Source organism: Styela clava, chromosome 6, assembly GCF_964204865.1.
Source record: "Styela clava chromosome 6, kaStyClav1.hap1.2, whole genome shotgun sequence".
NCBI classification, from domain to species: Eukaryota; Metazoa; Chordata; class Ascidiacea; order Stolidobranchia; family Styelidae; genus Styela; species Styela clava.
The window spans coordinates 3,152,828-3,224,028 of NC_135255.1; the positions used below are offsets into that span (position 1 = coordinate 3,152,828).

The 71,201-nt window shown below is 34.9% G+C and overlaps 7 protein-coding genes across 10 annotated transcripts in view; all 7 read left to right on the plus strand.

The window, feature by feature from the left end:
• The first annotated feature begins 320 nt into the window (after window positions 1-320).
• LOC120330784 (transportin-3-like) lies at window positions 321-16,810 on the plus strand. 2 transcript variants are annotated; one of them, XR_013476622.1, is made up of 23 exons: window positions 321-614; window positions 922-1,011; window positions 1,701-1,811; window positions 2,206-2,279; window positions 2,354-2,417; window positions 2,677-2,782; window positions 3,012-3,139; window positions 3,516-3,691; window positions 4,542-4,680; window positions 5,226-5,372; window positions 5,755-5,984; window positions 6,224-6,363; window positions 7,056-7,195; window positions 8,246-8,297; window positions 9,904-10,029; window positions 10,526-10,653; window positions 11,030-11,233; window positions 12,000-12,151; window positions 12,581-12,737; window positions 13,578-13,730; window positions 14,777-14,883; window positions 15,257-16,563; window positions 16,639-16,810. XR_013476622.1 is itself a non-coding variant. In XM_039397699.2 (22 exons), exons 1-22 carry the CDS (start codon window positions 489-491, stop codon window positions 15,315-15,317), a joined length of 2,811 nt encoding a protein of 936 aa, XP_039253633.1. In that variant the 5' UTR covers window positions 321-488; the 3' UTR covers window positions 15,318-16,810. The 2 variants fall into 2 exon arrangements, 1 of the variants encoding a protein (XP_039253633.1); XM_039397699.2 differs by having other exon boundaries at window positions 15,257-16,810.
• A 1,417-nt stretch (window positions 16,811-18,227) lies between these two features.
• LOC120331049 (uncharacterized) lies at window positions 18,228-25,066 on the plus strand. Of its 2 annotated transcripts, XM_039398070.2 has the most exons (11): window positions 18,229-18,699; window positions 18,906-19,159; window positions 19,773-19,864; window positions 20,257-20,803; window positions 21,559-21,734; window positions 21,839-21,981; window positions 22,476-22,626; window positions 23,137-23,271; window positions 23,562-23,679; window positions 23,904-23,995; window positions 24,069-25,065. In XM_039398070.2, exons 1-11 carry the CDS (start codon window positions 18,618-18,620, stop codon window positions 24,262-24,264), a joined length of 1,986 nt encoding a protein of 661 aa, XP_039254004.2. In that variant the 5' UTR covers window positions 18,229-18,617; the 3' UTR covers window positions 24,265-25,065. The 2 variants fall into 2 exon arrangements, with proteins under 2 accessions (XP_077969756.1, XP_039254004.2); XM_078113630.1 differs by lacking the exon at window positions 23,137-23,271 and having other exon boundaries at window positions 18,228-18,699; window positions 24,069-25,066.
• Window positions 25,067-27,704: 2,638 nt separating this feature from the next.
• LOC120331599 (spondin-1-like) lies at window positions 27,705-36,819 on the plus strand. The gene is made up of 18 exons (XM_039398695.2): window positions 27,705-28,134; window positions 28,976-29,070; window positions 29,535-29,688; window positions 29,931-30,098; window positions 30,567-30,780; window positions 30,852-31,001; window positions 31,346-31,538; window positions 31,617-31,781; window positions 32,255-32,387; window positions 32,553-32,666; window positions 32,811-32,928; window positions 33,122-33,207; window positions 33,347-33,466; window positions 34,098-34,280; window positions 34,447-34,620; window positions 34,955-35,068; window positions 35,376-35,528; window positions 35,789-36,819. The coding sequence occupies exons 1-18, from the start codon at window positions 27,813-27,815 to the stop codon at window positions 35,989-35,991; spliced, it is 2,859 nt and encodes a 952-aa protein (XP_039254629.2). The 5' UTR covers window positions 27,705-27,812; the 3' UTR covers window positions 35,992-36,819.
• Window positions 36,820-40,681: 3,862 nt separating this feature from the next.
• Window positions 40,682-51,819, plus strand: LOC120330873 (neo-calmodulin-like). 2 transcript variants are annotated; one of them, XM_039397838.2, is made up of 6 exons: window positions 40,682-40,830; window positions 44,768-45,045; window positions 48,442-48,539; window positions 49,323-49,471; window positions 49,919-49,973; window positions 50,498-51,819. In XM_039397838.2, the coding sequence occupies exons 2-6, from the start codon at window positions 44,924-44,926 to the stop codon at window positions 50,659-50,661; spliced, it is 588 nt and encodes a 195-aa protein (XP_039253772.1). In that variant the 5' UTR covers window positions 40,682-40,830; window positions 44,768-44,923; the 3' UTR covers window positions 50,662-51,819. The 2 variants fall into 2 exon arrangements, with proteins under 2 accessions (XP_039253772.1, XP_077969707.1); XM_078113581.1 differs by lacking the exons at window positions 40,682-40,830; window positions 44,768-45,045 and adding an exon at window positions 47,351-47,536.
• A 458-nt stretch (window positions 51,820-52,277) lies between these two features.
• On the plus strand, window positions 52,278-55,256 carry LOC120330872 (uncharacterized). Its single transcript, XM_039397837.2, has 4 exons — window positions 52,278-53,482; window positions 53,687-53,949; window positions 54,235-54,368; window positions 55,068-55,256. Exons 1-4 carry the CDS (start codon window positions 52,310-52,312, stop codon window positions 55,214-55,216), a joined length of 1,719 nt encoding a protein of 572 aa, XP_039253771.2. The 5' UTR covers window positions 52,278-52,309; the 3' UTR covers window positions 55,217-55,256.
• Window positions 55,257-67,473: 12,217 nt separating this feature from the next.
• Window positions 67,474-69,703, plus strand: LOC120330750 (splicing factor YJU2-like). The gene is made up of 2 exons (XM_039397656.2): window positions 67,474-68,041; window positions 68,435-69,703. The coding sequence occupies exons 1-2, from the start codon at window positions 67,547-67,549 to the stop codon at window positions 68,945-68,947; spliced, it is 1,008 nt and encodes a 335-aa protein (XP_039253590.2). The 5' UTR covers window positions 67,474-67,546; the 3' UTR covers window positions 68,948-69,703.
• Window positions 69,704-69,738: 35 nt separating this feature from the next.
• Window positions 69,739-71,201, plus strand: part of LOC120330751 (deubiquitinase OTUD6B-like) — a 1,775-nt gene continuing 312 nt past the window's right edge. The window contains exon 1 of the mRNA XM_039397657.2: window positions 69,739-71,201. This exon is cut by the window's right edge and continues 312 nt beyond it. Within this exon, the coding sequence (XP_039253591.2) occupies window positions 69,739-70,638 (900 nt within the window). The 3' untranslated portion in view covers window positions 70,639-71,201.

Here is a 71,201-nt window from a genome sequence, read left to right on the forward strand (position 1 = left end):
CTGTGTCTGCACATGGTTTTGCTTTGAGCAAGTTACATAAAATCGGATAAATGCATTGGTAGTTTGTTTTCTCTAAATCCATATTTTTACTTTAATGGGTGTCATTTTGCATGTTGCTTTCTGCTCATTAGAATTACATGATGTTTGGAGCAAAAACAAAAATTTGACAAAAGTAAACTAACTTAGTCAAGTAATGTTTTCAAATTGATCCAAGATGATTTTTTAATTTGTTTTAAGTATATTGATAAGAGATGGTAACCTGATAGCTGATAGCGTTATTTTTCGATTGTTTCATATGAAATTAACATGAATGATAATACTATTTGCAGCTTTTATTATTATATTATGACCAGCACTGTATTCTGGCTATAAGTTTACCGATTTATAGTATTTCAAGGGGTCAGACTTTGCATTAGTTCTATAGTCCAAGCTCTGAAAACCTGAGGACGATTTGTTTACGATCATCAGCACCAGTCTGGCATTTTACTATGGCTGATAATGCATTGTCACAAAATGCCAGGTCTGTTCTCAATGCAGTAAATACTTTGTATCAAAATCCCAATGTTCAAGAAAAAGAAAAAGCTTCATTTTGGCTTGGAGAGTTTCAGAGATCGGTATGTTATTTACTAGTAAAAATTTTCAGTTATAATATTACTATGCAACTTTATTTTTGGGGTTCTCATGTTGTTAATTTCGATATTCCATTTATTACAATTTTATGCTATGGGAAAGGAGACTCCTGGATGACACAGTGAAGAGAATAGCATTGTGTTTCATTTGGCCATTACTGTCAAATTCATTTGTGACTGGATTTCTTGGTAGGCATTTTTTTATGATGCCACCACGACTAAACCAATTTGCTGTCAACGGACCATTTTGCCTAACTACCTGACAAGTGATGATATATCAAAACCATTTTAGGTGTTTGCATGGGAGACAGCAGATCAATTATTACATCTAAAGCAAGATGTTGAATCAACATATTTTGCAGCACAAACAATGAGAACAAAGGTATGTATTTTGCATATATATTACTGAATAAATTTCAGAATGTTGAATTGTACTGATTTGAGTTTAAGTTGAATCAATTGTGCTAAAATATGCTGTTTCTGATTGAAAAATGGGATAATACGATGAAATTAGTTAAAGCTTGTACCTTATTTCATAGTCTGCTCCGTTCTCATATATTAATTAATGGTCGGCCATGGAAAAGTTTTTATCATGCTCACATGGACTTGATTAGTAGATGAACCGACTAAGAGTTTTTCATCAGCTATCTCCATCCCAATGCCAAGCTTCCACATATAGATTTTGAGAAGTGGTTCTATTTGCTTTATATGCATGAGATGATAGCAAAATAAACATATTTTTGGCATGAAAAAATTACACATCATGGTTAAGTGTATAAACCAGCAACGATATATTGCTCAATATCTGGCGTATATGCTTCAGTATGTTTAGTTGTTCATCACTGCATAATAAACCTTTAGGATTTCCCTTCGATTCAATGCAAACATTCACTGATCTCTAGTTTCATTATGTGCCTTGTTTTTTTACAACCATTTTGGGTGACAATTTTGCGAATGTAGTTTTTGTTTTGAAGGCTTGTTAAAGATATCAGAGAGTAATTTGTGGATCGTCTTTTAACAGAGGCAACTTGTACGAAACTTTATTAACTAAAAAATTATCAACCATTTCAGATTTTATATTCTTTTCGTGAACTACCTCCTGATTCACATGAAGGATTGAAGCAATCATTATTAACACATATAGAACAATTATGTGGATATTCTCCAGCTTTGACGACACAGGTTGAAGTTTTATCCGCTATACAGATTTTAAAATATATCCTTAACGCTTTAACCAGCTATACGTTTTTAAAAATTTCAGTTTTTTAGTCAGTTTTTCAATGACCGAACTTGAACTTGTAAAAGATTTAAGCACAATTATGTGGACGATAAACATGCTACAGGTGAAATACTGTCACATAAACACAGATTTGTTGATTATGAGCTTTCCGATTAGTTTCAAGTTTTTTCAAAAAAATCATAATATGAAGAAAATTGAGTGAAGCTTAAAATATAACAATGAAAGTGATAGTAATAATTGTGTTATGGATGATATGCCCATCTTAATCTGATGTAAATTTAAAAGAAATTGGTTCAGTTTATAAGTATCATATTCATTTATTTTTTTTATTTTCAGCTTGCATTAGCTGTTTGTGATTTAGCACTGCAGATGCCACAGTGGAAAGTGCCAGCGTTAACATTTATTGAGAAGTAAGAAAATCTTTTTTGTATTTTTGTATTGTGTAGTGAAACTTTATGTTGATTCTGACAATAAACTTTTATAGATACAGCAAAGATATTCAAGCGTTGCCATATTTACTTGAGATTCTCACTGTTTTACCAGAAGAGGTAAGTCTTGTTAAATTTTACTGACTTATATTAAAATGCAAATAAAAAATAAAAATCCAATAAAGTTAATTTAATTTGTGTGTCTTTATAATTTGTATAAAACATTTTATTGCATTCCAAATTTGTATTTCGGACATGTCATGACATGACCTTATTCACAAGTTTCTAAATGCGGCCTATGTTAGTTAGTTAGTCCTAGACTACTAGTATATTTGACTATGGCAAAGAATTTGTTGTAATATTCGCATATTTTGAGCAGGTAAACAGTCGCCATTTACGTCTTGGTGCAAATAGACGAACAGATATTATAGAAGATATGGAGAATTCGGCGCCAATGGTTCTCGAAGTCATCCAAGCGTGTTTGAGTAAGTGCCACACCTAAATTTGATTCAGTTTTATATCATTTCAAGCTTTAAATAATGAGGAAATTATTTTTATTTACTTTGAATTTTTCAGTTAAGGCATTGGCTAATGCATTGGTTTTGGAAGGGTCACCATGATTTAACCAGTTTTGTTTTTGTTTTTGCCATACAATTGATTCATGTGCTATGCCTTGTTAAGAGAAAAAGCATGCTTAAAGATATGTCTTTTCAGCGAGAGTGCAAGATGAACGCATCCTTTCAAAAATATTCAAATGTCTGGGAAGTTGGTTTTATCTTGGTGTGTTCCCTGGCAATCATGCTGCAAGGTCCAATATATTGGATGCACCATTCCAGATTTTGGTAAGTACTAAATTTAAATTGTATTTGATGGCTCTTTGATTTTGAATATTTTATAGCCTATAGGTAATGTTCAGGGGAAGCATGCATTGTAATATTTCATCTAGATATTAATAATTATTTCCAAGCCATGACCTAAGTACTCTAATATGATCTTTTACATGGAATATTAAATATATATTCTAAATTTGGTCATGTTTAATAACAATGAACACATAGAAGTCAATGTATATTTAATATGTTTAAAGTTAGGAATGCTTGAAAGTCTGGGTGGAAAATAGTTTTATTTATTATATATTCAATTGAACAGATAGATAATTTTCGAATGAATTCTAATGGCCAGTAATTAATTAATTAGAATATCTTAATTTTTATTCAGGGAACTTTATCGTCATCTTCATCACTTCATGAGGCGGCAACAGACTGTGTTTGCTCTGCATTGTACGCTGCAGAGGATGTTAGCAGAAATCAAGATTTAGTTCAGCAATTATTTACAAAAACTCTTGGACTTAAGCAAGCATACATTGATGCGAATGCTAATGAAGATATAGATAAGTAAGCCTTACTTGTTTTGTTTATTTGATCATAATAGAAATTGTGGCCGACTTGCAAGTTGCAATTACCAAATTGTAACTATTTCATCAACTTTTACAACACAACTAATATGGCCTGCCAACCAGTTCAAGCTCACCTGAACTATTACCTTATATACATCTGTTTTCAATTTGCTAGTGTAGCATAAAATAAAAATGTATGATTTAATTTATCCGGAAGTGTTATAAACTTTTTCTCTGAATACTGGTTTGGCGTAAAATTAACATTTGTTTGGGGTACCAATACCATCATGATAGGCGGTTGGCACATTGTGCTTAGCTGTAGGAACATGCTTTCCAGTAATTACCACCACACCTGCACAAGGTTAATTATGTGTGATAGGATTGTTGGACTTGTTGTCATCGTAGGGTGTGTTGATGTAACCCCTACTTGAGCGGAAGCAGTTGTTTTATCATATGATTGAGTTGTTTTACCAACTTTCCTCTCTTGGATAAAAATGAAATCTTATCTTAAATCAGTAGCGGAATATAATTCATCCATACCGATGTCATACTTTTATTTTTCCTTGTCTGACAAAATCCATATCCTTATTTTAATAAGTTCTAACAACTCCACTGTCTACAGCCAAATTCTTCATGCATGGTTAATATTGCTTGAACATTCTTGTATTTGTAATATCTGAATTAATTTTGCTTTCTCTATATAATAAAAACTCTAGCATTTTAACTTTAAGATAAATTTTTCATTTATGCTCATTGCCTGTCAAGTATTCTCTTTCCATTGCTACTTTCACTATGATTCTTTTCAATTATATTTGTATGTTATTATCTCCATATTTCATTTTTTTTAGATGTTTAAATTTGTGTCGAATATTTACTGAACTTGCCGAATCATTATTAGAAATTTTGGTCAACAGTCCTGGAGAAGGATTGGGAGATTTGGAAATCCTTGATATTCTATTGATGTGTGTCGGACATTGCCAATATGAGGTTTGTAGATCATAAAATATAACTTGCTATGTATATGCGACGAAATAACCTTCTATGGAGGTCATATAGAAGTTAGGACCATATTATATCAATCCCTTGTCGAAAAATAAAGAAAATTACGATTTACAACTAACCATACGGGTTTTGTATGTGATCTATGCTGGGTGAGTGGTGGTTAGAGTATTGTACCTGGACTATGTTGCCACTGCAGGTTGAATTACCCTGTTTCAAACCCCATGCCCAACACGTCACCCACCACGGCGCTTCAAAATGTGTGTACTAATATGGAGGTAACTAATTTTGTCTGCTTTCTTTACACCAAGTTGTGTAAAGGGACATAATCCATGGACAGGGGGTACATTCACTTGGCTAATACAGACAGTCGCCAAACTCGTAAGTCGTAATAGTATTTAAAATAAGGAAAATCGGAATAAAATTATGGCCTAACCCTAACCTGGTACACGCACTACGGGAGCTTCGTAGAGCTCGAATTCAACTGTATGTTATATTACTAGCATTGCCTTTATTCATTTTGTTTTGTTCAGGTCGCAGACATCACGTTCAACTACTGGTATAGATTATCTGAAGCTTTGTATGCATTAGATCATAAAGTTGTTCGTGAAATATATAGTTCATATGCCGAAGGATTAATTTTTGCACTTGTTAGACATTGTCAAATGGAACCAGATCATGTAAGTGAATGTAAAATTTGAGATTCTGGCATTCTGCCAAACTAGAATTTCTCCGAATATTAAAAGAAACTCTTTGAAGATCCCAAGATCGCCAATCTCGTTAGAAATCACCATGATACATGATTTCTTTTTCATGTATAATCAGTGTTGTGTGCTGTGTCAACTTTTCAGGGGTTTGATATTTCAATGTATTCAAGTGTTTCATTGTATTTGAAATTTTCTAAATTAAACAAATCTGCACAGACATGTTTTATATTGAATTATAAAGTTGGTACAAATTGAAATTTCTATTTTATTTGTATACTTCTATTATTTAATATTTGAAAACATCCAGATATATAACTATCAATAATATTTATTAGGTTCATGAACTTACATTTAGGACACAATTCTGGATTCAGCAGATGATTTTGCAGATTTCAGAAATAATTCAGCTGATTTAGTAAAGGATGTTGTATATTTGGTTGGACCAACTGAATGTTTTATCGGATTATTCAAAATGTTAAGCGGAGAAATACAAACACCCGATGGTACGAAACAAGGTGTTGTAACGTGGGATATCACAGAATCTGTTCTGTTTATGATGACGGCAATAGCGAAGAATGTAAAAGCGTAAGTCGAATAATACTGTTATGGTTTTCTTGGACTAATAATTTTTGATTTTATGCAGTCTAAAATGACACTGGAAACACTTGATTGCTTTTTTTGTGTTCTGTGGCTAGTTCATATGAAATGTTCAAAAAAATAGGAAGGTAGACAAGAATACTTGACATAGTTTATTGAAACTAGATAAGTTTATTTATCATTAAACTTTTGTGAAAGCATAGAATAGTTATTCCTTTTATTTTCAGCACTGAGGTCACTGTCACACCACAAGTATTACAAGCAATATTTTCTCTTCCACCATCCACACATATTGCAGTTCGGCATACAAGTATTCAATTAGTTGGTGAACTTTCAACTTGGATCGAAAAACATCCTGATTTACTGAGTATGATGTTTAATGTTATTTTCTATTATGAATGACTGTACTATCCAGATTGAATCAGAGGCTTATTTTGGTGACTCTAGTTAAATAATTTAAGATTAGAATTGAGTGAGGAACAAAAATCAGTTTCAAACAACAGAAACTACTATAATGCAATTATGTGCTGTTATTAACTTTTTATAGGGTATCACACATAGACTTCTTAAAAAACTTTTTATGAGCATCCAACGACTGCGTAAGGCAGACATGGGCAAACTACAGCCCGTGGGCCAAAACCGGCTTGATGGGTAATTCTGGCCCGCCTAATGCTACCACAACCAAGCAATAACTAAATTTTAACGTCTTAGTTAAAAATAACTCAAGGAATTTGTAGAAATTGCGATTTAATCTACCGTAGTTTCGGCACAAGGCTTATTGTTTTTCACCTTTGTAACACTGTAAATATTGTTCATAAAATGTAACTCTTACGTCACACTTTCATGGCCCACCAGTCTAGATGGGCAAAATTCCTGGCCCCTGCTCCAAAAACCTTGCCCACCCCCGGCGTAGGGGCCTATGGACCACAATATTTCCTGTGGATCAGAGATCTCTAACCTAGATGGTGGCATATTCAAGTTCAGTACTATATTCACTATTGCTAAGCCATTGATTTGATTTCTCTTTTTAATCTCATGACCTACAACACCATTTTATAGATCATACATTACAATACTTGACAAATGCATTACAAACCAAAGAACTTTCATCTGTTGCTGCAACATCTGTTCAATATTTATGTGAAGTTTGTCAATCGCAAATGATTCAACATTATACTGCATTGATCCAGTTAGTTCAGGTATGCGCTTCGTAATTCATCAATTATTAAAGGTTAATAATCATAATGCGGTAGAGTGTTGTAGATAGCTAGATAGAATTGAATTTTTCATGCAAGTAGATGTTATAGAGATCACTATCCGAAAATATTTAAGAATCTATAAATGTGAAAAAAATTAAAATGCTTGCGAAATGACATAAATTTTCATTTCTATGCAATATACAGTTACAATCGGTTATAATTGAATTCTATAACAAAATTTTTGAATACCAAACAATTGTATTGCATATCCAAGGTATCTAGCAATTGTCAAACAATCATTATTATTTCGAATGCCTAGTTATGGTAATTGCCAATACATTAGTTCATTTTTATTGTATTTTTTGTATATATCATCACCGTAGAGATTTCAAGTTTTATATATATAGCTTAGTTTCTCGATTAACATATGCCTACCTTTAATTTATTGATGAGCCCTGGCCTAAACAGTTTGAATCGTTTAATCACGAAGCCGAACAGCTGAAGCTTTCTCTTTTTGCTAGCTCAAAGACTTGTTCGCAGTGTTAGTATGATCTCTATTGAAAATGACATAATGATTCTATGGGATTCTGAATTAAGAATATCAGACTATCCATCACCTAATGAGATGTTTCACTCCAAGCAAGGCTTTAAATCTATTTTATTTATAAACATCATAAAATATATATTAATTGTATACAGAAATATGCAAAGCATTGAAATATATGTTATATAAATATAACACACAGATTAGAAGAAAAATATGGAACATGAATACCAATATAATATGTTGAAACAAAACATTGGGTCGAATTTAACTCTTGCTATTTTAATATTCTACTGTAATAATCTATAAATAAGTTGTAATATACCCGGCAATAGAATTCTACCGATTACACTCGGTATTTTTAAAGGGCTGATGACCCACATTAACAATTTTTCTAAAATTAAAAGCACACCCTTTGTAAAAATTGGATGCATTAAATCATGTTGCAGGTCATGGCAATGTTTTAAATCTTTTTTGTTTTTCTTTGTTGTGTGCATGTTCTCTAGGTTGCAGATGATTTGCAAGTGTCATCAGACGCTACATTAGGATTACTAAAAGGTAGAATCTCATCAAATAATTTGCTAATGAATAGAGCTGTTGTAGTTTTGTTAGTTTTAATGTTGCTGTGAATTCTCAAGTAGTCTATATGCCGCAATTCATAACTTAAGTTATTAGGGAATTCATATGCTGAATATATCATAAAATTAATTTTTGCTGCTAAATTGAATCCGTAGGATAGGATAAGATTACCGGTAAATATTTATCCTGGGGGAGAGGAAAGAGGATAGTCAAGATAGCCTAGTCATATGGCCTGCCACGGCCTCTCGTCCGTTTACCAGTCCATGTTGGGTATGGGGTTAGTTAGCCAGTTATTTGTTTCATATGCATGGATTTTATGTTGAGGGCTGAAACCGACCAGCGTTGATGCAAACCACCCCACGGCGGCGAGGAATCCAGTAATTTTCTAGCACATAACTATGCCCCTTGTAATTCGAACCTGCGAACCCACTGAGACTGAGAGGTGTTGTTGCGAGCGTATTTCTAACACATATTTCCAACATTATCTTGATAATATTTAACCTGTCATAACGATATGGTTCTAACAGATTTGAAAATGCTGTTATTTTGAAAACATAAAAAAATTATTATACTTTCGATGCAGCAATGTCCAAAATAAATCTAATTTCGAATAGCGTATTTTAATATTAAATGATGTTGAATATTTTCATTTTAAAAATATAATTCTGTGCTATTGAAGTCTGACGTTCTGACTAAAATCAGATTTATTCAACTGCTGATGAATGTATAAAAACAATCCAAACAACTTTTTTCTTACTTTTCACAAAAATATATCTCTACAAATATGCAATGTATCGTGTATGTTTATTATTGTACACCTCCCAATTAAGAGTATATTCTATATTTAAAAATATTATTTCAGAATTTATTCGGAATTGGGAATCATTGGATTATGACCATTTTTGCTTTGTAAATCTATAGGTTCTGTCAGTATTATTGTCGAATTTTAATTAAACTATAGTAAAATATCCCTTAATTTGAGAAGGTTTGAATAAATAACAAAATTTGATTGTGAACGATAGGTCAAGTGTAGGTAACATCACCGGTTTTAAACATCTTTCATTGGTAATCCAATTCTTAATAATAGTTTAATAGTGTTTTAGATCTCTGCTTAGCAGTTATCATTCTTTTCAAAATAATCCAATTTTCAACTTTATCTTCCCATATTAAGAATATATCAACCATATTATCTAAGCTATTATCTGTTACTTACTTACTTATCTGTTACTTACTTACTACAAGAAATATTCTGTATTTGGACTAATACTTTTAAATTTTGATTTCACTGACTTTATTACACATAAACAGAAAGAAGTAGGCATTAATGATGTAGCAAGAGCACTTTCCGAATACATCCTGTAATAATTTTTCCAAATATAGTTTGAATTTAATCCTATTCAACATAAGAATTTGCAGAAATCAATGCAAATTTATAATAATTGAATTTGTTTTTAAAATCATATATTTACTATATCTAATATTACTGATTTTAAATGTATACGAATATTAGATTCGTTTTGAACGAACTAAATTGTTGAAGTTGAGGGATTATCAGTAAATGCGTTCTTTTAAATGTAAATCTCAGGAGTTTCATCTGTATTGAGTTGTCTTCCTGTTGACAAAGCTCACGATGCATTGACAGAACTATGCAGATCTCAAGTTGTTGCATTGAGTCACCTCTCACAAAAGCAGCCAAACGAACAACATGCAGGTTTGATGTCTTTCATGTAGGATTTTATATAACTGTCTCATGTTATTTTATGGACGATGGCTTTTTACCCGGAACAATTATGCAAGTAACAAATTCACAATTGTTTCTTACTACAGGAATACACTTTTGTTTTTTTTATCGTCAAATCAAATGTGGCTGTTGCTTATGTGGATGATTTCTACGTGGTTTGGATTGCAATGTACTCTTTTGCATAATAGATTTCAGAGGTTGTCTAAGATAGCACCAATTTATATTTTCATTATTTTCTATACTTTTTTATATTTTCATCGAAAAAAAATTCTAGGGTCAAGTTTTATTCTGAAAATTTGCCTGGTGTTGAATGGCAAAAATAATGGTTGAAAACCCTTGGTGAGATATTTTATTCAAACAGCGAATAATGACTGAATAATCACATTTTTCAGTGTTCTGAGTTGAGTATCAAAAATTCCGTTCATCACTATTAATATTTGAATTATTTTATTATTCGTAATAACAGGTAATAAGCCAGCGCATACTGACCCAGTGACATGGTTGGACAGACTTGCTGTTATATTTCGCACTTTTACTACAAAGGACACTGCAACAAATGGATATGTTCATCCATGCAAACAAGTAATAGAGGAGGTATGGGTGATAATTGAAGTTTAAGTTGACTAGGTTTAAATTAAGTTGCTCAAGTTTTACAGTGGCAATATCACTTCTTCAGTATCACTTCTATCTCGCAACAAAATAGTCACGATCCTGAATGTAATTTTCATTGATACCCCTTGAAGCTGTTTATAGGGATGCAGAAAAGGCAAGAAAATGGACAAAATTCAGTATTTCACTATTTGCAATTTAAAACAATATTTCCAAATGTCGAATATCGGAGTAAAACATGATTTGATTGTTTTTTTAATTTTTAGTTTTCAGTAAATAAATGTAAAAGCATATTCGTTAATACTTTTAATATGATGTCTCCTTTGTATTTGTCTGTTAATCACGACCATTCTTTTCCTAGATGTGGCCGGTTTTACAGTCCGTTCTTGAACAACACAAAGCGGAGAACAGGATAGTTGAAAGATGGTGTCGATGTATAAGATTTGCTGTTCGGTGTGTTAAAATGGCTATTGTTAGTACTTTAGTTCCATCTTTAACAACCACATTGTCAACAGCTTACAATTCTTCACCACACAGTTGTTTCTTGTACTTGGGAAGTGTTTTGGTGAGTGATTGCCATTGTTTCCAGGCTGTATAGGTAGTTCAGCATGTTTTCATTAGAGCAGGGGTCATGTTTTTAACTCGTCTACACAACTTTTTACACCTTTATCCCCAGGTTCTCATATTTTCAAACTACGACATATTTTATTTCTGTAACACAAATCGAGACGCATTAAGAAGGCATTACAGTTATTGAACCTAAAGTATTACATTTCTGCCGAATGTCCAATATCAGCAGTTGTTATTTCCTACTATGTTACTTTGAACAGTTTTTATGTTCTAATTGTGGGTCCATAAGAAAATTTTTTCCAAAAATGAACAAATATAAATTGTCATCGGTCTGAGTTTTCTACCGTTGTTCCCCTAAAAATTATTTTATTGAATCTACCAGATTTGAGAATTTCTCTTCGAGCAAGTCGCTTCATTGGTACTGTTGACTTTGTTGTTTCAAGTTCATGTCAATAGTTTTCGAATTTATCGCGGATGCATAGTTCGTTGCAAGCCTAGAGTGTAATAAATTGAGTAGGGAATGCTGAGCCAGAAAGCTTTCAGTTTTCCCAAAAAATAGTAGTTTTTTTACTGACTACCTATGCAGAGTCTTTTTTGGAGTGCGGGCATCAAATGTCGTTCAAAAATCCATCGTTAATCTAGTTGATTCCGTGTAATGGCACGCTACTGTGTTAGCTCCTAGTTAATTTACATTTAAATAGTTTTGATGTCATTTTATCAATTTGTGAGTTCTCATTAATAACAGAATTCACCTTGTGCAGGTTGATGAATATGGAAGTGATATGTCCGCATCAAATATATTATTAGAAATGTTGGAAGGTTTTTGTCCTAAAACGTTTGATTTATTGAATGAAGAGAAAGGTTTACAAAATCATCCTGATACTGTTGATGATTTGTTTAGACTATGTTGCAGGTGAGCTATCTTATACTATGGGGGAAGTCTGAACCCTGGTTCACAAGGTAAATGCGGCCTGCAAGCAGGTGAAAGTTTTTTGTTTTCCATTTCAGCAAGGAATTTTTTAAGGGACCTGAATTGCTTTGTTATTAATGAAATCTAGCCAATGGCCATTTTCAGCAATCTTACCATATTTTGTTTATCCTATTTTATATAATATTCTCCATGGTTTTATTCACATTAGTAGGTATATTGAAATTATTTCCGATAGCAATAATATATAGTGTCTATATATTGAAGTATTCAAAATATTATACATCAAGTACATTTGATAAATTGATGTACTACTACTGGTTATCAATGGCATTCATACAGAAAAATTAAGACAATCTCTATTTTCTTGTTGAAATTATATTTTGGTATTTATAGAAATATGTTTTTCTTTAGATTTGTTGAACGTTGTCCATTGAAGTTTCTGTCACATATCGTCTGTCCTCCACTGCTACAATGTGCCATTGCTGCTATAGTATTGGATCATAGAGATGCCAACACATCCGTGACTAAATTTTTGAGGAACGTTATTGAATCAAGGGTTGGCGTACCGGTATGTATTCAAAAACATATACTGTCTTCCGAAGGGGCTGTGAAGTAGGAGAAAATTCATGTCCAATTCTTGTTATTAAAATATGATTCTGACTCAGGAATAACATGTGTACACAAATCTAAGCAGTGATTTCCAACAGGTATTCCACAGAACACTGCTGTTCCCTGAAAGACCTTCAGGTGTTCCACGTCAAATTGTTGTGTAACTTTTTTCTGATTGGCACATTTTATGATATAAAATAATGCAAATTAAGAATCAAAGATCACTCATTTGGTTTTAAGACAAGTCTGTTGCATGGTAATGAAAATCATCTGTGCGAATATCGTTTAGTTTTCATGTAGTCCTAACTGAAATCAAAATTTATCACTAACATTTGCCAGTAGTTGCCAGTTTACCAACAATATCACAACTCATACCGCATGTTATAAAAAATACTTTTGGTACGGCGGATAGATATTTGAAAAAAACTAAAAAACGCATTTGGTGTTTTCCATAATTTTTTTGATATAAAAAGTGTTCTGCATTTAAAAAAAGATTGAAGATTACTGCCTTGGAGTATGCAACCTTCTTTGGAGTCTGTGTCAGTGTGACACTGTCAGATTATCAGCTTTTGGATTATTAGAAATTTGAATTTAAATTTCAAAATTTCTGACAGAAACCTAAATAAAAGGATTGAGTTTGCTAAATAACCTCAACAGACTATTACAAAAAGTTTGCATATGCCAAAGTTTTTATCGAAATTTGTTTGTTTCACTCTCGGGGTGTCAATCGTGAATTGTCTGATGTCTGCCAATTAAATTAACAATGTATTGTGACTTGATTGAAACATTATTTAAACAGGGAGAACCACAGGATGCTGGTGTTCCTATCATGTTAATGTATGGTGAAGAAATAGTTCAAAGGTCACTCAATGCCAGTTTGTTTAGTCTTCCATCATATTTATATCCTGATATTGCTGAACTATGGTGGGCTGTCATGCAAAGAAATAGAGAAGTAAGTAGTTTTCACTTTTTTGTGGTCTAGGTAAATCTTACTAAAAATCTCTTCACCCTGTATAAGGCTCTATCTAGGTAAGCAGACACTCATTGGATTTGGACTTTGGATCTTCTATTAGTTTAGGTCATTTCTGTCCAGCTTCAACAGCTCATAACCTTTCCCATTGTGGTCATGGTGATGATCTGGGCCTATAATAAAATCTCTTATCTGCAATGCTTGAGGATAATAACTCAAGTGTTAGACCGCTCTTACTGAAATCACTATGATCATAGATCTTGGAAGTAAAACTTATCCTTATTAGATTTGTGTATAAAAATGTTAAAAATTATAATTTGATTCGCATTCCGATCTTCACATAATCAAACTAAATTTATATGATGTTTTCCGTGTCTTTTACTCTGAGGTTTTGTATATGCAGCAACTGATGTGGGAGGAGCTAATATATTAATCGCTCTGGTTTGACATTGCATACCCATATTATTGGAACCTGGATAAGTGTTTGAACATAGATCTTTAACCTGTGATCCCAGCATAGTTAAGTCCAATTCTTCAGCCACTAGACTAGTGTGGGCAATTGTTTCGGCTTGCACAGAAGTCAGCTGATGGTCGCGCTTTTATATGCACTCAATTTCCATAGGAGTCAACCATTGTCTTTCTTTTACTTCCATATCTAAATTGTTAGAGATATTACAAATAAATAGATAAAACACTCAATCTTTTTATTCATTTATAATCGATTGAAAATCGTCGCCAAGCGTTGCAGTTTGGCGACATGAATTAACTTTACAGAATTGTATTTTTTCCTAAGTATTTGCTTGAGGCTTTCGTGGGCTGCTCAAACAATTTCCTATGGGCTACAGTTTGCCCGCCCCTGTGCAAGGCCATTGTGTGCCCAAAATCTGCAAGTTTCAAATTTTCACCTCCCAGTAGACAAGCTGAAGGTTTCATCTATCTATCACTGTCATCAGTTATGGATAGCCAAAGCGAATGTTTGCAGTAAGTTAGTTGTCCTGGTTTTCATTTACCTTTAATATTTATTTTAGTGGTTCAAAACCTGGTTAGAAAAAGCATTGAAAAACTTGCCCAGTGATGCCACATTCGCCACAGCAACACATGAACAAATTTTACAGTTTTTAGCAGAAGTCACAAGGTATGTATGATATGACAAAAGTAAAACTATATAAAAGTATTATTTTCCTTGAGAGTTTGTGTCTGTTTTACTAACAGGTTGGGCATATGCTGTCATGGTAGAAAGTAAAGTGTCTTATATATGGTAGTTAATACTTTGTAGAAAGATGCAACTGAGAGATTGCCGAGTATTCCATGCGTGTGCTATATGGACAGTTTGAACCTTATGTTCTGTTCGTTTACCCAGGATAGTTATGAAGCATCAAATGCTTGATTATTTGGTAGCATGGCCACTTTCATAGCAAGATATACCACATTGATTTTCATTGTCACCTTGTTAACACATGCTTGTAATAGATATCATCACATCTAATGAGTTTTTCTTATTCTTCCAGCTCCAGTGAAGGCAGAAACGTAAGTTACTTGTTGAGAGACTTCTGCAGATTATACAGATAATGCACAATACACAACTGATGTTCCTGTATAATCAACAACCTTTCGACATAAGGAGGAAAATGAATACAGTATCGAATGAGCCCGTGTAGAGACTAGATAATAGGAGTGGTTAATATGGAGGTGTCTCAGACTCATCCAGTCATAGCTTTGTTTTTGCGAATTATGAGGCGTAGATGAACTGCAACATGGTGGTCTCTGCTCGATACAAATAAAGCTGAATGAACTAGATATAACATAAATGTTATTGTTAAAATTTTGCCATAGAATTAGGTAATGGTAGTGAACAACATGGGTTTTTTAGGATTCGGAAATGAAATGTTACCGAAAAATGTAATGAAATAGTAATAATCGACTAAATTAGATGTTTTGATTTCTCCTGAATTTATCTGCTTCATGTAGAAATATTCAATAAATTAATTTAGCTTAATAAATTTAGTATTAGTGGTTGTCTAAAAATGTTGATAGCTTTATTTGTAAAATTCTGGTATTTGAAGGGAAAGCATGATTTACGTAAGTCCAAGAAATGATCTCACATAAGATCTTGTTGATACAAAATGCAGTATACAGGCTGGTGTCGATAGCAATTGTTTTGGTATTGAAATATATTTATTTGGTCGGTAGTCTTGTCAGCGCTTAAATTCCATATTATTTCAGACTGAATCACAATTAAATAAAACTACATTTCTTTTAGTGCAGAATTATTAGAAATAATAGTTTGTTTTAGAATATCAACCGAGCTTGTGATCAAAGAGATCGTGTCCAACTTGATCAATCCTGTGTTTTTTATTAGTTCTTAATCGCCATACCGCTTTTTTAGAATGTCCATTTTTGTGCAGAATCACATTATCAAGCAACATGTGGAACTAAAATGAATAAATCATTTCTTTTGTAACAATGAATTTTTATAATACAGTTGATTTAATGAATTCATTACGTTCCTGCATGTGAATGTAACAATTGTAAAAATATGGGAATATTCAATTTTGTTTACACAAGGCGACAGGAGCAGCATTTTATGACACATTCGAATTTTATATGAATACGACAAACTTCATGATAATGGCTTATAAGTTAAATTGCGAAGTGATGTTATTTTTAGTTTTTATATCCAAAACAATGTTGATTGGCTGGTGGAAATTTTCTGTAATATATCTCCATTTATTCAAACTTTATTTTAGTTTGGGAACCGTGGGTTCAGATTTGAAGTCTATATCATATGCCTCACTGAAAGATTTTTTTCAATTTAGTTCTGTGGTTGGTGTTAGAAAATAGGCTAATTTCTTTCAAATACAGTCTGATCTTGTGAGCTCCGTTGTTCAAGATTCTGGAATTGATGGATGATTCCGGCATTGAAGTTATCTTTAGTCGCCCAATGTTTTATTGATAGCAAGTGTGCATGCTAGTAAATTATCCTTTTATCGATTTTTATAGTTTTGTCAATGTGGCGAACTATCGTGTTAACAACTCTAATAAAGCTTTTATTTCTGGCGGAACTGAATTGTGCAATTTGTAGCACTCATGATGGCTGGTATGCATAGGCATATGTTGAATATTACGATCGTTGTACCACTCTGGTAGTATGCGATGTATTTATAGAACAAATGATATAGCTGATTTTGAAAAGTCAAAATTATTACGAAACTTGTTTTGTTTGTGTATCGCTCGGCGGTGTGATGCATCGTGCTAAGCGCCGCCGCACGTCTGATTACCCTTCGTGAGTTTGAATCCCGTGGGAGATAATCGTGAGGAGGGAATTACTCGACTCCTCGTCCCCGCATGCTTCCTCCACCATCAAAGTCCTAATAACCAGACGAGAGGCCGTGGTTCACCATATGATTAAGTCGCGTTAGTCTGTCATCTCCCCTGGTTCAATAATGATGAAATAATCTACTGGAATACAACTTGTCATGAGCGTAAATTTTCCAGTCGTTAGTGAGAAATCGGTTTTGTTCGGCCATAGACATTATATTATGAACTGAAACCTGTTGGATTTTTTCATTTCCAACATCTTCAATGGTGGAAAAAGGTATTTTTTTCTAATGCGTGACCCCATTGCCATCCAATCAAAAAAGTAGCAAATATGGTGATTTAACATTGTACCCGACCGAAATAATAAAAAAACTCTATAAAGATCACCAAACTTATACATCACTTGTACTATGATTGGTCTACTCAATGAGCATATTCGTTTATTTTATAATCATTTTTTCTTCGATGGTGGAAAAAGGAATTTTTTCTAATGCGTGACCCCATTGCCATCCAATCAAAAAAGTAGCAAACATGGTGATTTAACATTGTACCCGACCAAAATAATAAAAAACTCTATAAATATCACCAAACTCATACATCACTTGTACTATAATTGGTCTACTCGTTTATTTTATAATCATTTTTTCTTTGCAACTTTGTGTTTTTTAGTATTGCCGGGGGTTGATGATGATCTATATAGATTATAGAGTGATGTAAGCGGTTGACGGTACTATATTCACCTACAATAACTCCTCAATGCACAACAGAACTGATTCTTAACCATCGCTGAGTACAGATAGCGGTTTGAAAGTATCCGCATTACTTGAAAGCGTCAATACCCTACTATATCTACTTAATTTTTCGTAGGTGACATTGACCAAGCACGTGGCCGCTTAGAACAACAAGAACCCGTGCATCTTCAACATGACCTCATCTTAAATATCAATGTCCGTAATAGTGAATCCCGACAAAATCATGTACCGTCTGCATACTTGACTTAACCATATCCTACTTATGGTCGTCAATCAATTAATTGACCATTGAAACTCTGCTTTGTTTGTATGCTTCAACGCGGTACTTGATTACGTAGGCTAGCACATGCGATTAGCTCGTTAGTTCCACGGGATTGCTATCCGCAGATCAGGCAACCAAACTTTAGAAAGCGATTGTTGTCCATTAATTGTATAGCAATGTGTACAGAGATCGACTTCATTCTTCTCAGAACACGAGACTGATGCTCGTGTATCATCTGCCAGTGGTCCAAAACTCGTAGCAGTATATTATCAAACTACGTTCACAATTAAATAGATAGTCATTACCGGTCAGGCTGAAATTAACCAGTCAGTTAACCAAATTTATGACAATGGATGAAGGCGAATAAGTGCAATCATTTACACTGGTATGTTTTATATCTTAGTTGAGAAATACAGGTAAAAAATTTATATTTATTTTAAAACATGTCATCCTACACGAGAAGTATTTGGTGTTAAGAATCTATTCATAAAACATCATAGATGTTGAAAGCAGAATTAGTATTACAAGTCAGGAATAATGTCCGACATTATCAAGATAAGCAATTTGAACATGCATCGAATAACTCGTCGATCCAGCAATAACGCTAGCGATGACAAAGGTAAGACGAACGAACTTTTTTTCATAACATTACCATTAGGTATTTCTAGTTTTTGTACTAGAAAATTGTCTGTTGCTATGCTAAAACGCCATAGGTACCCCATACGTATACCCATTTGTCAGGAGACAACACGCTGACACTTATTTAATCGTTGCTTTATCTGGTTGTTACTGTCATTATCATTGGACCCATCAACATATTTTCAGAAAAACAAACGAAGCGAAAAAATACTGATGAAGATTCTCTACCAAATTCAAGTATTAATAACTGCAGTACTCCTGAAAGTTTACATTCAATTTCGTTGCGTATATCGTTAGACGAGGAAGCTGACAATGACCACTATATCGACGAGGACTCAGACGCACCTTGCTCATCATCACACTCAGACTGCAGTAGTGGATATCCATTACTAGATAGCTCTCGATCACCATCTGAGAGAACTCTACCGGAAACACCAAAGGTATTTATTGTTGTTTTTCCTGGACAATCGTGAGATTGTTTCAGCGTATTTCTCGACAAAAATTCCATGGCCCGTGGTACGATGTAACCTAAAGATAGGCTTACCATACGTCCCGCTTTTCAGCGTTTTGTCCCGCCGTCCCGATAAGTCAGCCAAAAGTCCCGTCTTTCCAGCAAAATACACAAACATGTTCTCGTTACTGTTGTTTCTGTGTAGCGCAGCGCTAGGCTACTTACTGAAGGCGAATGCGTTCGTTTCCCGCTGATTCCCATTGATGGCAGACGTATCGCATGTAAAACCAATACTAATTAGTCTAAATTCGAATTATTTGTACCGGTATCGTTAACGTCAATTCCTTCCTATTTCTCGAACTGAACCCGATATTTGGACAGAATATGCGCATGAAATTTCGATAACAATATGGTCAATAAAGACAGCCGATACAGCTTTAAATGTAGGAATGTAGGCCTATGTAGTAAAATTGGAAAATGTGAAGTTACAAAATCACAGCTAAGGGGTCGTTGTCTTTCGAGGCGTCCCGATTTGAAGTATATATATTATATACAGTATATCGTTATTTATTTTTTCAAAATTGCTAATTTTCATTTTTCAGATTCATGAAAACAAGAAACATTACAGGTGTAAAACTGGAAACAGTGTGCGGTTTGATGAAAATAAATTATTTTGTTCTGATACCACTTATGGGTAAGTTTACTGATAATGTTATATCCAATATATATATCGTATCCAATTTGGGGCCTTATACTTTGCTAAGCTGTGTTGATTCAGAATGAAGTGGTTCAAAATTATTTACGTGTAGAGTCCGAGGTCCTCACACAAACATACTTCAATTCTCTGTTAGAATATCACTTATAGTTTGTTTTCTAAAAATAGGTAATTTGTGTTAATTTTCAGCAAAACTCCTAAATAACTAATCACAGCAAGTGTGAGCTTGAATATTGGTGAGTGGCAACTGCGATATATATGTACATGTAAGAACCTGAGGCACATAGCCTACTAATTTTAGTGATGTTTCGGTACTAATTATAGCTTATTATCTTTACTAGTGTATTCTATATCTTGTTGTGCTTTTGCAGAAGAAACGGCTCCATAGAAAGTCTTTCCTCAGATGATAGAAGGAAGAAGAAAACGGCGAGGGTTTCTAAAGTCGCGTTGAAATCCAATTCTGTTAAAACTGTTCCAACTGAAATAAAACCTTTGCATCCAGATGTAATATCTCTGCTTATGTCAAAAAGACCAAAATCTGCATCGACTTTGACTTTCAGCGACCAAAGAATTGCCACCAAGAATACGCAAACTAGAAACGTTCCCGAATTTAAATCTCGACACACACAGGCCAGTGAGCCAGAAAAACAAATGAACGACATTACGATTCAAGTCCCTGAACTGCACAATATTGGAATTCAATGTAAACGACAAGCAAAAAAACCGAAAGCGATATCCAAAGGCTGCCAAGTCGTTTATGACTCGGTGAAACCTGATGGATCTCACGATCTACCAGATGAAAAACGTTTGGATTACGCGATATCCGCTGTCGGCAAGTCACAAAATATGAATACGCTGAGGACTACGTCTGCGCAATGCTCGAGACAGGAGACATTAGACGAAAATTTTAAAATGCAGGCAAGTTTATTTATAACTTAAATATATATTCGTACCATATTATAATACTTGGAAACTCACTGACTTCTTCAAGTAAATTCTCTTAAGGGATACGACTGATCCTTCACAATGCAGCATATATATATACATATATATATATATAATTTTACTAGGGCAGTGGTTCTCAAACTTTTTTTGCTCGCGGCTCACTAAGCAAATAATAAATATTTTGCCGCACACCTGTAATAAAATAAAGTTAGCTTCAATGAAATTATTCTGCAAATGTTAATGCAATGTTTGTGCCTCGTTTGGGAAACAATTGAAACGAGGTTTCATCGCCCAATCAACATGGTGAAAGGTGGACGTCTTGTTTACAAATACATTATGACATAACAATACAATTATGACACGACAACGACCCTTACTACAACGACAAGGCAAATGCAATACTATTTATCAGTCCTATAATAAATAATGCGCACTCAAGTCCCATAAGCTTGCTCGTTGCATGCATGCCTGTTTGTAATACGAATTACGAATAGCTTATTTTCTAAAATTGCAAAAAGCTCCGTGGCACACCTGAAAATCTCTCGTGGAAAAAACGGTGCACTAGGGGCTCAGGCTATCATATGACCATTTCGATAGTCAACGGAGATGGAAATTTTTGTGATATGAATATTAGGATCGTATTTTGACCTTTTTTCTACCTTTAGGCTAAGCACATTAGGTACCTCATACAAAGTATGACTTGTTATATATATAATATTTTTAAACAGCGGTGCAAATCAGCGCTTGCTATATTGATCACTCGTACCCGTGTATCAAGTTCCTCTGGGAAACGATTGGAAAAAATCCGAGGTGAAACAACTGAGTTCGATGTTGAAACTTCTAGCACAATATCTCTGAAAGTTCATCAACAAGATATTCAACCTAAATACCCTCACCGCGAAAGGTTTGTGTCATTTAGTTTTGTGAAGTGAATTACGCACAACACTTGTAAAAGACATACTCATGTGCAGTATACCAAATAAATAAACAGTGATCTTCTATTTTCAGGCTTTTTACCAAGCGAAGCCCAATTCGTTTCAATCCTAATTCTCGATATGCTATTTGTCCATCACATCGAAACAGAATACTAACCAATCACCGCCCTATCATTTCACCTGAAAAACTGGCAAAGCTAAAGAAAGCTTACGGAAGTAGGTATTGTGTTTACAACACAGGGATTACTTTATATTCGCCCTATTTCTTGACTTCTCCCATAAGAAGACCTGAAAGTTTTAACAAATCCTTTACGGGACTCGACATTTTTCACATTTGTACATAATTTGCAATAGGTGATATAATAAATCAATGAATAATTCTATAACGTTTCTATGTGGAAATTCTCCAGACAGATTTTATGTTGGTTCATATAATAAGATACTACATGTGCCTATAATTGACTTTGCAGATTCTGCTTGCAGAAGTAAATTTTAAATGAGACGTCTATGAATAGAGAAATAGGAAACACAATTTTATAAATTCTCATAACTTGTTTGAACAAATCGTGTCGCCTCTCCGAATCGAAGCACAGTTGCATACAATTTTTATGAATTTCAAATAATTCACCTTCCAGTTTTAAATTGAATTAATTTGTTGTCGATCAATATCGTTGTTGTGTGAGCTGCTAACCATGAATATTACCTTCCAGAAAACAGTGTTAACATGAGTGGACTGAACGTTCGGAAATTAAGATTGCCGATGCATTGTGGGTACAGATGTATGTCCGCCAACGATGTCAACAATATTGTTAATCGTCTGAGTCATCTTTCGTGTCGTACAATTCATGATTGCTGCAGAGGGTTTGATGACTTACTTGTTTTAGTTACGCTCTAGTATCTTTCAATTGTGCTACGTCATATTCCGTTACCAAATTGTGGATAAAAATGAAGTCAAAATAATACCATCTTATGTTGATTATATCCGAACAATATAGTTTACTCTAGTGAGTCTAGCCTACAAATATTAACCAAATAAAAATGTATGTTTTTGTAACTTAATTTAAATTTCTTTATCTTCCGATATCCTTTATTCTTTAATTAGCTCAAGAATTATCATTTGGTTTTGATTCTCGCTTTCATAGCAATTCAAATGTCGTGCATTATTGCAAATTTATTCAGTAATATAACTATATAGGTAAATAAATCTGTACTATTCTTATCAAACCGTATATCTGAAAAATGCATTAATCAACTGACGTCGGATTTTTTCTACTGATGTTTACTGTCAAAAACATCATAATATTGAAATTCGCATATCTATTCGGAAAATATTCGAAAAAAATTGACAGCGAATGTATAATTCTATCACAGTGATCAACCGAATGATCGGGAATATCTGAGATGCCGCACTGCAACTCCCTATAGGAATTCTGACTCATTTCAGAAAAATCTATACGAAGTTAATAAATTAGCAGCAAAAACTTTTGACGAACGCCAAAAATTAGGGTATGAAATTTCTTTGTATTGTTCTGAATATTATTACAAGCTGAATAAAGGGTACTCCCGTAGCATTTACCAGGTTAGGGTTAGGACATCATAATGTTATTCCGATTTTCCTTGTTTTAGTTCTATTACAAGACTGTCTGTGTTAGCCAAGTGAATATACCCCTTGCTCATAGGATTCCTCTTACACAACTTAGGCGAAGAAAATCAGTTACCTCCCTATCGGTACACATACTTCTGGAGCGCCGAATAAAGACCGTAACACTTGTTTAAACTGATACACCATTTCGCAGATTCGATAGAATTCGTAGTGCTCCTGGAAATCAAGATGAAAGTGTATTAGAAAATCTGGAAAATGTTCTAACAAAAAGTCTCCATCAACTTGATCACAGTTTATTGCAAGCTAAAAATGTATGTATCATATCGATATTATATATTAGTGGTAACGTATGTACCGGTATATATATTCAGATGAATCCTAATGTTGTTATGAGCAGTGTTGTTTTTATATTTAGAAATTTGTGCTTAAAATATGAAGTTGAATCAGACTAATTCAAATACACCAAGTCAATTTTATCCAACCATGTTCATCAATTTTAAACATTTTTTATAAGCTTGTAATTTTCTTGTATCAGGTTATTTCAAGTCTGTCGGGTTTAATCGAGCAAGTTTCGCCAGGACCACAGATGGATGATATGAGAACGATTAAATCTGCAGCTCATTATAGGTGAGAGTTACAAACTCACTTCATTGAGTGATATCGCTTCCAGATATAAATTCTCTATCATTTCAAATTTTAGAGAACCCCGTTCTCAGGTACACACAATCCGACGGTGCAAGAGTCAAAGAGGACCGCGAAAGATGACAATTGAAGCAACATGCCAATGTGTTCGAGAAAAAATCAATTCCGAGTCGAAAAATGGTGGCATGACAAACTTTCCTGCGATTCGATCCCGTTCCGGGAAAACTTTGAAACGATTTGAAAACAATCTTTAACAGCGTACAATGGTAGAAATCTTTCACGGTATATAGTTGGTCCAATATCCTGTACCAAAGCATACCCTGTACAAAATTACTATATATATGTTAAATTACTTCAAACAGTATCAACGGTATTGAAATTGAACTTGCTTATAAAAGGGAATAAGAGTATAGCACGTTTGACCATTCAAAATCGACGTTACTCACAATATTTACTAAAGTAAACATTTTAATAAGGGGATAAAATATTCAAATTAATAAGTAATAGGTATGCGTAAAAATTGTGCGATTCAAAATCTTTTTAATTGCTGCTATCAACACTGAACTATTCATTTTAACACTAGTATGGTAAGTACAGTACCGGAAATTCACGTGTATAATTAAGATTAGTAAATGTGTGAATTTTCTTAATGGAATTATTCTATATAAAGCATCGTGTATATATATAAATTCGTTCGATGGAAGTTAGCTAACTTTGAAAAATAATTGGAGTACTAGTATTGCAGAGTCTAAGGAAGCCAATTATGTGGTATACCTAAATTAAGTGAAAATGTTGTCCAGTGAGAACTTTGCATGGAACATGTCTAAAACCTCAGCTAAATTTTGTTAAATTGGATGATTGGAGAGATTCCTTCCGACCAGTTCAAAGAATCTAAGTTAGTTTGGGTACAGCCATGTTTAGAGTGAACGTATTACGCTAATTTTTTGGGTTAGCCATGAAATAAAGTTTAGTTACATTTCATATTAAATAAAAGGTTTGTGAAATGTTATTAAAAAAGTTTTAATGCAAGTTTATTTGAATCTTACTGGGCATGAAACAAAGGCTATATGTTTTATGATTGGGGTTTATCTAAATGTATATAGCGGGGCGCTAGGGGGTGACGTTCCCATTTGTCTATAGTAGCAGGACAGTAAATAACGACAATGAGGAATGCATTTACGTTGGAATAATTGCACTAAATAAGTATAAATGTACATGTATATTATCCGTTATAAATTGTTCCGTTAGGGTAGAATTATGATTTGAATATAGGCCTTTTAAAATGTACGAAGAGAGCTAATTACACATAGAATGTGTAGCAAAAGAGGTATAGAAACACATGGTCAAGTTCGCAATGAAACCAATTACTTATGCTAACAGTACCCGAATTTCAACATCATTGCTTCTAGACATCATCGAACTGATTCCACAAATGGATCATGGCTAAATTTCAGTAAATTCAGTTTGCCGCAAGACAACCCTCCATTGACCCAATAACCGCTGACAAAACAACATCTTCAAAGTGGAACCGGTATCACTTCAAGACACTAAACATCTATCAATTTACTATTCTACTTAGAATTTTTAACACAGTAACAAATCTAGTTGAAGTATACTTAAAGTCATCTGTACAAATCAAACCTAATACTCAGACAAGTCGATCCAAAATAAATTATCTTTTGAACCAAAGGGCCTGACTGTGGCGATAAACCCACATAATAGTAAGAAGTGTAATATTTAGACTAGCAACAGAAGAATGGAAGTCGTATGCTCAATTTTTAAAATGTTGATTTGAGAACCTTTTTTTCAAATAGCAGCCTAATACTACATGACGCAAGATTTGTATTACGCCCATGTGTAGTTTGCTGGTACAATTTTAACTGAAATATAATGTCAGATGTCTGGCAGAAAATGAAATATTCCAGACAGTCAGGTTATTCTCGAGATATACATTATGTTTCGCAGTATTTTGGCATAAATAGCGCCGTTGGAGATAGGAATGCCGACGAACAAAAACACGGCAGGACAGAGAGAATTTAACGAAATATGTTAATGAGCACCCAATGGTCGAAATTAATAGCTAAGGTTGAGAACTTGAGAGCGCAAATGTATCAATTTTGAGTATAGCTGTATTTGTTTTCTGTACATAATAATTTATATGCTCTTCGGATCTTCATTTTTTTTTTATAAAAAAATGAAAGAGAAGTTTCCTTCGATGACCAGTGTTTTTAAGTCATCTCGAACAAATATCTATTTGTATGTTATTATCTTATGTATTTCCTGACGCCTCGGATATTTCGCAAATTCTTTCCATCGTAGCAAGGTGGGACCTTTTACAGTTGACTGAACAGTGAATGAATGATTAACTGAAGCCCAAATATTGCGCAACTCAAACCAGTTGTCTATATCAGGTAAAATACGCTGACTGAGGTAAACATGCTTCGTCGAGCAAAAAACGTCAATGAATGAAACCTCAAAAATACTTTTATACTTGACTAGTTCAGGAAAAGATGCGATTTTAAACCAAAATATAGGGGTTAAGTGGGAAGGTGGTCAACTGTAACAAACATGCAGACGAGGACTAGTTGGTAAACAGTAAGTTAGTTCAATAATATTGAGAAGAACCTTATATATAGTTACATATTAAATTTCATAGCAGTAGCGAGAAGCTATCAGCTTGTGTTTGTATCTACCATAAATCAAAGTCATAATATGAAGACGCGAGGAAACAGAGAGACAGGACATTTCAACATCATGAACAATTCGGTTCGCAGTGAAGGTTATTCTGGGCTTCAAAAATCTTTTTCTATTCATTATAAAAGATTTGACTGTATTATTTCGCTTCACTTTGTCTCTGATTGTCAAGTTGTCAAAAAACCAAGTTTCTATGCTTCAAAAGTAATAGTCTATCGTTATCACTTTAAACAGGGAAATTTGTCGAACATACTAATACTTATTTGCAAAAACTGTAGTATATTCATTCTCAATTTTTGCGTCTTTGGCAGCCAAAAAAACGCTGCTAAAACGTCAATTTATCATTATCTATTCAAGCTTACATCAGGCTGGGCCGCTAAAAGTCAGCCAAAGACACTCTCTTTCAACCAAATGAAATTGTAAATATTGATATAAGAAAGACGAAAATTCCACCTCAATTGGCAAATAACAGAAAATAGGTTGCTTTGTATTATGTCTAGGCACGCTGTACTAACGACCAACTGTTTGTCGTCTGATTTGTTCCATGATAATATTTTTCGTTTCAACAAAAGAGCGTTTTATTGCTAGGTTTAGTAATTTTAGAATATTTGTGAAATTATAGCGCCACTGTGTATGAAGAATTTAATGATTTTATTGGATTCATCAGTAAAAATTTAGCGACAAGCTGATAGATCTAGGTAGTAACAGGCCCTCTTCCCATCTACTGTGAGTATGATAAAAAGAAAATCCTGTTTGTGAGTAATTAAAATTTATCTTAATCGGAAATCTGTTGTCTAGAATCTAAATATGTCAAAAATTAGGGTCGCGTGCTATCGCGTTAGACGATGTGTTGGAGCACTTTGCAAAACTGTGTTTTTTGATGAATTCGGAGGTCCCAAAAGATCCTATTTTTATTAGTGATTCTATTTGAAACATAAGCTATTGTTCCGATCAATGAGAATTCATTTCACGTAATCGTATAAAAACAATTTCATATTTTTGATTCTTCTGTTTTTATTTTTAGTTAGTTTTTCTAGAGGTTTTGATGAACATGTAAAAACAATGATAATATTAAAAACGATGCCAAAGTGAGTCTGAAACGAATAGAATGTCACAAAAACAACGTGACTCGAAAGATTCTGGAATGAGATGCAAAATGAATACCTCGCCAAAGGCCTGTCTTGCTATGCGACGATTCTGTGTGAATTCACAGATGAAAAGCTTTTGCTTCCTGATGCAAATTATGTGTGTTGTGATTTCATTCCGACCATCGCATTCTCAAGAATTTTTTCCGATTGACTTTACTAATTGCGATTTCAACACCGAACCTACTCGACCCGACTTTGTCCTTCCAAGAAGCGGAGACAATGGATTCAGTGTAAAAATCGAAGGGATGCCGGAATACTATGAAAGCGAAAAAAGTTACACAGGTAAAGGGATGAAATGTATAATTTGCAATAATTTCATAATACTCTAGGTTTGTATAACATATTTGTTTTTTTAACGCAATATAGACCTTAATTAATAAACGATGGTCGTGGATAGCTTTGAATGGTTTCGTGGCTGTGAACATGATTTTCAAAACGGTTGCTCATCTTTTTCGTTACCTGATCTCTTTGGCCTTCCAGTCAGAGACTTATAGTATTTGAAGCCTGTCATCAAACAACAAAAACCAGTTGGCAACTTTTGTTTCTTTATTATTTATGATAAAAAATATTCCTAGTTTTTCTGAAATTGTTGTTGAACCGTAGCAAAACTGCGGGGGAGGTACGACACAAAAACGGCGGCAATTAGCCAGCGGAGACGAAACGAAAGCGTTAAGAGACGAAACGAAAAGACGAGAATATCGGTTAGAGACCGAAGACTTATCAATCGATTCATGCGCTCTCACTCCATAGTGACACCGTGTGTCCCGTCACTAATTAATTAATAACTCGCTAATTATACGACATAATTCTTCCAAAATCAATAAGCTTCTGGTCCGAGATATGATGAATGCACATGCAAAAATTTGGAGCAGATTTAACCTCGCTTTCGTGAGATATCGCGGACAAACAAACAGACAAATACCTATCAACATACTTACCGATCAAGATCGATAGGTAAAAAGGTTTGTGATCTCTAATATCAGCCATAAATCATGGGTCATTATCGAATTCACTGATGTTCGTTTGACTAGATAAATATATTTTGAGGGTATTTTAGAACTTCGCAAATGAACTTCCTCGCCCCTTGCGATTAAACAATAACAAGTCGCAACTCCTTTTTCAGTTACCATAAGTAGCACTCACCCAGCAACGTTTCGAGGATTTGCATTGGCGGCAGTACATGCAAACAACTACTCTTTGCCGGCAGGAAATTTCAAGGTATGTTGAGTGATAAGTTCTGTTGTTACAAGCTCGTCTTACAGTTATGAGCGAAAATTTGTCAGGTAATCATGATAACATGAATTGGCTAGCCCTGTGACATAGCCAGAGTGAAAAAAGAGGGTCAAATACAAATAGCTGGGTGAAACCGCGGGCCGCACCTTTAGGCTACTTAACATAATATGCTTTCTAGTAGTTGCAAGCAGAAAAAATTTGGTTGTTGATCCTATTACATGCGTTGTTTGCTTCGCACAAGCTAGCTGTTGGGGCATTGTAAGGTCATATTATGCTTAGATAATAAATTGGTATAGGCTTTGCACCGCAACGGGATCGGTATTACTAGCACGTACCAGATTAAATTAAATTAAAAACTCATTTGGCGGGCCGCATACCATTCAAAATTGAAGGTTAGACTATAAAAAATATACCTATATACTAACTAAACTACTAGTGTATCTCTGAAGCTTTTGAACCCATCGTCAACGAAGAAGCATCCGTCCTGCAGTAATATTGTGACACAAACAACGTTGGGGAAGAAAGCATCTGTTCAATTTGTTTGGGATTCTCCTGCACCTGGATTCGGATGCGTACAATTTAAAGCTGTTATAATACAGAAAGGTTTGTAAACAATTGATATGATTTAATTTGAAAGCATACATATATTCATACAACTTGTCGAAACGTGTCGTGATCTACCCCAACGTTTCATGTTGAACGTTGCCATCCAACGACGTTTATTTCAAATTGTCGTATACGGTTTTTATTAATAAAAGTATCTGCGTCTCTACTAAACAAGCATACTTAGTATTATCCATCGTAATGATAGAATGTTTGTTTTATTACGTATAATATTTTTGCAGGTAAAATTTGGTACCGCGACGAAGACAAGTTAACCCAGACGCTATGCGAGACGATCGATTCAAGTTCAGCAAGGGTAGCTCACATCTGTTGTTCCTGTGGATCTGCCCAATACAGAATGACTTTCTATGGTCTATGGTCTCCTCAAACTCATCCAAAGGATTATCCAGGTACGATCAAGTGTTCATCACTGTTTTATCAGTTATCATACTGGCCCATACATTGCTGGGTATTTCTTCTAATAATTATGATTTCAGCCCTCTTTTTACTATGAAATCTCTCCTATGAACGTACGCACACACTCTCAAAATTTTTATTATGGTGAGAGTGATCGGGCTGCAGCCAGATGCCGAACATCAAAAATAGGCTCACCGATGATGACTTACTTACTCAAAGACAATCCGGTTGCCGAAAAAATAGGTTGTGAAATAATAATCAAATTTACCAATGTTATATAACTGAATAGGTGATGATGCATTGATGGGTTAATTTTAGTATCTGTCTTTGTCTAATCAGAAATCTAAATATATCCTTCATATATAATCGCTTTCGTCCTCACGATGTTGTTACATTGAAACACTGTCTGATATACCAGCTATTAATAACTTATTTGTACAATTTATTATATATATATGAAGGTTACTCAACCCATTGGTCCAACGTCATCGGAGCATCACATAATGATCGGTACACTATTTGGGATTATGGTCAATACGCTACCGATGGAGTCAAAAAAGTAGCAGAATGGGGTTGGCCGAATGCTGTTGAAAATGAAATAAGAGCTCAAGGTGACAGTGTTATCTCAGTTATAAAGACGAGAGCTCAGTGGCCGGCATTTCAACCGAGGAATATGTAAGTTATGTTTACCCCGACAATCGCTTTTGTAAAAAAGTTTTGAAAGTAACGTTAAATCATCTTCCCAGACGTGAACCACCATCCGCGATGTTTGATGTAGATGCTAGTCGTCACTTGGTGTCTCTGCTGACCATGTTGGGTCCAAGTCCAGACTGGAACGTTGGTATCACAAAAGAGAGCATGTGTACTTCACAATGTGGCTGGATAAATACAAAATCGTAGGTTTCCAATTTAGTATTTAATCTCACAATTTAAATCCACAATAGAACTCAGGAATCGCCGACATGATTTTTAAATCAACCCAATAGTGGTTAAAGGCGAATGTTAAGCGGATTCTTGTCGGCATATATTATTTCATGTTATTACATTCATTTCTTTAGGGCTCATGGACAGTGGAAACATTCATTGTGAAATAACTAGATCGGGGTTACTTTATCCGTTATTGCTAAGTACGGCTTTACATAAAATTATCAATGATTTTTACATAAACCGCATTTCCACCTATGTTTAAGTATCCAACATAATAAAAACATACGCCTAAACTATAAAATATTAATTTCAGTTATGATTTAACTCCATGGGATGCTGGTACTGACAGTGGAGTATCCTACCTGTCACCGAACTCTCCTACGAATCCTCAAGATCGGATCCGAGCTCTCACAAGTTCAGATGACACAGAATCTCCGTTTTACGATCCTTTAGGACGACCCATTGAACCTGTAGCAAGAGTAGTATTAGAGCGGATTAGCATATCCGTAAGATTTTTTTTTTATTAAAATTTTTGATTGAAGTCCACGGTATATATATTTTATCATATAACCAACGTTTTGCAGGGAGATCAATGTGGGCCTAGTCCGGTATCGAACTCTGCACCGCGTTCCACCGGAATTGATATATTATCGTCACCATCAGTAATTGAGCCTCCGTTGACTTCGTGCTTGTACGGTGAATGGTCCGAATGGAGTCAATGCGGAGTTACATGTGGATGGGGAATTAAAGTATGATCATAATATAATTATAATCGAATTAATCCGCTCTGTTCCGTGTCATCTGAAGTGTCGATGGCTGAATTGTTCTCAGATTCAAAAAAAAAGTGTAACCATGTAGGAGTATATGGTCTCGAATTGGCAAAGAAGATCTCCATAAAAAATTTAAATAAAGGCACTATACTTAGTTTCATGTTTCATTAGAATGTTTGCGGTGCAATAAATGACACCACGGTATTGCTCTAAAACAATTTTTCACTGTGCACTCGAAATCCAAGTTCCAACAGGACCTTAAATTATCTCATTCTGGTCCTGTATTTGATTTGAAGATATAGGACCGGGTATAGTTATATTCAACTGATTGTATATGTATATTTCCCCAATGAGACTGACTATTAAATATAACGCAACCAACCCAACTGCGAATAGCGGAATCAGTACCAGCAAACAAAACTGATTGCGATTTTCAATGGAATTATTTTTAGATGAGAACGAAGTCTTTAATAAACAAACTGTTACCATCTGCATCATGCAAACCATCTATAACTGAAAAAGAAATTTGCAAAGGAGCAGCGTTTTGTGATAATGAAGATGATTCAACTGTGTGTCTATATTCAGGTGTGGGGTATCATCGCAATTAAGTTTGATATTGATGCTTGGTATTGATTAATTTGATTAAAAGCCTCAAACATGGCAATAGTTTTGACCAAATAATATCATTTACTTCACATTGCTAGATCTAAATTAGCCATGTCGTAGGTTCTAGTATTCGATTTATTTCAGAGTGGACTAAATGGTCTGACTGTACCGCTCCTTGTGGCTCCGATGCATTGAGATTTCGAACAAGGGAGCTCCAGTGGCCTTCAGAACCGAGGAACTGTCACGAGCCCCTGAAAGGTAAGTTTTTGGTATTTTCCAAATTGCCGAGACAATTAGTTGTTATGTAACTAAAAAACTACACCAAATTGGCTACTGTTGGAAAATTGACAATTTATGTAACATTATCCCTACGCCGATTATACACATTGTTGTAATTTGCAGAAATGAGATTTGATTGCAATACTGAGCCATGTGAGTTAGATGTTTGTGAGTACGGTACTTGGTCGGACTGGATGCCATGCTCAACTCAGTGTGGAATTGGACAAACATTGCGGAAGAAGTATATTTCATTGAAATATTTATTATTGTCACTTGTATACCATTTTGTCAACAATTTTTCATGTATATATTTGAGTTGTGAGTGTGAATTCGTACAATATTTTGTAGAATTAAAAAGAGAACAATATATATATTTTTTGTATGCCTTTCAGTAATTTAAAACAAATTTGGGATAATTATTGACTTCTTTACAGATTTTCAATACAATCTACTGAAAAATGCGAATCCCCAGTAATGGAAATCAGTAAGTGCATGGCCTCCACTGACTGCGCAGCACCAGGTGCGTTGCTTGTTAAAATATATTCCTGAATCGCATGTTTCGTGTTTATTCAACCGTTTTATCAGATCACAGAAGTTATAGTGAGATCATTTTATTGGATTTAAAAAGCGTTGAATGAAATTTCAATTTGGTTTCTTAGTTGGGTTTGATGTGCCTTCCGGATGCTCATACTCTCCGTGGACCGGTTGGATGCCGTGTCCTGTCACATGTGGTGTTGGAGAGACTTTCAGAAAACGAGTGTTAGATTTTTCTACCCCAGGTAAATAAACTTCGAACTTGTAAATATAAGTAATTTAAAGGAATTTTGGATTGTACTCCTACATATACTTTTAATTCGGTAAATAGTCACATTATTTCATTTGTTCTAATATCGATTAAGAGTTTTATTTAAACAAACTATACGGTACTCGTGAACTTTTGTGAAAAAATCAGATCATTTTAGATTGAAACTTCAACGTTCCCCAGCCGGGAATTTTTATTTATGTTTTTGGGGAAGGATTTTGCTTTGTATTCGGTGTGATAATATTAATATTCTTTAGTTATTCATTATTGCTATAGTACGTATTGTGAACACATAATAAACTACTAAAAGTGTACAAAAAAGGGAATGCAACAAGCGACTAGCAAAGGAACCATTAAAGATGTGAATAAAGCGAGGGTGAATAAAGAGTTCCGAAATAGGCGATGGGAAGAAGTTTTAAAAAAAGGATGTGAACTACTGATCTAAACTGAAACCGTTTTCTCAAAATTATTCCATATAGTTAATGGTCAGATTTGCGCAAAATACAGAAACTCAATGTATTATTGTTGAGAGACTGTGCTATTACAATACAAATGCATGTTATAAAATTCGATTTTGCGACTTAACAGAGTGTTTCAATATTTCTTAGATATTCACTGCGATGAATTTCAAATGGAAAGAACCAAATGCATGACTTCGGAGTCATGCCCAGAAATTGAAAGGTTGGACAATTTTGGAACACAACATTGCGAGTACTCAGAATGGTCAGAATGGATGCCATGTTCCGCCTCGTGTGACGTGGGAAACACTCTTCGGAAAAGATTCTTGAAAAGTAATTTATCAGAACAACATAGCAATCTTGTTGTCAAATGAAACAGAAAGTTTTAATTTAGACTGAAATAGAAATCAGATATTTTGCACATTAATTCAATCATATATCTGATTCAAAATTGTGTTGAACAAACGTTAAATTTATTTTTTTAATTTATTCAACACAGAAACTAACACTGTGGCGAATTGTGAAGAACTCCATATGGAGACAGTACAATGTTACATGCCACCATGCAGTGTAATGATTCCAAAAGAAGACTCACTGCCACATGCAACACAGAAAAGCTGTATTTACGGGGAGTGGACGGCATGGATGCCATGTTCCGTGACGTGTGGAAGAGGTAGCTACAGCTACTACTATATTTTGACATTGTGTTTTATCTTTCTTTCGGATACCTTTTTGTCGTAATAATTATAACGGAAGATTCAATCATTGTAGAAAAATTATAATACGGAAAACAAATTTGTTGATCATTTAAGATCATATAAACTGAGACTTAAAAAGAGTATATATGTTTTTTACTGAGCTAAGTAATTTATTACCCGGTGTGACGTAGGAGACTAATATTAGACCAATATCAATCAACATCTGAAGGTTTTTAAGAAATATTTGAAAATAGAGAATTATCTTTATTTATTACAATTCATTTTTTGTTTCAATCTTTCATTCTACAGGAGAAACTTTACGCAAACGCTTTCTCAAAAAATCTCTCGATATTTCTCAAACTTGTGATGGATTTGAAATGGAAACAAACAGATGTACTGTACCAGGGAGCTGTGAAGTAGTAGGTGAGATGTGAACTGTGTAGTGTATATTTACGAATCTGCCTAAAGTCGCGTCGCAATAATTCGAAGATTATTCAGTAATAAATTGTAAATCTACGTCTATGAAGTGTTTCAGGCTATCTGAGGGTCCAGAAAAGCGAAGGACAAAGATACACAATGTTATGTTTGTTAGTATTTACAACGTAGATTCTAAAAAAATATGAATCATACTGTATGGATGGAGTATTCAAAAGATTTAACTGTCAAAGAAAGTCATATTAAGGCTCACTCAGACATTTTTAAACGTTTAAAAACCTTTATTTTATGGAAGTACCTAAACATGAGGATGTTGTGACGGACTGGTCTTCATGTTCTGTTACCTGTGGATTTGGTGAAAAATCTAGAACAGTAATAAAAGAAAATTGCGACTCAGAAGATTGCAAAGTTGTGGAAATAGAGGAATGTTTTGTGGATGCAAGATGCCGTACGTTATTTCACTTATTATTTCAGCTGCTAAAATACATGCATGTTTGTTTAATTAACGACTATATCACTAAAGATAAAAAAACGTATATAAGAATAAAAAAAGTCAATCTTTTGGAAAGAAATGTCCACATGCCTGGGTACTGTACAATACGTGTTTAATATTATAATGTTATCTTACTATTGGAAAAATCAACCATTTTAGCCATTTTTTAAATTTTTATTTACCACTTCGATTTACATATTTTTTGCGATATCCAGCCGTTGATTGTCAACTTAGTGATTGGAGTGAGTGGTCTCCTTGTCAAGGATGCGAACCGAAATCTGCTAGACATCACCGAAAGGTCGCAACATCTACTAAATCATTTCAAGTGAGGAAAAGAGAGAGGTTGATTAAACCAAAACTGGGTGGAGCCAAATGTGGAAGGCGAAAAGAGCGTAGAAAATGCGTGTGCCCTTCTTGAGAACACAACGACAATGTCTCTACTGAAGTAGGCTCAAGCGTGGAATACTAAGCTACAGAATAGTTCTATGTGAGACGGTTCAATCTATTTGGAAACAGAAATACCAATTGCTGTAATAATAACTCATGTATTATGTGCCTTAGCCTCGAATATTAAAAATATCTGCAAGAAGCTAATATCGCTTTGGACATTATCATTTTTTTCATATCATACTGTTTCATGCTGGTTGAACACGACTATGTTCGACATGTTTTAATAAGCACCCGTTTTCATTTGATTTAAATAAATAACAAGTTATTTCTTCTATGAAGAAAAAATTAAACCGTCCTACAAAACATTGAGTGTTTTTAAACTAATTCTTTATTATAGATTATATCCTCACAAAATCCAATTTTTATTAAATGCATTTGCAAGTAATTTCGAAGTGAAATAATTTTAATTACCGTATATTACTTCAGACGGTTGAATATGCGGTATATTGTCTGAACGTATGTGTTGACATGGAGATTAAATTTTAAGACGTAGAGCTGTAAGAAATGAACGTATGCGAATGAAATGAACTGTTTGAGAATGAGCATATTTGAAAGTATACATATATGCATTTTAAGAAGGTATCACAAAGAAGCGTGAAACGAAAATGAAACTGTTTGAAAGACTGCATTACGAATGGCATGAATGAAAATACTGTAAATCTAAGTGTGACAATAATTTTGTAACACCATTGAATTCTGAGAATTGTACTTTATAATTTCAATGCAGTATTTTGCTTTAATACATTTATTTGCACAATAATTCTTGTCGATAAAATAAAGAATTACCAATAACGTGCCTCTATGTTTCATTTGCCAACACTGACCAAGCCAAGGGTTATCATTTAAGAACACTAGTCGATGAACAAGTCGTATATGTTATGCGAACATTAAACAACACATAATTACTGGTATCCAACAAATGTTACAAACAATTATAAGTAAATGTTAGATGTAGAAAGATAAGTTGCAAGGTAAATACGTAGGTGATATCGCGAGAACGAGTTGTTGATGTATCCTAAAAAAAACGTAGTATTATATCATTTTGTTAATTTATTGCGATTGTTCAGGATGCCTAAGAACTTGTGTCAGAACTATTGGAATGTTTGTCAGTATTTCACTTATAGAGCAGGGAGTGGAGGAAATATTCAAAACTCATTGTTGGTATGGATCAATATGAACATATGGGTTTTCACATCATCTATCAGTAAATTGAAACGAACGTTTCTTGTATTGTGTGTAGATAAGCATTCCCGTCCTACACAGCGTAAACCGTGAACAAAAAGATGTTTTATTACACGCTAGTTAAATGTTTGAGTGCATTGATAATATTTGGAATTCAGTTTTGGATATGCAATGAGTTCCATATTTTAATATACTTACAATGTTCCAGCTTTCAAAATTTTTCATGTGGGATGTATGAATAGATGAGATATTTTTCGCTAAAATATATGCTAAAATATTGCTTAAATTTCCTCTCACTTATTTGTATTGATTTTGGGAATGTAGACCCAAAAAAGCGAGATCATGTACAGGATTAGCCATTGGTTTCATAACAAAGACTAATACGTTGGAACCTGGTTATATTGGTCATTCATTTGTCTTAGCTTAAGCTAGACCAAGTTACATCACTCCACAGTTGACATGGGCAAATTACGTCCCGCGGTTCAAATCCGGCCCGTTGGGTAATTCAATCAGCCCGCCTGATGCTGATGCTGCCCCATCCGAACTAAAACCAAATTTTGAGGCCTTTGCTAAATAACAACTCAAGAAAATTTGCTGAAATTATGATTAAATTTAGCTATGGCACAAGGCTTATTGTTTTCACTTTTGCTTTTGTAACACTGTGAATATTGTTAAAAAATGTAACTTGTTACGTCACACTTACATGGCCCTCCAGTCCAGTTGGGCAGAATTTTTAGCTCCTGGTCAAAAAACTTTGCACACCCCTACTGTACAGTGCACTATAGTATATAACTCTAATGTCATTACCCAGAGTAGAGTAATAAAAATTATTGTAAGGTTGGAAAGTGGGCGTTTTTACTTAATCTTTGTTTCTAGCGTGGACCGAGCCTTAACTTACATAAAACGCCAATTGTCGGCTATCATGTTTCATGTGTATTCGATAACTAATGAAGTTATGAGACACACTCAATCTCGAGGACCTTCGACAACCTTCAAATAGAGAGTCGCGCGCCACATTGTGTTTTAGTGCTTACAAAAACATTTAGTATTGGTTCTGTTACGCGATATATCGTATGCTAGATGCTGTGGCAAAGAATAGGCAATAGACAGAATGGCTTGATGTTATCAGCGTGTGAATGGTGCGCTATTGTGGGGTAATAACGCATATTGTGGATCGATAATATCTGATTTATTGAAGTATAGGCCAATGGGTAATGGACGATCGCTCTTCTACTTTTCCATAAAGTAAACAGAAGAGGTAGCTAACAAATGAATATATACATAGTCTTATGGGATACAAACATGTATCCAACTACGCCGATTTTTTGCGAACGGGCAGGTGAAAAGGTTAATGGTTTATGAGCCTCCAAGATGTTTAGACAAGTTTAATTCACATGTTTTATGCACAAAACCTCTGTATGTTTGAGTATTACGAGAATATAGAATTCGTAGGTACAAATAAATGTAGTTCGAAAAAGTGCCCAAAACGATAGTCCAATTTATCATCGTACCATGGTTTTATGGTGTATGCTTGAGTTGACGAAAATCACCTGTTTTCATTAAGTCATGGTCTACCGACTTCGCCGCCGATTTTCGAGATGAGCGAACTGTCTGTCAATAAACCGAACGTGATTCAACGAAGTTAACTGCTTTAAGATTAGCTGAACAATAGTTTATAGGCCTTTACAAGGTTTTTAAATCTTGCTAGTGAGCCTTATAAAAAGGAGATGACAAGATTAGGCTTGAAGTTTTTCTTTGACAGCTATTTCGACATTGTGTATATACAGAAAGATTGAATAAAGGGGTATTGTGTAAATATTCAGGATATTATTCTCTGATTCGGGTATTGTATTCTTCTCGGTAGTGTTTCATAACCCGCCTGTTTTTTATGAATGCGTGTTCCAGCTTTAGAATATGATTTAAGATATAAATTTTAGTATTGTTAAAGATTTTTGAAAATAACATACCAAATACACACGTTGCAGGTATTTGTAAACACGGCGCTAACTGGGAAAATCGCTTAGCCGTAGGGTACGATACAAATCACCAGTATGGATTTCGCAAAGTAGTAAAGCATGATGGAAACCGGTGAATATGTTTCAATTTCACAATTATCAAAAATGTCTCGCATCCTAACACCTAAAAGTATTCTGCGATTTTCGTTTGCTCTCTTTTATACAGCCAGATGTTAGACTTTCTTAGTATCAGATTTTTCTGTAATGTTATAAAATAACTCCCCACCCGTAGAGTGGTTTTCTTGGAAACTAAAGACTGAATTGTACGGAACGCGTTTCTCTTGTCTGACGTAATCGAATAATGAACCGCTGTTTATGAAGTTAAGGTTAAAATGAGGCGAAAAAAATCTTTGTACGCGAAGTTGAATACCGTAGTTTATAAACAGTTGATATCCAATCACATTTTGGTGACCGGTAGCTCGTTGTTTCATGAAGCTGGCAATGACAGAAGTCATATTAAATAATTATAGAATGCATACCTAGTTTCTTGTAATGGACATCGAGTTATGCCACTAGCCAATAGCAATAAATATTACAAGTAAATGTTATAGAATTAGCAACGACGTATCAACGATAGCAATCAAGCCTCAAATCAAATAGCAACGTTATGCGGATGCTATAAGCCGTCATACTCTTCACTACAGATTGGGAAAACATAAGAAATATGTACAGTATCTCGTCTGCAAATACTTGTATAACTCATTTATTTTTTGGATTCCATCACTCCTGTTTTAACGTTGGCCATTTGAATTGTCACAAAATGTAGTTTATTCAACCAACTTCCCGTTGTATAAGTAAGTTGTACTTTGCATTACTTCAGACTATTTGTTGCCTCGGGCATAACGCTTTTTATCTCTCTGACAGATATATCTCAGAATTATAGAAATGTTTTTCGGCGTGGAAGATTATTCTTTGCTTGGCAGGCTATAAACGGACGTAATTCGAAGGTAGAGATGTTATACTGTATGTACTTGATTTTATCTGTAGTATGTTAAGATCACAATTACGTGCGAAACATTTTTTTTTCGTTCCTATCCGATTAGATTGTTTAAAGGATTTGTCAGTCAAATCGACTTAATCTTTTGACTGACAACGCATTAGATCTTTTTAATTCGAGACTGGATTAGATGATTAACATTTTGTGCATAAGGCAGGCCGTTTCTATTTTCTGTTGTATTATAATTATAATCAGAATATAGTCGAGAAATAAGATAGAAAGAAATGTTGATACCATTTGTATAAGCTTGAATAGATTAATATCAGAATGCTGTTTGGGGTTTTCTGGCTTCGGGGATTTTTATATCACTACAGCATAGCTGGATAGCATACACGAGACCAAGTTTTAAGTAAATCAATATGTATTCGGATATCAGTTTGCTATTGACTTATGGCAATATAGTGCAAAAATATTCAGATCCGACGCATCAAGTCTGTGTAATTTGATTAATTAACCTCTTGGATAAAAGTACTTGACGTTAACTTGAACTTATAGGCATGGATGAGTAGTATTTGAGGCACCCGTCTTATTTATCATTTAATTAGTCCGATTGCTCACAAATTTTCACGCATACAGACGAAAAAACTGAATATTTTGTATGAAAAGGCAGCAAGTAAGTGTTGTAATTTGTACTGTTCATTATCGTGGTGCAATTAACCGAAAGACAAGCTAAAGTAAAATATCACTCCACGATTTTTATTGAAATTTTATCAGACTATGAATTTAGATGTGCCGTGTGCATCGGATTTGCTACAAGGGAATTTGGGATGACAACGTCGAAAGCTCAATCTGTAAATGAGTGTTGGATTTAGAACCATTGCTTATGTACACACTAGAATGGTTAAATAGAACGTGCTGTTCGTACAAGTTGTGAAGGAAAAGAAAATGACTTTGTCAATATAACTTATATTTAATCAAAACCGCAAAATCACGGCTGTATTATATATTATAAAGCATCCGCGTTTCACGATGATGACATAATGTCTGAAACATCGAACAGATTGTCGATGATGAAACAAATTTACAAAGCAAATATATCGGATAATTCCGAATCTCTGCTATTTTTTAGCAAATTTTAAAGTAAAGTATTTTTACTGATATCGTAATTGTTAACAATAAATAGGAAAATTAAATTTGCCAATATAACTATGAAGCCAACCTCTCGCAGCCATGTGCAACAAACACACTTCATAGTGTTATTATGAGTTGCGAAGAGGTTAAATAAATCTTTATAGTAACAAGGAAAAAGTGAACCAAAATAGTCAATATAGCCAGTTCTTTAAATCTTAGTTGATACAAGTCGCTATTTTAGCGTAGAAATCAGACGATTGTTACTTGCCAATTACTCCATCTTAGCTTTGTAGAGTTCATCACATTGATCCCAAAATAAGCAGCTATTCCTGTCCATAAAGCCCCTCTGTGACGTAAAAGACCATTTGTCAAGACTTTTGTATACAATAAACTTACCTCAAATCACTTCGTTTAAAAGAGTAAAGTTGGTATATCGTGCTCGGCCAGACTCTGGGCAATCTAAGAATGATATAAACCAAGAAAGATCAAATATGTTGCATTGGCTGCATACGGTATGCTGCACCGACACCAATTTCTCACGGATATCGGTTGCAAATTTTACCGATTCAAAATTCGAATAATCCCATTTTTGTGAAATTGATCTTTTGAGGTCATAAATGACTATTGTATGTGAAACGTTTATCTTTGAATTGCGCGCGTTGGTTACATTCAAGTGGTTCGACGCAGCTCTCCCTCCTTTATTTGTGCGGCATGCACAAATGTGATCATGGCACTGATAGTGGTCAGAACAAATGAAACATGAGTAACCTATATCACCATATAAGGTTAATTCGTCTTCTGGTATATTTCTATAAGTTATTTTTGGGTATTGCAAAATAATGCTTATGTCTAACGAAAAAAGAGTGAAAATTATTTTACAAGCAATTTTCGTTTTCACGATTTCATTAAATTTGCAATAAACAGGGTCGGGTATTGCTAACCGTATAAATTATAGTTCTCGAAGACATAGAAGTATCTTATTTCTCTGCGTACAAGTGATTGCTTGTGTACATGAATGTCCGGAGTCGTGGTTGTCCTCAAACTTAACTACGAAAATAAAAAATGGATTTAGTTCCATTATATACCTTGGACATTTGACGTAATTGCAAGATATTCAGTGACAGTGGAACGTAGGCCACACCTATATTTACTTAACGAAAAATCTAATTGCCACTTTCAGTTTCGTCGCAAATTACAGGTTCGTGATTTATGCGCCGATAAGAAGGCAGGTTGAGATTTTGTATTGTATTCTTCTCAACTGTTGGGTAAAATGTTTTCATATTAATGTTATGTCCTCCTACCACGTTATTTGGAAGAGGACGTATAATTTCGGCTTCTTAAGTAGCATGATAATTAAAAACGATTACGTAAGAGCTACCTTTAATTTTGAAAGCGGAGTCTGACAAACTCGCGTGACCTTTTACCGTGGTTCAGAACATCGCCCGTTTTGTGGCCGAGTGGCATGTTTTAAATGTTTATCGCTCATTTTACCGATGAACCTTGGTTGGTCGTTTGCTTTACGAAACGCTTGATTGATCGCCGGTTGAAATACCATGTAAGGATTGCGAGGTAATTTGAAATCAATCACAATTTAAACCGGTGGGTAAATAATATACCTGGATGACTGTTTGGGCAAAAATATTTCTGATAAATTATATACATTATATAGCATGGCCGGATTATCAGACTCGCTGTTAAAATATGGCCCTCCGTGATTTGTGCTTGATTTCTAAATCAGCCATAAATACAGGTTGCGTTACTTGCGTATTACATCGCAACGTAATTCCGTTTACTATATCTACTGTACAGATCTGATATACATTGATTTGAATGGAAGGTGTTAGGTGTCTAGTTGAAGTTTGATATATTTCACAGAAGGTAATACAGATAGATTATACTGTTGATAAAGGCCAAATTCCGGAGAAATTTGTCTCAGTTATCGTTTATCGTGTCATATACATATTTGCTGTATTCCGCGTAGACGTATTTGTGGCTTCGGTTCGTAGAAAGGCTCTTGATATTTTGTGGAGAATTAAAGATCTCTTTCGACACTTTGCTTCTACCTCCAAGTGCGAGTGTTAATTCAAACAAGATCATTTGGATTTCGGATTTTCAGTTGTGTCCCCAGTATGAATATTTTAGTACCCAATCATAGCATCGACATTAAATGTAAAGTTTATCTAAATTTGTTTTGATAGCGTTTTTACTAATCTGTGTGTATACTTAGAAAACTGTGCTCCGGCATGAACACATAGTAAGAATTGTTTTTTGTTTCAATATTTTATAAAATATATTTCTTGTGGGTTATTTTAAAAATTCGAAGTGTATATGAAATAAAATGCGTCACTGATGGTCTCTCAATGGCTGGTCTTCTTTTCATGTACAAAGAAAATGTCTAAAAACCGTAGCAAAATCATTGTCTTTGCAAATGCCTGATAGTTCGGCATTCAGTGCACTATTTTTGCTGTCTTCGTCGACGACGATAATATTGTGACTGATGGGCAATCGAGCGGTAAACGGAGGCAAATTTCGATGGATTAGTTATCAAAACATTTCCTAATTGGGTTCGGGAGCAAATGTTTTCAGTCCTTGTAAATTCTTATTCATTTTGATTAATGTATGGCAATTATATAAAATTTCAATCCATTTTCCCGTTTTGATAGCCATTTGAAACTTTCATTTACAAATATACTATCTTCTTATTTCATTTAATATTATTTAATACTGGCTTAAAATTAGATTCGACTGACCCCATAACAGACTATCGTTCGTGTCAAAATTTGGTCATAATTGACAAACGTAAATACGTCAAATTCTGTCATGCGAAACCGATTTGCTCTACAAATGCGTCACTGTTTGTATATGGTGTGTGTATTACAGTCTGACTCTGCTATTCTTTTTCATTGAGATTTTTTTAACAACTCCTATTGCCCAATTTTCCAGTTTTTCTAAAAATACATTGCTATGTTTTGAATTTGAAACTCATGAAAACTGGGAGGCATCGTAATAAAATTGTGATATTGGGATAAAAGTTGATTTAAATTTATTGGAAGTTTCACGAAACAAAGTTCGATGAATAATGAGCCATTCGAATTTGTTATATTAAATTAGGAATAGAACACCGCTTCTAAGCCATCGCGTAGTCTTACGAGCACGGTCATTGCCATCATGTCAAGTCCGGTCAAATATTTTTGTATCGAATGATCTCATTGATCAAATAAATATAAATGCCCATTTGCGTTGATTCATAAAGAGTCACGGATTTTTGTTTGTATTTTCTCCCGACCACGTCGACATGTAGGGAGTGTTTGTGGGAGCTACGGGCTCTAATGAAAGACAAAGGTATTTTGTTGGGCTACTGCCGTGCGCTATTTACTCGACGATAATAGAATATCTTTTTGAGATTGTTGTAAATTTGGCGACTCACAATATTTTGTTTCGTTTCGAATTTTTTTACCGTTACCCTATTTTTTTGTCAGTTATGGTCGAATATTTAAAGTAATCGAAGTAGAAAAACACGCTGCCTGTCGGAACCACACCGTGATACAGGGAGAACGAAAACCGTAGGAGAGTGCAACAAGGCGCCCGCCTGACGCAAGACTGCAAAATTGTGCAAGGTACAAGAAAAAATTACGATGGCTCTGGATAAAAAGAATTCAAAATACAAGCGTAGGCAGCGGGACAAGACACGATATCTCAGTTTCGTCAGTATATTGAGTCAGAACAGTATGTCCGCCGACGCCAACTGGAAAATGAGGTAAGATGTCTTGTTATTTTATTCGTACAAGCGTGGGTGAATATACATATAAATTTATGTCAACAATTCAGTGAAATATTCAGTAGTAAATTATAAATTCAAAATTTTTTTAGAAATTTAGTTTCATCACGAACGAAATTCGCCATAAATCAAAATTTCTCTTTCTCTAAATTTAAAGCATGAGCTGAAGTTTGAGCATTTTTTGAGTTGATGAATATGAGTCAATTTAATACGTAGTAAGCCTGATTGAATCGACTATATTTTATACCACATTTGGTGTGACAATACAGCCATAACCTATGACTGAATTCTACTCATACTGCCCACTCATTTGCGTCCAATTGAGTTTCAGTTTGAGCTGTCACATCAAATTTTCATTCATCAAAAATACTACAGACAGAGACAGGCAGTCGATAGATTGGGTCCTCATTTATTGATCTAGCAGACTGACAATTACTTCAGACGAATTGTCGTAGATTTCATTAGAGAACAACTTACAAAAGCATCTAATGATTTAGAAATTTGTCGATCTATCGGGGATGTTATTATCTGAATGACAGTCAGTCCAGGAGTGTTCCCATACTCTTTGGCGTGATAAAAAAAATTCTCGATTTTTTTCGAATTTATCAAAATCAAACCTCATAATGCATGGATTCAGTTGCGCCTGCTCGGAGAAAACAAGTAAAATGTTTAATAAAAATACTTCAAATGTAGCGATTGTTTACCAATCATGTGACTTCAATGCAAAATGAGAAATCTTAAGGAATTCTTTAAAAACGCCCTTTTTAAATGTTCTGTATTATGCGAAACAAATGCTTGTAAATTTTGCGTTTTTATTTTGTAAAACGCTGAGTTATTTATTTCGATACTCTTCAGTACCTCTAATGTGCGTCCAAGAATTATAATTAACGATAATGCGCCTAAGGACGGCACGTTAATGGGAAATATCTCGTATAGGTTGACCGCATAATAAGTTCTGCAAACAAATATGTATGTATTTTTGTATTATTTTACTATACCTTTCGTGGATTATAGTATTCGTTACGCTTATTATTACACTGCCCTGGCGGATTATGGATGCAAAAATGTGATGCGAGATTAGAACAAGGACATGACATAGACATGAAAAAAACTCAACTAATTGTGGGGTAGACCATCATCTGCTTATTTACGCTGTAAAATGCATATATTAATAAATTAAAAGACTTTTTTCTTAAAATAGTAAACCTACACAATGTCGCTAAAATTTTAGTGAAACGCAAATTTCCTTTTAAACTATCGCCTGTTTATTAAAATAGAGTCCATATTGCCAACCCACCCTACTGAGGCTTCCATTTGCTATAAATGACCAGAATTTGTTGAGCTGCAGTAAAGTTTTGTAAAAGTCTAAATCAAGGATGTATGAACTGCCGAAATCTCGTCCAAATAAAACTTGTCGTGAAAGTGGATGACCCGTGATACCGTTATTTTAACTCCATCAAGCACTGGAGTTTTGTCTGGCGCCAGGTTTTATTTATATTTGAGGTTTTTGAAAACTCTCTTTTGTTAAGTTTCGTTCATGTGTAAGTCGCCAGCTAGCTCGTGTAACAAACTTCACCATGCCAATACATTTAATTCAATAGTCTGTTATTCATACCGCCCTTTGCAGATTGTATTTACCTATAAATAAGAATTGGGAGTTTGAGACGCCCAAGAATGTTGTAATACAATTAAAAACATGAATAAATCTGCCCTGACTGAAGTATTGATCTTGTTTTTATAAATTTCAAGATAGTATCATACGAAAACTCCTTGAGGTTTCAATCTCTCCAGGAAAGCTGAAAGTTGTTCGTATTGGATTGTTGTGCTCACTATTTTTAAAAACGAAAGTACCATCGCCCTCGCATTTTTACCATTCTTCCGTGAAATGAGAAAAGAAACTGATAATAAAGAGTTTGGACAATTTGTTTGATTGCTTCATTGAACACCAGCTGAAGTAATACAATCATATTTGTGCTCCAAACATTTCCACATTGTATTCGAAACAGTAAACGAGGAAGGCTCATAGAATGTAAAAATTTCCCATACTAGCCCAACAGTATGATCTGCCAAATAAACTGATTTTGACAGGCCTTTTTACAAAAATTTCAGGTCACGCTTGCATTTTTATCATAAATTTGATATGGCCCAATTATGATTTAGTTCGCTCCAATTTTGTGTATTTTTTTTAATTTGATTCATATTTTGTTAACCAATATTTTTTTATCGGTTATATATATTTTACTTGTTTCAACTATATATCATTACTTTTTTCAATAATTCAATCATCAGTTATGACTTCTCTTCTGTATAATAATAATAATTCAAATATCTTCAAGTTTATTATCAACTACCGAGTTTCATCAATTTAAATTTGAAAACCTGATCGAAAGCTTGAAATTATTGGTCAAGATTAAATGGATGTCCAGCAGTATCGTTTAGAAGAGGAAGATTATTTATCATCCAACACAAAGTAATCCATCCACATTCAGTTGTCACTTTATATTTACATATTCATTTTTAATCGGATTCCGGCCAAGCGTTGTTGTAATTTTATGCTGAACCAAGTATGGGAGGTCGATTTCATCGCCTGTCAGACGTTCATAACGGTGCTTTTAAGTTATCGGTCAATCTCAAGAATAATCAAGATGGTGGGCAATTGTTGCGATATGGTTCACACGCAATTATATGTCAAAACGTTCTCTCATTTCTGAACGTAAGTTTTCCCATATCCATGCTACTCGATCAATCAAATAACATGAATGGATTTCTGTGCTAGACATCTATGTTGTGCGTACGATGTTATGATCCAGTGGTTTCAACGTATGTACATATGTCAGTTTTATGTACTCTTATGATGCTTTACCTGAGAGTTATAAAAGCAATATGAAATGTGCTTCGTCGATTACTTCTCGCATAGATGAGTTAATCCTGAATGGGTTCAAATGTCCAATTCATTTTGGTAAAATGGCAACTCAAATAGTTTTTGAAGTGAATGAATATGTTTACCATATTAACAATATCTTGTCTATCACAAAGTTGTGGAGTTGTCATTGATTTATTGTCTTACACGATTTGCAGACGACAATGGCGAGTAGTTCCATTTCTTTTTTTGTACTTAAATTATGCCAGAGAAGCTCATAGGTTATCGAAAATTGTTCTGTGGACCACACAGAGTGTCTCGACCTCGGCTGAGAACCACTGCTCTTGACTTCTTCGGTCGAATTCAGATTCAATAATATAAAATTGTCACTGTTATCCCTTCTCTCATTATTGTATAGAAACATGCATTGAGACGTAATTTGTTTTGTTTAAAATATCAAACCAAACTCCATAATGCACTTGAACTTTATATGATTTTCAATTATTTATCTGCAGAGTCCCAACGTTACGAGCAAGTCAACTTCCTGAAGATTTACTGGAAACGTATGAAGAAGCGTTTTATTTATTGGATACAGATAATACAGGAGTGATAGGTGGTTTGAATTTAAATATCATCAGAATAACTCTTGTTTTAGTGTTGAAATTTGCTGGGATTGTAACACGCTTTTGAACTAGTACTTTATTTTCTTCAGCTATATCAATATATCCATTAGTTGGTATATGGCATGTGGATTGATATACAATGTGCTATCTGGTTATAATGGTAAATTTACGTTGCAGTGTTTAGATACTTGACTGTCGAACGAGACGATTCATGTTATCTTGAGTTGTCTGAGACTCAAACTTGTTTAAATAAAGAGACTAGATTATGCTATTAGACAATATTAATATTCTTCTTGTTAATATTTAACAAATCGTCTGCGTCGTATTGTCTCCTTCCCACGAGAAATCACTTGTTTCGAAATTAACCTATCTAATGCTATTGATTTGACCCAAAAGAATTTTATATCTTGAAGCAACATTGCCAACCTTTTCTAAAATATATCTGAACCCTGAAATTTTGAAATAGGAAAACATTAATTTACAATGAGCATTCAAGAAAGATGATGGATTCATGGTATTATGAATAATATCCATGTATGTGCAGCAATCTTCAACCATCCATTTCTCGGCCTCTTATTAGATCCTGAAATAAATATGAGATTCTAACTTTTATAAATATTATTACAGCGGACATGCAGTGAATTTCGCTGGTTAAATCACGGTAGTCATATTCAGAGTAATTTATTAAACAGCGTTCCTGCTGTGGTTTGTACTTGACAAAGATAAATTCCGATCAATCAAAAATTCCAATAAAATTCTTCATTTAACTCCAGGGAAAAAAGAAGTTGGTATAGTGATGAGAGCAATTGGTCAGGAACCAACAGACGAAGAAATTGAAAATTTAGTCAAGGAAGTCGACAGAACAGAAACTGGAAGACTGAGTTTCAATGATTTTTTAGCTCTTTTGGCTCACATTTGCCAGGTTTGTATGATTACGTGATAGCAAATAATCAAAAGATTTATTTTTGATGTTTGTACCGGTATAACACAGACGCTTAATAAATTGTGTTTATGTAGTGTGCATGAACACCAACGAATTAATTGTATGTAGGAGGTGTATAAGTCAAGAAGTGTAGGTGTATTACGTTATCATATGACGTTTGTGGTACTCTAATTTTTACATGATTTGATTCTTTCAAAACAATGATCACATGTCATGGAGCAGTCTAATAAAAACGGTCATACGTTGTGATGCGGTTGTGATGAAACCAGCATGAACAAAGTTGTATGATTGAATGCTAATTCTGTTCCATTTTTATAAAGGCTTTATGCACACGTTGTCTTTTATAGTCAATTATTAGTTTAATTTCTTCGTTGTGTATGCATTCAAAAATACAAACTTTTTTATAAACATGTCTCTATTATTCAGGAAGAAGAACCAGAAGAAGAATGGGAAAGGGTGTTTCAGCAATTCGATCATAACAGTGAGTGACTGGCTTTTCGTTATTTGAGCTAATTATTTCACCCAGGAATTGTGAGCATTCTCAAAATGCGTGCAAGATTAAGATAAGGGGACTGATATACATAACGTAATCAGTTTGATTTTAGAAATGGGCCGCATTTTTGGCAATGTTATGGTTATCCTTTGCTAATAGAAATAATGCCACTGGTTAAACTAATTGTATCCTAAGCGAAATATTCACAAGATCTCGTAAAAACTCTACTTCTTCTAATGGAAATTTGTTTGAAATGATGGCTTAAAGTGCAATGATAATTTTTTTTTTTTATATGATGTTACAGGCTATATTTACAAATAAATCGATATCTTGAACTAAATTATTAGAACGTATTTGTCTCCGATTTCGCTTAATTCATTCTAATACAGTTATATGTAATGAATAATGAATTTAATACGTTATGGCGGATCGGAAAGATTTTTATCCTCGGCCAATTTCCACTTTACCCCATAATTTGGCGTTGTTTCAACTAGCTGACTTCTTATTTGTAGAAGACGGTTTTATTGACGAACATGATCTTCGAAAAACTATGCTTCAACTTCGACTGAAGTTCACTGATACAGATGTTGATGAAATGCTTAATGAGTTTGCTCCTCTTCGGGACAGTGGTCCAAGACGAATAGATTTTGAAGATTTTCTTTCGATTCTAACGTGATTTCCTCACAAAGTTGTGTATTTCAAATTGCAAAAGTTTGTGGAAATGTTAAGTGACACTGTGTAGGTAGGCGGTGTTATGTATTATACACAGTGACGGAGAGTTCGGATGCAAAGAAATTGTTTGTCAGCTTATCAGGTGAAAATCAGTTTGCATGAAAATATTCAGCGAAACGTAAATTGAAAATGTGAATCAATATCTTAGCTTTTGAAAACGCCATACAGCTGACTTGACTTTTTAAAAACTCAAATGTATATTTATAGTTTTACTGATAGAATATAACAGTCACGATGCTTTATTTGCCACATTATTCCGTCCCTGCTGACAATATTTTGCGCATAAAGCCATTCTAGTTCGTTTGAATATTATTTGAAAATATCATTTGTAGTATTTTATTCCTAGACTATATTGCAATTCATATCTTTTTTAAAATGCATAGCTGCAAAATTGTACCGATTTTGATCGTCGTTTGTTTCGAAAAAGTATATGTTGAAATTAATGAAAAAAAGTTTGGAAAGCATAGCATAGGCAATTATAACCCACACCGCTTTAATGCTCTAATGACAAAGCTACTAGTTTATATCGTGTTGCATCAACTGCCTTCGAATAAATTAACTGCAAGAAATTGTTAATATCGACTTAAATGGAACATTTTAGTAAAATAAAATTGGATTTTTTTCTTATTCAGCCTTTCTCGATAAAAATGTTTCTGTTTGTCCGAATACTATTTAGGTTAATTTCATTCGTCTGTTTTGCATTATTTTACATTTTATGCATATTCATATATTATTATTTGAGATTTATACTGCGTAACTTTATAAGAATGAGCTTATTATTATTATTAATGTCATTTTCTCTCGCTGGGCCGCAATCAAATAATACTATTATCGAATATGCTATTTTCTTGGTCGCATTGACGTGACTAACTGCTTCGAGTCAATTCACTGGCGCGCAGTGTTGCACCATAATTTTGTTTGGCTTCAGCAGCTTTTTGCATTTCAGTGCTAGTCTAACCATCGATACATTGATAGTCTAATATGAACCAAGAAAATGGAAGAAAACGATATTCGCTTTATTTGTGGTCCTCACTTGGGATAACTTATACTTTATATGATAATCTCATTGCAAATTTTTTAAATAAAGTCCAACAGTGGGTGAGTTCTGTGTACTTCAAGGTATATTGTTCTTTGTGTTAGCTATATTTACGAACTGGACTTACGCATTTGCGATAAAGCGTAGCAATTGGACAAAAGATCGCCCTGATCTGGTGAACTCCTGCGTTTTCAGTTGACATCAATAGTAACGTGGGATTGGGATTTTACACGCTCTTGTTTGAGGGGCATATCTGCTTGAAGTGAAATTGAAACTTTCTCGATATGATTTATAAGTTCTATGATAAGTATGCGTTCAGTATTTAACGTTTTGGATATTTTCTAAAATGATTGGGATGGCAAGTATAATTTTACTCGAATAATATACGCGATGTGTTAGTGTTACGCTTTTTCAGAGACGTTCAGAAAGTACACGACGGTTTGTTGAATTGTGACGACAAAATGCCCTGTATATAGATAAAAACAGTCAAAAGTAATGAGTTGCAAATACGAGTGATCAATGATCACGTTGCCGCAGTTATAAGCAATATACGATAATGGCAAATAAAGTTTGCAACGCCGCTGTGATTCTTGCAGTGATTTCAATATATATTTGTATCCAAGAGGTAAACGCCAGAGCGAGGTTCTCTAAAACCTCAGAAGTCAAACAAGTTTCTACAAAATTGAATACATTAAATGAAAACGAAAAAAGTTCCATTGGAAGGTACAATGTGTTAATACAACGAAGTAAAACTCGATCGAAGCGCCGATATCGCCAAAATAAGGTAAAGACAAGAAGACATGCCAGATCTATAAATAGAAAATTTATTTCGCAACCCGAAGTAAGCGATATGTCAAGAGAAGAGAAAAGATATAGGACAACGGAAGCAGCTCCGCAATTTTCTGAGATGGTTCCGCTCGAAATTATAGCGCAATTTGGTGGGAATGTCCCACCGGAGATAGCTGAACAATATAGCGCCTGGACAACACGACAGCGTGATGTAAATATCCAGTCAAATAGAGACTACAACGAAATTACGTCCGAAATCGTCACTGAATATAGTGGCGATGTGCAACAAAAAGAGGCTACTGAAGTCCTTGTGCCTCTTCCTGGAACACCAGTTCAGGCAGGTATAGAAATCCGAGCACCAGGCTTTATCTCCACACAGCAAGTTTCAGATTTACCGCAAGTTTCGTTTGGAGAATTCAACTACAACTACGACTTGAAGCCTCCTTCTGTTTGCGTTCACCAAGATAACGACACAGATTCCGACGGAGATGAAGAAGTAGAAAAAACAACTGCCGCGCCCAGACCACCGGCTCCTCCGAGTCCGCATATACCCCTTACTTCTCATCAAAAAGAGTCACTTCTGAGGGAACATAATAAATACAGAGCAAGTCTTGTTCCTAATGCCGCTGATATGCGACTATTGTCTTGGGATGACGAATTAGCTTGGGTATCAGAATTGTTTACGAATTCGTGTTACTTTCATGACATAGTTGAGCCCCCGCTGTCTAACGCTAATGACACACGGTTTCTTTCAACAGTCCAGCTGAGGCGTCACTCATATATCACGGCTGAGATTGGTTACACTTGGTTTGCGTGGCCGAACACATACGATATTCCAGAAGATTTCGCAGCTGCATCACTTGCTGCTTGGGTGTCAGAAAGAGATTTTTACAATAGCCATACGAAAGTATGCGACGGGATATGTGAGCACTATTTACAGGTAATATATTCAATGCACCTTTAGATTTATTCAATAGGAAAACGTTATGTGAAACTAAAAAGAATAATAAGAAGACACAGAAATAAAACCATGAAATGTTGTTGTAATTAAAAACAAAGTATACAATAACAACAATTGGGCTACTTACCATCTGTTCTATTACATATTCGTATATATATGATTACAAATACATCTTTGATTCAGATTATATGGGCGGAAACTTTCAAATTGGGATGTGGTGCATCTTGGTGTGAAGAGCCGCGTATTAATGGCATCATCTGGCCTCAAGCAATAATGTTAGTTTGTTCCTACACTCCGCGAGGGGCATTGGCAAATTACATGGCGTCAAACAGTGGCTTCAAATATTTTGATCCCAAATTATTTGTAGAACCGTATATTCCGGGTAGACCATGTTCTTTGTGTGTGCTTGACCCTCAGGATCCAAACCAAAACGTCGACGACATGAGGTATGTATAAAAATTGGAATTTCTTTTCCTCGTATATATATTAAAAGTAAAATCTGAACAGAAATTGTGTTCCGTGGTGCCGGAAAAATTGACTGGATAGATGATTTGAGTTTATTGTTAGAACTTCTAACGCGACATTGCAAATTTCTGTCCAAACTGTTAATAACCCCGAATAAATCGATAATCATAAAAGACGATAGGGTTTGATGATAATTAATTTGTAGGCATGATATTTTATTTTGGGAATTTATCTAAACTTCATTTTAAAAACATCTCAATTTTTAGATCGACTACAGATAAATGTTGGAACGGCCTTTGCACAAACCCAGTGCGAGATAAACTCATACCATTCGTTCCTCCAGCAAGAACAACAACACAAATGTGGATTCAAACGCCAGCACCAACAACATCATCTCCAGGTAGGTTCCATTTGCGTCATAGGGGATTCAATTTGGTTTGCATTTCAGCTTCATCTCTTAAGAATATCGGGGGGAAATATAATGGCAAGTTTCAAAATGTATACGAAAGGCGGACCCCCAGAAGTATGTGCACCAAGATGGCGCACAACTTGAACATAGTATGTGTATCAGGTTGTCTGCCATTTTGGTGCACATACTTCTGGAGCGCCCAAAAGGCAATATTCAAATAGATTAGTTGAAATTAGGATATAGATGCTTGTACAGAACCTTTTTCGGAGGCATAAAATCATTTAATCAATCTAACATCGCGTAGACAATCGTACTAAACTTAGTAGACGAAAACAAATATAGAACTTATTTGTAAATATTGAATAATATGCTAGTATAGGATTTTTAATTCGAATTGTGATCAATGATGCAAAAGGTGACTGAAGTTATGAACGCCATAAAACATATAACAACAACAACAACAAGAATATAGAATATGTTTGACTCCCAAAACTTTAAACTATTGGCATTCAAACTACAAATTCCTATCTGTTGATCTTAGTACTTGATTGGCGTCAGTGTGGCCACCAGACAAAGATAAAATTCAGAGATGCTACCAAAGAGCCTACGCGACATTATAGGCTAGTCATTTGCTCAGAACCATGGTTGGCTTCTCCCATGTCTAACTTAATTTCTTCTTCCACTTTTCAGTTAAGAAATCAACAACAGATGTTATTGAAATTCAAATGGACGATGATGATGATATTGTTGTAACCGAAGATGGTTCACCAACTCTTTTCGTTAGTTTTATTCTAATTTGTATTTCATATGCATTTTCCTTGTATGAGACATTTTCATAGCGTACAAAGACATTGACAAATAAAACAAAGCACCAAGCGAGGACCAATGTTTGACAAGATGCATGTAGCTGGTCTCTTATTAACATTCGCGAAACTCATATTCCTTTGTTAAATAGACTGCAACATAGTCTACAGTTCAAACATGCATGCCTTAAGGATATATCCCACGCAGCCCATTCAATTTTACGAGATTGCCCCATAGCAATCCACTCTGCGGTTGAAGAAAAACACTATTATTTCTTGTCAAGTATGCTACGTGTTTTGTAAAATAAGTTCTCAAATCGAAATTGAAAAATGAAGTCATTCCAATTACTTAGTCAAGGCTAGAAAGTGCAAAAATTCTGGTGGCACGTATATTTATTGTAACTGCATTACAATGCGTATGTATATGCCTGGCACACATCCCGTGTGTTTATATAGATTTCACTGTACTTTTTTTCAAATATTCTGTTGCTATGTTTGTTTGATTATTTTAAACTCAATTTACTCCGTTAAAACAAACAAACTACGCTTCTATTTCAAAACACATACCCATTGGTTTGCATTTTCATGTATATAATTTATATATGTATATTGTACCTACACAGGCAGGAACCAAAGAAGAAACTAAGTTTCATTCGTTTTTGCAACTTCCTTTAACTTGTATATTCTATGAGAAAACATCAAAAAGACAGATGTTGTTACTGTAGATAAGTAAAGATTGAGCTAAGGGATACTCAGAAGAATTATATTATTAGATGTATTTCACTTCCTTTATTTTGCTAAGAGATCATACACAATCACATTATAAAGAATTGCCTAAAACTGTTTATTTAAACAACCTAGTTGGAAAAATATTACTAGTTTTGAACATTTATACAAACACGGCTTCGCGTTGAACGTCTTAAATAAATTTAGTGGGAAATACGTTTTTGTAACTTTGTGTAGTTTGCAACAGGATTTTGCTTGCTAGTATTCCTAATATGACAGTGGCAATCAGGTATTGGAACAGGCTTTGCGGCGCAAAGTGACTGAAATTACTCACAGGTACCGGATGAACTAAACTAAAAACTTGTTTCGCGGGCACGCAATTTAAAATTGGCAGGTGCCGCATATTTTTTTGTTGAGGGCCGCAGTTTCCACACCCCTGAGATAGAACAACTAACTAGCGAGGGCAAACAACTCGGCATGCATGCAGTGTAATTTGGATTTTGTCTGGCTGTGAGCCTGCTTTGAACTGTTTATCTATATGCGTTTTTAAAACATAACGTGTCATCTAAGAACAACAGAACTAGCCAGCAAACAATTAGAAACATCTTATATAAACCCTACAAAGTAGTCAAATGAAGATGAAAAAACAAGAGATGTGTTTCAGATAATATTAGAGTGTCAAATTTTGCCAACAGGTGAACTCCTTCGATTAATTGGCTTCCAATTCACAGAGAGCTCCGTGGTATTTGTTATTTGGTGATGCATTGAACATTCCTTGACCTTGTGGATTCACATTCACATCAATTCCTATGTGGTTTTTCTTAGAGCTAGTTGGATAGTCCGGGTACCACACGCTTGTTGGGAGCGTGCTCGAATCACCAGATGTCAGATGAATACGACCGTTCTGTTATAAGTACAAACCAGTCACAGGACTAGCCGAGGGTTTTGGACCATAGGCCAAAAGTTTTGCCCACTTAGACTGGCTGGCCATTTTATTTAGCTATCAATCATTACGAATTGCAGAAAAGGGATACAGCGACAGCTTATTAGAAACCATCGAGAAACGATAGACTAAATTAAATGACAGGAATGCGCAACCTATGAACAAAAAATAACGTAACTATAGCGTTATGGGGACGAAAACATTCCAAAACATTGTCGGCACTAAATTGAAAATCGTGGGTCCGCGTGACCGCATAAGACAAGCAGATCAGGCGAAAGAAAGAGGGTACAAGAAAACGTAAAGTTTTGTTAACGCAGGTTATACCATAAAGGGAAAGTTTGTGGCAACCTAAAATACGACTCACACAGACTACGATTATATTCTAACAGGCCTATTGCATCATGTAGATTTCAATAACAACAACCATGTAGTGCATGCACAATTGGTAAAAGCAGACATTTATGGCAGCATCAGGCGGGTCATATTAAATCACCCAACGGGTCGGCTTTATCCCACTGACCATAGTTGGCCCATGTCAGGTCTAGTTTGTCATTATTCCATTATCAGCGCTTCGTTGAGTTATTTGTGAATAACTAACTACCTTGCTCTATGTCTCTGAGCAAGTGGCAAGAGTAAAGATGATTCATTTAAGTGTCTTGCTGCACAATAACAGAAATGCATTTAACTTCTCAAGCCTTTTAAATTGAAGTTTACAGCAAAGACATTTTGAACAAAATTTGTATTATTTAGAATTCCGTTCTTAAAAATATCAAAAATGTGTTTTCCAACCTTGAAAGTCATTCCAGTCCACACGCGGAAGTAGTATGTGTCCGGATAAATCTTCGGGCGCATGTAACTTGTTAGCATCCAGTAATGGGCTTCGTTGTAAACATTTGAAAGATTCCATCCCATATTGCTACAGATACTCTCGGCATTGGTGAATGTAACGTTTTGTGTTGGATACACGATGACTCGAAAGCAGTTTTGATCGAAGCTGACATCGCAATTTTCTACAAAACAAAATTGATTGAATTTTTATTATCCAAGCGAGATACATTGCATTGGCTTTTTCCAACCGAATCACTCTCAACCCTAACCCCAACTGGATTAATCACAAATTTGGTATTTTAAAACATGGTGGGGTGTAGTGTAACTGGAAAAGGTCCGTATCTTGTACTGTTCTATATATCTAAGTCTATGAAGTTTATATTTACTTGGAAACAGAGATTTAACGGTTGTGTCTGTCGTAAAACTATCGATATCTGTACTGGATATCTTGTCAGCTTCAATAGTAGTATGACTATGCTCAGAACCGATCGAAGATATTTGACCTGAAGAACAAAGTGATTTTGAAGTAATGGAGTTAGTAATTCAGATGATTTCAAAAAGAATTTCTATTTTACAAGCATCAGCGACAGTCTTCGAGACGTTTTGGGGTAAAGATGTAATTAATACCTACGCACAGTGGCGGCGCGTGGTCATTTTGACAACCGGGGCAAGCTACTGCGGGACCAAGTCACCCCCATCTACGGGGACAGGATGAGCGCTGTAAGTTCTCCCATCATTTTATGAGTATAAAAACCATCCCATCGGTAACAACCAATCGGCAAAAGCGACAATTTTTAACGATAAGAAAGTGTCTTTAAAACCAGTCCAAGTCAAGGGATTAATAAATATAGTCATAGTTTATTTTGAAACCTCTTTCAAAAGGAAAGGCAATATTTACCCAGATAAATACAATGACATATTAACAGAAACTTCGGGAAAGCAGACAAAACCTAAAATAAGGTTTAAAACGTTACTATGAAGAAAGGAAAGGTAATGCAAAGATAAGGACATGCGTCGCTCACTCATAGATATATATGCTGCTAGACTTCTACTGCTTGAACATATATGCAACACGCCGCGGTTTCTTGGAAGCAAAATGCTCAATAACGCGTTGATTAAAGTCATGCATCTCAGGAATAACGTCTCTGTGAATGGATAAAACAGCCAAGGAATTTAATCTATCTTGTTTCATTGTGTTTCTGAGATACGTTTTAATACGCTTCAGCGTGCTGAATGTTCGCTCTGCGTCGGCGGAAGAAATAGGCGTCGTCAAAATGATGTCCAGAAATTTTGCAGACGCCGCAAAGGTAGTTACTAGAGTGTTATCTATGATTGGTGTATATACATCGCAATCCATTTTCCAATTTACCCACGTTTATCATGGGGTAAAATTTGGAGACAGTAGCCAACAAATGGATGGGAAATTGACGTGCAAACTCACCATCTTCTAGCAGACGCTTTAGACCTGCCGCCTCCCTCACAGAGCGTTCGTCCCAAACCGGTGAGCTCTGAATGCCATTGAAACACTCAATGAGCTCAGACCTAATTTCGGACACGCCCTGCACCACGCGTGATTGGAAGTTCCAACGTGTTGGTGCACAAGCTGGGAGACGGCGGCTACATATCTGGCGAAGGAGGTCAGAGCGCTTCGGCGAAACGGATAGAATTGAAGAATATCCCGAAACATTTGCAAAAAATATACGGACGAGAGGGGTATCAAGACACATATTTTTAATAACGAGGTTAAATTGGTGTGCATAACAATGTAAAAAATGCGCATAAGGAAAATCTTCTTTTATATAAACTTGACACCATGTTTCGACCCACTCATGACTGCCGCGTCGTCATAAGTTTGAGCTATCAATTTTGACTTCGCGTTGTAAAGCTGTAACACTTCTTTCAGTACAGCCGATATCCCGCAAGCCGTGCGATCAACGATTGGTACAAAGCTGTGAAATCTCTCGGTAGGTTTACCATCTTTCACAAACCGAAAAATCACAGCCAGTTGGGAAACGCACGTGATGTCAGTTGTCTCGTCAGACTGAATCGAAAGGAACTGGCAATTCTCAATTTCCAGAGCCAAATGTTGTAAATAAATTTTATTCATTGAGTCGAGCAAATCATTTTGGATATCCTTAGATGTCCCTTTGGCATCAAGATGATCTCTCAATACTGTATCTAGGGATGCGGTGTATTCCACCATATCCAAAAATACCCCTCTATTAGAAGAGCCAGCCCGTTCATCGTGCCCACGGAGGGACAGCTCGTGACAACCAATGAACTTCAAAACATCTATCAATCGACCGAGAACATGGCGGTTTTTCTCGACGTTTTAGTTGTGCCGACGAATAGAAACCGCGCGTCCTTCATCCAACTGTGCTGCAATATTAACATTTCCGAATGTTCGGTATTTTACTGCATTGTCCAGATGCTCCATAGAAGATTGATGATCCCTGGCACGCTCGGAAAGATGTTTAAGATCTCTGAAACCAAATTTACACCAACGTGAGTCACGGGCGGTAGCAAAAAGTAGGCAATAAAAACAAAAAAGTGCATTTTTGTCCTCGCTGTAACACAACCATTCGTGTTTTTTATACCATGTTTCTGCGCAGAATGTACGCCGACGCTTTCCTCCGTCATGGGATTGTTCCAGTGAACAATTTTTTGGTTGATAAGGCCCAAGACGTTGTACCTCTAATTTTTGTTCCAGCGGCAGCTGCGAAAACGGAGTGCGAAGTAGTGCATCAACCTTATTCATTATGAGGTCTAAGGCTAAGAAATGCGAAGCCGGAAAGAAGTGAGGAGCTCAAAAGGAATGTGGAAAATCGAAAGCAAATGGACTAAAGGTCTCTAACTGATTCAAATAGCGAAACAAGCGACAAAAACGAAGGCTATGAAGCTATCAACTCTTCAAGCAACCAACGAACGAGAAGGAATGCGTGAATATGTCAACACGTTGTCGTAAGAAACGTCGGCATTGTGTCGTCATAATTTCGGGGCTAGCCCCGATGATTTAGTAAAAGAAACAGAAAACAAACGAGACAAACGCGGCGAGTGGAAGATAAAAGAGAGAATACGATATACAATGAGCAACCGGGGCAAAATCGGCGTCGCCCCGTCGACGTTCGGCGAAGACTTTGCGAGCGAAAAATGAACCATGTCGGGAGAATATGGCTAGTGTAGACAGTCTGTGCAACCGATATTGAGGTATTTTTCGAATATTTTTTATTATACCGAATAAACAACCGGGGCTTTGCCCCGGTTGGCACTATTGACGCGCCGCCACTGCCTACGCACCTGCTGTTGTTCGGTACTTCTTAGGTGTTATCGACTCAAATGTAAAATACGCTGCTGATGTTGAAGATGTGCTGTTAAAGTATTTTGTTGCTTTATCAGTTTTCGTGATGTAATCGGTATGACTCCCATTATCGGTTGTGTTTGCTAACAAACCAGTGATGTCATCGTCAGTTGCTAAGGTGTAATCGATAAAGTTATCAGTATTGGATAGAGCAGAAGTTGATGCGTCGCTTGCTTCTGTTGACAAAAACTGTGATGTCGTGAACACATTTGTGACGTCATCAGTTGTGTCCACTAATTTTGTAATGTCGGGCGAGTGCAACTCGTTGTAGTATCGAAAATAGGACGAAATGGTAACAGAATCATCCTGGTTTTCCAACAATACCGATTCCAACTTTTGCGCCAGTTTTTCTCGTAGTTCTGCAATCAAAATCATTGAGTCTTGAGGGAATGGTTAGGCTATTGATCTAACACGCCCTCGCATTGATTACGAGTTATAATGAAATTTTCGAATGCTTAAAAGTTGGTATTTTTCCTTAAAAAATAATTAGTAGATAAAGATAAAATTGAAGTAAAATATCTCATGTTTATGCAATCTTGTGCTGCTTGCTCTCTTGATGTTACATATTGCTAGGAATATTGCCTCAGGTCAAAGTTAGTTGAATTCAGTTTATTCTTTGTTATTTAATTAAGTTTATTTCAGTCCAGTTCGTAATAAACTCATTCTCACCTTCCTCGTTTGATGCCTGTTATATAAAAGTAAAATAAGCATTAGTGTATGAAGAGCTAAAGATAGAAAAATCACGCGATAGTAACCTGCCTCACCGTGAAACTGTCTTTACCGCATGATGAACTGTCTGACCCTTTTCCTAATTGAACGTTCACAGAAATATCAACTGCAATAAATATTTACAATTTTGCTTTAGTTCGGTGAAAATTTTTTTAATGGGTTTGCCTAAGCATGTGTGCATCATGAGTCATGGAAATACGATTTGAACTCTAATCAATCTAACAATCGATTCATAGACATGTTTTAATAAATCTGTGACAGACTGAGCCGAAGCAGAAACATTCCGGTATTCTGAACCCTATGATGAGGAACAATAAGAAAACCATCACCAAATCAACAAACACAACCCAGGAATTGCAACTAAATATACTAATTATACTTCAATATTCTGTTTTCATCATATATAGAAATGTGACAAATTGGTCGGAACCCAAATAAATATTTATATATACGTCTTCGAATCATGCCCAAAAGGTATTGTTCAATCGTTCTACTGATGAGTTTAACTAGGATATGACTACATGCTTGGCTCGCATGACAAGAAGGCCTCCGCATTTCGAATCGCTGCCATCTTGTTTTTATTTGGCCGCCATAGATCGGAGTGAATTCCTGATTTTTTTTTATTTTCAAGCCATATTTTGAAATACATCTCTTTTCTTTCCAGTGATTCATGGATATATATTTGAAGTATATTTCTTATTGTGTGTGAACACCAGCTAACCGTCTGAATTGATTGATCATTCAGATCATTCATTGTTTTTTTGTAAACTAATTTATGTGTCTGGAGGACCCATTACAATAAAAAAAATAGACACATACAATTAGCCTAACATATCTTCCAGGTATTCGAGATTCGATCCGGCAAAATATTCGAAAATGACAACATGCTTTGCTAAGAATCATGGTAGTGAATCCGCCGTGTTTCAATCTATGAATCAGACTTGAAAACTGGAATAACTTATTCAACCTAAAATCTGTGATTATTTACTGATTCAATTGATTTGTTCGTAAGAGCTCAATAGAACAACTATTCTAGAAGAGTTTGGTTTGTATTTCCAGATTTCAATCTTCCAAAACGTTAACTCCTGAATGATGGTATTCATATGAGCACAAAACTTCAATATTACCTGTTACCGCACTCTTCATGCCGATAATGAGAATAAATAGTGCAGAAAACATACTTAACAAATTACACAACGGTGCCACAGATTGCCGTACCCACCATCAGAATGAAATCTACCGGTGGTATACAGCGGTTGATAAACGCAATGTAATGTTGTTTAAATAAAATGGCATCTCAGAACAACTTTGAGTCACAAACAAACACGAAATAGATTTCAGTTCAGCGCACGCCCGTCGGGTATTTTATGAAATTATGAAAAATCGTTTTGATTAATAGGTTATAGACTGAATCCTCTCAATAATTTTTGAGTCTCATTAGTAATCAGTTTCAAACTAATTTCACAAATGGGGCGCTGTTAACGTTAATGCTGTCAACTGAAACGTAGAGAGTGCATTGTTTTTCTACAGCAGAATGCAAGGTTTTACATGCAATATCGTTTAACATGCCGTAGAATTGTCAAGCCGGAATCGAATTTGAACAAGGGGGTGAGGGTTCGGACCCCCCCCCCCTTTTTGAAATGTGAAAATAGGCATTTTATGTATCATGTATAGCAATTTTTCGTAGTTTGAAACGCTTTTAGACTCCCGATACTCACGTTTTCCTTCCGGACCCGCTAGCTGATATAGTCAGTTCAGACCACCACCCCCCAACCCTCCTTCAAAATTCCTGTTTACGACCCTGGATTTTAAAATCAATTTGATTAATTTAAATCATTTCAATCATGTTGAATTTTGAGCCGTATATTTGAGTGAACTCCCGTTGAGGAGGAGTTATCCAATTCAACAAAACATCTTTTCATTGCTCTCAACACTATACTATCATAATAGAAGATCATGCGTAATTTAACATGAACTACATCAGCGGATCTCAAACTTTTCAAAAGATTTTGTATAACGTTCCATTTCCAATTTTTCTGATGACTCGCGGTCCACTGAATAATTGAAATCAAAGACAGTGTCTTTTTTCAAATAAATTTTTTCCCAAAAATAACACTTAGGCTTGTTTTGGGGGATGTCTTTTTTCATTTATCAAAAACAAAATTAGAAAGTAGAGAATTACGAAAGTCTTAAATGTGCAAAATATGAAAACCGATATATATCCATTTACTTATAAATAACACTTTTTTATTGGTAATAACTGCTAAACATAGATTATTAAACGAGTAGAAATCTACTAGGAAAAAAAAATGCGCCATCGGCTAGGTGTTAACAGTTATTTGCATATAGATGTTGTTTACCGCAGAACTGTAATAAAAAAGCAAAAAGATGAGCATAAATATAGCAGCTGTGCAAGCGTACAAATAAAATAAGTTAATTTGACTGCAAATGCGAGTAAGTAGCCTACTCGAGCGAGTACCTACGTCACATGTTAAAATTTATCGGAGAAGTTGTAATGCTTCTTCTTTAGCATACTTTCGTTATTCACGGCAAAAATAACAAAAAGATGAGAGCGTAATTCACTGTGGAATGGTACCGGTGCCTTAACTCACCAGTACCATACCGTACTGATCGAACGTGGAATGGTTCTTTTTTGGCATATACAAACCCAATTTATTTACTGTTATCAAAATAAAATAATACGTTATTATACAAAACTTGAATTTGTGCAATATTAAGTCACCGTACTGTGTTAGGGTACCGGAATTGACCTATCTTCACCAGATACTGTCTTAAGCCAGCTTCAATTGAAATTGCAAGATGATCCGACTTGCAACTGCAGTAACACCAGCGATCCGAAACACTACAATATTACAAGAGAGCTATGCTCAAATATATGGACACGTAGCGCCACCTAATGGCAATAATTTTGATGACGACATAGCAACAACAAAAAAAGTAATAGCCTTCTGAAGAAAATTTTTATCTTTAACCACTGAAAAATTCAAAGCAATTGGTCCAGTAATCAAAGAGAATAGCGACTTTTCAAAAACGTGTCAAAGAACACTAACAACAACAACAACATAATATTGAAACGATCGCTATTTCCACTACGTGTCCAATAACACCAGGTACGGATACCGCCAACAACTAACATACCGCGCCAGGGTTGCCAGACCCCAGCGATCAAAAAAAGCCAAATCGAGACATAAAAAAAGCCAGAAAAAGCCAACAATTTTACTAAGTACAAAAGCCCCATGATTTGTCAGATTTTAAGCCCTTGGCAACGTACTGATGATGATATAGAGCCATTAGTTCATTCAGTGAGGCACACGAATAGAAAGTAAAGTTCCTATACAACTGTAGAAAGTAAAATAAATATCGAGCGGACAGCAATATTTTACCATTCAATATATATATACAATACAGGGTGCCGCTTCAGTCTGTCAGTATGTAATATACCTACATGTTTCTACTTAAACTTGTGATATACCTTGAAAAATTCTCCCTATATCGTACTCTACTATTGAAAATTTTTCCTCTTTCAAAATTTATAAACCATCAATTTTATTAAAAAATTATCTAACCCCCTGCCGCTCATAGGTGGACCACTGATATCTTATTCAGTAATTTTAGCGTAGTTAATCACATCGTTACTGCAATTGCAGAATTAAACTAAAGCTCACATAAATCATATCAGGCATAATGAAAATTAGGTTATACAACTATTTTTTGGAAACAGAACGTAAAACTGACAAATAACACGCAAAACTATAAAAACGAGGCAATGTTTACAACCCTGCTTGAACATCTGTCTGAGCAGCTGCAGAAACTGCAATTATCTAATATTCGGTATGGTTAAGAGTCAATGTAACAAACAAGGAAATCGATGTTCCAGGAAATCCTAATGTTAAGTAGCTAAGTACAGGTAATAGGCTATTGTTCAGTTGTTACACACTAAATATTGTATTTCATATGATTCTAATAATAGACACTAGAATAGACTTGAAAAAAGCCAAGAAAACGCCAAAAAGCCAAACGGAAATTCTGACGCCAAACGCGTTTGAAAAAAGCCAAAAATGGCAAATTTGGCGTTAAAAAAGCCAATATGGCAACCCTGTACCGCGCAGATCACAACAACTCTTCGTCTTAGCAGCAAGAATCACGTTTGCTTCTTCGCCGCAATCGCCACAAGATGCCGCTATTTTTCATTCTGATTACCAATTCGCACACAAAAAACGAATCTCTTGAAGTCCGTAGAAAATTTTGAAATAAATTAAGATAATAGCCTCCTGGAGAAAAATTCTATCTTTAACCACTGAAAATTTCAAAGCAATTGGTTCAGTAATCAAAGAGAAAAGCAATTTCTTCAAAACAACAAGATAAGCGCAACATAAAACAAAACGATCGCTATGTCCATTTCGTGTCCAAAAATGAAATGTAAGATTTTGGGGGTTATCAAATTAATGTCGAATTTTGACAGACAAAATTTTCTTGATGATCCATAATAAGTTGAAATTTTTTTTCAATTCAAATACATGTGAAATGTTTAATTAATGTTGCATTTTTTTATAGGATATTATTAGTTGGGTTTTTGCTAGATTCTGTTGTTAGACAGGAAATAGGAAAATCTTATTGGCATGATAGATATTCATATTTTCTGTCTAATCTTTAAAAATTTTGTTTTTCCATGCTAATATAAAATATATCTAATTATTTTCACCGTGATGAATTTGAGACAACTGAATTGTAACTACGATGAATTGCTGATATGGAATATGTGAAATATGATGTAATCTTTGTATGGGTATTGTATACCTATTTTTCTCCACCGAAACGGAATTCAAATAATACATTTGTATTCCGAACTCGATATTCCACTTGACAAAAAAAATATATATATTTAAAATATAACGATTGGCTTCTAAATTCTCGATACAACAATTCTGTTTTGACATGGATCTTTCCCCGACCTTTGACCCCCGGAAAATTTTTCTTATACTTTACCATTGCAAAATTTCCGGGGCTATTTTAAGAGTGCTTTTGCGAGTTGGCGCCTGTCAACTGGGGTATATGTTTCAAACCATCATTATGATTCATCGCATACAACAATCTGTGAGAAAAGTGTCTGAGCGGATGCGGAAATGGGGTATTGTTACGTCACTTTTTACATCTTGCTGATTAGCCAATGTCACGAGGTAAACAAGGAAGTCGATGCTCGGGGAAAGGTCCATTGGAATTTATTTGGCAAAAAAAATACCAGGATCGCAATCGCAACACTACTCTGCGACGATGCAACGTGTAGTCGCTCCGTTTGCGAGACGGGGGTCTGAGATAGGATAGGATTTACATATTTATCCCGGGGGAGAGGAAAGCCGATAAGACGGCTTATCCATATGGCGAAACACGGCCTCTCGTCCAGTTACCATTCCAAGTCGGGTATGAGATTAGTTATATTGTTTGTTTTCAGAAGCATGGACTTGGACTTGCAGAGTGATTAGAGGTGCGGTGGCGAGCGTATTCCTAACGCTTAGCCCGTTGAGCCACACCGCTGCGCCATAATATAATTGGACTGTTTGATACTATAAAATTTGAAAGTCGTTGTATTGAGAACTTTTTGTTAAATTTGTTAAAAATATTTTTTGTCATTTTTGTGGGTCTGTGAGTCATTGTGTCAAGCATTTATTGAGTAAAATTTGTTTATTTTTTGCGTTATATTTTGAGCAAGTAGACTACGGTACAGTATATTCAGATATTGCTGGTAATATCGTCTTGATCCGCCATGTCTGAGAGAAAAGTTCTCAACAAATACTATCCCCCGGATTATGATCCTTCATTGATACCCAAGCTCAAGTTAGCTAAAGATAGACAATATGTAATACGTGTTATGGCACCTTTTCATATGCGGTGTAAGACTTGTGGAAATTACATTTACAAAGGAACAAAATTTAATTCAAGAAAAGAAACTGTCCAAGATGATGATTATCTTGGTTTGAGAATTTTTCGATTTTATATCAAATGCACAAAATGTGTTGCTGAAATAACATTCAAAACTGATCCTGAGAATACAGATTATGTCATTGAACATGGTGCCACTCGAAATTTTGAGGCAGAAAAACTTCTCCAAAAACAAGAGAAAGAAATCGAGAAACAAAGGGAAGAAGATGAAGGAAATCCAATGAAACTGCTTGAAATGAGAACAAGGGACTCAAAAAGAGAAATGGAGAGAATGGAAAATCTTGAAGAATTAAGAGATCTCAATCAACGACATGCTAAGGTAGGATTTTCAATATGATGTTCGATGACATTGAAGAATTTGTTACTTCATAAGATTGTGGTTATTCCATATTGTATATTATATTTGTATCTTGTAAATTTTATTTGACTCCCAGTTTTTAAATAAATAGCATACAATGAGGTGTTTATAAAATTTCATGTTTGTCGAGGGCTAGAATGTTAAAAAACAAATTAAATATTTATAATAATTTAAAATTGATTTCTGGATTAATTTAGAATGTCCCATTCGAAAAATTATTATTTTGAGCAATTTTAGTATCACAGATTTTGAAGTCACAAAGTAAAACTTTACATTACTATTTAGATTTGTCCATCCCTGTGCAATGAGGAGAGTGAATATTTCTAATTTATATGAATTTCTTGGTGTATCTAGGTCAATTACGAAGGAATGCTACAGAGCTATCAAGAAACAGTGGAAGAAAAAAAAAAGAGAGAAGCAGAAGAAGATGAGGAAGAAATGAAGACTATTTTTGGGAGTAACAAAATAAGACGACTGAATGATAGTGATGATGAAGATGACAAATCTGATGTTAAGAATATTGTGAAAGAAGAAATTAATGCCCCTTCCGATTTATTATTGTCATCAGAAGAAACAAAAATTACTAATAAAAGCACAAAAAGTATTTCTTCTGTTCCTTCTAATAAGGATACTATAAAGAAAAAGGCCCAGCTTTTGGGTATTGTAGTAAAAAAGTCGATCGAAAAATTCCCAAAAATAGATAATTTTAATCATCAATCTGAGGATAAATCAGAATTAACCAAAACAATGTCAGTGATTAAAACTGAGAAAACTCTAAAAGATACTGTACTAGCCAAACCGGCTGGGCTTAGTTTGCTCGGAGCCTATGGAAGTGATGATAGTAACACATCCAGCGATGATGATTAGAATGTATTTTTTCAACTATGAATTCAATCATACCTGCATATTCCTGCACAAATTTGTAAATAAGAATTATGCATCCAGGCTGACAATAAGTTTATACAAACATTGGGTCGTGATTCAAGTTAAATCCATTACTTTTTTACTATGAAACCATATGATACGCTTTAGCGTAGGTTAATGCAATGTTAATTGTAATTTATATCAGGGACTTCTAACGAGTTTTTTCACTCACATTTGTTTTTTATATTCTTCTCGACAAGAGTCAAGGTTGCTTAGGACTGGAAGTAGGACTGAGATGAAATTTATATTGACTTTTTTAGCATTAAGTCATGATTTAAACCAGACTATGACCCTTTTTGCTTACTATCAAACATCCTATTTTTCTAAATGTGTGAAGGTTCATTTTTGTCCGCTAATGCAAAAGACCACATTTGTTGGTTTTTGACAATCGGCATTTTCATTTTGCTTGTTATAAATATGTGCTGCTTTGTAAATACAGATTTTTGAAATAGTGTTTTGTGCGTTGCCACAAATACTACAAGTCAGTCCATTTGACATATTTGGTTGAACATAGATAACAATTCAAGGGTAATAGTCTATCACTTATTATTAGGATGTGCACCTTTCTTCTGAGTGTGATATTCAATCCAGGTCCTTTTATTTGTAGCTATCGAGATCAATATTTAAAAAATTCTCATTTTGCAGTCTGTAAGAAATAATTTATTGCCTATAATAATAGTCAATATTGTTATTTTTCAGGATTGTAATTTCTGGGTTCTCTATTTAAAGAGAAGATGTCAGATAACGAGGATATCGATGATCCACAGGAGGCATTGTCTGCCAGGCATAAATTGGAGAAAAAAGAATTGCAAGGGAAAATTCAATCCTTGAAAAAGGGAGTTCCGAAAGGAGATAAGAAGAAAAACAAAGAGATGAAAGCACAAATTGCAATTCTTGAAAGTGAACTTTATGAGAAACATGATAAAGAAATTGCTGAATTGACAGAAAAATTGGAGCTAATGAATAGTGAGGATATGACCGATACTTCAAAGGCTACTAATGAAAATGATGAACCTGGCAGATCAGAACCTTCTCAACAAAGAGTTAGTAAAGCGCAAAAGAAGAGAGAAAAAAAAGCTTTGAAAGTGAAAGAACAAGCTGAAATTGCTGCACAAGCTGAAAAGGACTATGTTAACACACAAAGATATGCAGAAGAGGAAAAAATCAAGACCATATTAACAAAAATGAGTCTAAAAGTGAAGCCCATGATACCTGATGGTAATTGTCTATATTATGCAGTTGTAGATCAGCTGAAGATGAATTTGATGATGTTACATTCACCGAAAGAATTAAGAACATTGACATCAACATTTATGCTTTCTCATGAAGACGATTTTTCCCCTTTTCTAACTAGTTCTGATACAGGCGATTGTTATTCTCCTGAGGAATTCAAACAGTATTGCAAAGATGTTGCAGAGACTACAGCTTGGGGTGGTCAATTGGAACTGCGAGCTTTGTCCCATATCTTACAGACTTCAATTCATGTGATACAAGCAGACATGCCCACTGTAAAAATTGGTGAGGAATATAAAGGAAATCCACTAATACTAACATATCATAGACATGAGCTGGGGCTGGGCGAGCACTATAATTCAGTTCAACCATCAAAACCTGATTCAAATGGACTATCATAGCATATTGTTGTTAATTTTTTGTGCATGACGGTTTATAGCCAGATACAAAGTCTCACACATGTCTATTCAACGGACGAATTGGAATATGTTTTATAATGCAGTTTTCTTCAAACTTTTTTATCACGATCCAATTGGCATGGCAAAATTTCTTCACGACCCTCAGTAACTATAATAAAAAAAATGTAAAATTTAATGATACCGAAAATATTAAAATAAAGTACCGGTAATAAAATTTATAATGCCTTTAATGAGATCGATGTGCTTGCATATTCTCGCACAAAAAGTCGAATCTTGCTTGGGTCTCAATACTGGTTCCAAATTTGATCGATATTTCGTTTTAATGTAAGTTGTCAGTACTTGATAATAATGAAAAATACCGCTACTTCCATTGAGCCCTTCCGTAACCCATCGGGGGTCGGGACCCTCAATTTGAAGAGCCCTTATATATTTCATTATAGATCCTTATCATGAGTAGTGAAATTTTAAATGAGATTGTGCGTAACAAGCATTATTGCTTTCTGATTCAATTTAAACTTCAGTCAGTAATTGAGTTTACTGATACT

What these genes read in the sequence shown, in the direction of transcription:
- LOC120330784 (XM_039397699.2), top strand. Translation starts at nt 489, where the DNA reads ATGGCTGATAATGCATTGTCACAAAATGCCAGGTCTGTTCTCAATGCA. An exon ending in TGTACTTGGGAAGTGTTTTG is followed by an intron (nt 11,234 to 11,999) that starts GTGAGTGATTGC and finishes CACCTTGTGCAG; the next exon opens with GTTGATGAATATGGAAGTGA. An exon ending in TTGTTTAGACTATGTTGCAG is followed by an intron (nt 12,152 to 12,580) that starts GTGAGCTATCTT and finishes GTTTTTCTTTAG; the next exon opens with ATTTGTTGAACGTTGTCCAT.
- LOC120331049 (XM_039398070.2), top strand. Translation starts at nt 18,618, where the DNA reads ATGTCCGACATTATCAAGATAAGCAATTTGAACATGCATCGAATAACT. An exon ending in CTCTACCGGAAACACCAAAG is followed by an intron (nt 19,160 to 19,772) that starts GTATTTATTGTT and finishes TTCATTTTTCAG; the next exon opens with ATTCATGAAAACAAGAAACA. An exon ending in ACGAAAATTTTAAAATGCAG is followed by an intron (nt 20,804 to 21,558) that starts GCAAGTTTATTT and finishes ATTTTTAAACAG; the next exon opens with CGGTGCAAATCAGCGCTTGC.
- LOC120331599 (XM_039398695.2), top strand. Translation starts at nt 27,813, where the DNA reads ATGTCACAAAAACAACGTGACTCGAAAGATTCTGGAATGAGATGCAAA. An exon ending in CTGTCACGAGCCCCTGAAAG is followed by an intron (nt 32,667 to 32,810) that starts GTAAGTTTTTGG and finishes TGTAATTTGCAG; the next exon opens with AAATGAGATTTGATTGCAAT. An exon ending in TTTTGTGGATGCAAGATGCC is followed by an intron (nt 35,529 to 35,788) that starts GTACGTTATTTC and finishes TGCGATATCCAG; the next exon opens with CCGTTGATTGTCAACTTAGT.
- LOC120330873 (XM_039397838.2), top strand. Translation starts at nt 44,924, where the DNA reads ATGGCTCTGGATAAAAAGAATTCAAAATACAAGCGTAGGCAGCGGGAC. An exon ending in AGATAATACAGGAGTGATAG is followed by an intron (nt 48,540 to 49,322) that starts GTGGTTTGAATT and finishes ATTTAACTCCAG; the next exon opens with GGAAAAAAGAAGTTGGTATA. An exon ending in TTTTGGCTCACATTTGCCAG is followed by an intron (nt 49,472 to 49,918) that starts GTTTGTATGATT and finishes TCTATTATTCAG; the next exon opens with GAAGAAGAACCAGAAGAAGA.
- LOC120330872 (XM_039397837.2), top strand. Translation starts at nt 52,310, where the DNA reads ATGGCAAATAAAGTTTGCAACGCCGCTGTGATTCTTGCAGTGATTTCA. An exon ending in CAAAACGTCGACGACATGAG is followed by an intron (nt 53,950 to 54,234) that starts GTATGTATAAAA and finishes CTCAATTTTTAG; the next exon opens with ATCGACTACAGATAAATGTT. An exon ending in ACCAACAACATCATCTCCAG is followed by an intron (nt 54,369 to 55,067) that starts GTAGGTTCCATT and finishes TCCACTTTTCAG; the next exon opens with TTAAGAAATCAACAACAGAT.
- LOC120330750 (XM_039397656.2), top strand. Translation starts at nt 67,547, where the DNA reads ATGTCTGAGAGAAAAGTTCTCAACAAATACTATCCCCCGGATTATGAT. An exon ending in TCAATCAACGACATGCTAAG is followed by an intron (nt 68,042 to 68,434) that starts GTAGGATTTTCA and finishes TGGTGTATCTAG; the next exon opens with GTCAATTACGAAGGAATGCT.